The sequence below is a fragment of the Myotis lucifugus genome, unplaced genomic scaffold (assembly GCF_000147115.1).
Source record: "Myotis lucifugus unplaced genomic scaffold, Myoluc2.0 scaffold_535, whole genome shotgun sequence".
NCBI classification, from domain to species: Eukaryota; Metazoa; Chordata; class Mammalia; order Chiroptera; family Vespertilionidae; genus Myotis; species Myotis lucifugus.
The window spans coordinates 358,228-430,316 of NW_005871583.1; the positions used below are offsets into that span (position 1 = coordinate 358,228).

Consider the following 72,089-nt stretch of genomic DNA (forward strand, 5'->3'; position numbering starts at 1 on the left):
ATCACCTCTTATCAGTTTTATATAAACTAACCCTTGACTTTTTAGGGTGATAAAATGCTTAGGCCTGAATCACTTAGGGGTAGTATATCACACAAAGTTACATTTCCTCCAGAAAGTAAAAATAATAAGTTAGGATTATTAGAAATACTCTATTATAAAAAAATTATCACCCTCTTCATTCTACCTTATTCCCAACTTTTGGATAATTTTTCTGTCATATTCTTTTAATACTTTCAAATAAAAAATTTAGTTGAATGTGTCACTTGGGGAAACAAAGTTATTACAAAAATAAGAATAATGAAGTTCTCAGATGTTTGGAATATCACTCATATCTTGGAGAACAATCATATTCTCATATCATAAGGTAGACTCTAGTGTAACCTTACTTTCTAAGGCTTCTTCTACAGAACGTTTCAGACTCAATCAGTTTGCTTTGATTATTATATAATCAGAGAATCCTATATAATAAAAGCCTAATATGCAAATAGACCAAACGGTGGAAATACCGGTTGCTATGATGTGCACTGACCACGAGAGGCCAGACGCTCAACACAGCAGCTGCCCCCAGCCCACAAGCCCTGACTGGCGGTGGCGATGGGGGGCGGGGCTGGTGAGCAGGCAATGCCAGGCTAGCCAAGGCGGGTGCCAGCGGGGGCCCCCGATTGCCCTGCTGGTCACCCTGCAGATTGGCTCTGATCACTGGCCAGGCCTAGGGACCCTATCTGTGCACAGATTTTGTGCACCAGGCCTCTAGTTTGAATATAAAATTGGGAAGCGATGTTAGCAAATGTGTTCACTTTAGAAAACTGAGGTTCAGGAATTTGAAAATTGCCTGATATCTCATTGCAAGTTAGTGACTAAATGGTTATCTCCTAATAACTGGCAATACATCATTCTCCTATTAACTCATTTATCAATTTGAATACTATAAATAAAAGCCCTGGGACAGATGCATCTCCTAGGTAACTAACAAAGTAGTTGAGCATAATGGTTATCTTAGAAAAAAATAGCCTCAGTGTGCATATGATACTATTGATTTCCAAATTTGAATTGGCTGCTCCCAGTAATTTCTACAGAGCATTGTGGATTTCTTAGCAGAAATGCATGATCATTGAAATTCCATCTTTTCTACTATAAGTGCCTCAAAAGAGGAATTATTTTGTACATATGGGATAATAATAAATGCTCATATATTATAATATTTGTTTATTTATTGTAATAAATACTCATTCCAAGTATGGCTAAAGATGACAATTTGGAATTTTTTGCATTCATCTCTTGCAAGAAAGGATAGATTGCAGAAAGCACAAAAAGATAAATCAATGCATTCTAATTTTTAAAATTGCAATGCAAAAGTCATTATTTTTAGGAAAAAAAGGAAATTTTTTAAAGGAAATTTTCTCATCCTATATAATAAAAGCCTAATATGCTAAGTGTCCGGTTGACTGGTCAGCCATTCAACCAATTAAAGCATAATATGTTACTGTTATGCTAAGGCTGCTCAACCGCTCTCTATGATGTGCACTGAACACCAGGGGGCAAACAGTTGATCAGTCAATTTGTCGCTATGACATGCACTGACCACCAGGGGGCAGATGCTCAGACTGGTAGGTTAGCTTGCTGCTGGGGTCTGGCCGATCAGGACTGAGGGAGATGGGCCAGACATGCCCTGGAGCCCTCCTGTGGTCCCTCCCTGGCTGGCCAACCTCCTGTGTCCCTCCCTGGCCCTGATCATGCACCAGTGGGGTCCCTCGGCCTGGCCTGTGCCCTTTTGCCATCCTGGACCCCTTGGGGGATGTCAGAGAGCCAGTTTCTACCCTATCCTGCAGGCCAGGCCCAGGGACCCCACTGGTGCACGAATCTGTGCACCGGGCCTCTAGTATTTTAATATTTTGGCTCCTGAGTGTTAGATGAGAGAGACAATCCAAGGTTACTATTTCATAATCCCACAGCTTCAAAATCCTACAACTATAGATTAAAATTATTATATTCAACTAGAAATAATATAGCACATCTTATGTGCTCCATGATACATGTGCTCAATAGCAGGTAGAAATTATACTGAAGAAGTAAAAGGGCAAGAAATGTCACTGTGTTATATAAATAAAATGAATCTTACTTTAAGGTCTCATTCCATTTTGTTGATGAAAAATTCCATCTCAATTACTACTGGACTTCTCCCTCTCCCCTGCTCCAGTGCCAGGTCTTGCGAAGGTGTAGGGGGATCTAATGTATAGTATTTCGGTCACTGTGGGTTGGTGGTCATGCTGTCCAGGCCCCACAGGGTCTCTTGAAGGCAACCTTTGCTGAGGCTGAGGGTATTAATATTCAGTATTCAGTCTCCCTAGCTTTATTGAATAAGCATTTCCTTCTGAGACACGGCCAGTTCTCATCTCTGGGAAGGCAGAAACCTTTGCTGTGACACTTCCAAAACAGTTTTTTCCCCTAATTTAGGGACTAATGTCTAGCAATTCTCCTCACATGAGGTGCATATCTTCCCTCTCTGGGATAATCTGGCATTTCTCCGTTAATACACCTTAGTTTTCAGAAGCAAAATAATGGAGATTGTCCTTCAAGCAACCAGAGATTTCAAACCTGGCTAAGTTTTAAAAATGGAAAAGAAGGCCCTAGCCAGTTTGACTGGGTGGATAGAGCATTGGCCTGTCAACTGAAGGGTCCCAGGTTCAATCCTGATCAAGGGCACATACCTCAGTTGCAGGCTTGATCCCCAGCCCTGGTCTGCCCATGTGGGAGGCAACCAATGGATGAGTCTCTCACATCGATGTTTCTCTCTCTGTGTGTCTCCTCCCTTTCATTCTCTCTAAAAACCAATGGAAAAACATCCTCAGGTGAGGCTTAACAGCAACAACAAAAAAAATGGAAGAGAAGAAAAATTACAAGGAGAAATAAACACTCAATAAATTCTCTTTCCTTAACAACTTTTAAAAATCATATAGGATTCAGGAAATCTTTTATAATAAAGAATATCAATGTAAAATATTGACATTACTATAGCAACACAGGTGTCACAGATTAGTTTTCAAAAATAATATAGATTAGCCCTGGCTGGGTGGCTGAGTTGGTTGGAGTGTCCTCCCATACATGGAAAGGTCAAGGGTTCTATTCCCTGTCAGGGCATATATCTAGGGTTTGATCCCTGGTCAGGGCACTTATGGGAGGCAACCAATTGATCTCTCTCTCTCTCTCTCTCTCTCTCTCTCTCTCTCTCACTCTCTCACTCTCCCTCTCCCTCTCCTTCCTTCTCACCTTTTCTCTCAAAATCAATAAAAAAAGATATCCTCAGGTAAGGATTAAAAAAGAATAATATAAATTAGTAATACCCAAATAACTCAGAAATTACTTTATGCTACTGCCAAAACATTTGACATGGAGGAAAATTTAAGTATTTAACTTATTTCTGACTGCTACATTTATGTATGGTTTTACTACATTTATCTCATTCATTGAGCATGATTTTGTTTTGACTGGGATAAAATGGTAAATGATTATGACTTTATATTATTCAGTTATGTCTTCTGGATCTCACCATTGTCTTGGAAAATCAGAGTATTTCTATGTTAGAGATGTGGGAAGAAAACCCAAATTTATATAAAGTTTATATACAATTTTTACTCTATTTATCCTAAGTAAAGAAGCTTTTCAGATTTACCCAAGAGGTTCTCTGAAAGCCTCTTCCCACTACATAGAGTTCTTAGATTTTAGCTTTATTCTTCATAATTTCATCCAAATATGGCAGGTCTGACTCCTCTGGCTTTGTCATCCCTCTTTTTCTGTCTTTCCTTACCTGATGCAGGAAGTCAAGATATATTTGACTTAAGTTTCCTGTATGTTTCCCAAGGCTGCCTGCAAAATTATCTCATTTTACTGCTCATATCCACCTTCTTTTTTTATTTAATCTTTACAGGAATTCTGTCTCAAAACAAGTTTATATGACAGTTCTTAATTTGTTGCAACATGAAAACTGGGTGACAGAGAACTTAATGCTAAATGTTCACATCTTATAGAATTTCTGTGTGTGAACACCAAAGAGAAATGAACTGGTTGTGTTCATTTCTCCTTTTGAAATCTTACCCATCATTTATAATTCAATGTGTTATAAATCAGATCATCAGCACCCCTCCATCATGATAGATAAATTTACAATATGCTCTTGGAAATATTTTAGCAATATTATAACTGAAGAATGGGGAAAATTGTGTTTGTATGTGAAATCGTTTAGTGCAACCAATGAGGTTTCTCCGAGATACTTCTAAATATCTCGGTCCATGTCCATTTCATGGTTTGTGTTTAATAAACTCTACAGAGATGTTCTAATTATAATGGAATTAAAGAACTGATCTCTACTAATGCACATTTAGACCTATGCTAAGCTCTTCATTTTCTTAATCAGAATCAGACCTTTTATTTTAACTGAGTTTATTAAGTACCTTGATTTTTAAGCTTCAACTTCCATTTTCTCCTTTAAGGATTTTTACTTACTCTGTACTACTTCTAAAAACTGATTTTTGGAAGTTTTGACTTCTATTCCTTTGCACATTTTTAAAAAATTAACCTTCTCCATTTCTCTTTTTGAAATCTTACCCCTCGTTTATGATTCAACTGGTGTTCTGCCTCCATCCAGCATCTCAGTATCTCAGCTGGGATATCAGCTCTCTCCCTTTGACTCCTTACAGCATTTTGGTTTTTCTTCTATGCTCACTTAGTTTGAAGTTATTTGAGCATAAGTAATATCCCTCTCATTGCATTATAAGAGTCTCAGTGGAAGAGACAGTCTACTGTGTATTATATTCCAATTCTAGGAATATAATAGTCATTCGCTATTTATTTTTTGAATGTAGTTATTTCCTTTAAGGATATTTGTAGTCTAACAGTAGACCCAAACACGTAATCAAAACAAAGATAAATAAAAGTGTGTTAAGACTGACCATTGCAAACAAGTTTCTACTCTTTCTTGCTATAACAGCTTTCTCCACTTATCTATATTTTGCTGACCCTGACTTTTTTCTCATATTCTTTCTACCTTAGGGAAGAAGTATGATGAGAAGGTCAAAGGCAAGGAGTCAAATGTCTTATTATTGGGATCAAAATAATATTTGCATATCTTCATGGGGATGTTTTTAGGCATGTAATGGCTCCAGGTCAGGAGAAGAGGTTTCATGGGCAAAGTTTAGGTTAATAAGTTAATTGCATGATAATTTAAAACAAAATTTCAAAAATACCACCGTTCTTTTGCAAAAGATGGAGTTTTACCTGGAGATCATGGCTTTTCAGTCTGCAGGGTGGTAAATGATCCGGGACGTTGGTTTGTCTAAGCATGGAAATGTGCCATTTACTTGTCTTCTCTATGTGCTTTGGCACAGCTACCACATTTCCAGCTGAATGGGGCGTATTTTGAGGAGGTTTGAGGGTAAACCTTCGTGTAGTCACCTAGGGGCAGATGGCTTATTAGATGGGTGTCACAATGGGTGTTTTTTGTCTTGATATGTTATGGAAAGGCTTTGAAGATAAACTGCCTTCAGCCAAAAGCTAGAAAAGCTTGCTTTTCACATTGATTCTCTCTGATTTTCTTAGGGTTGACAGTGAGTTTACAGTGCTGAACTCACTCTTGCTAGCATATAATTTTCTTGTTTAATACTGAATTCTGCCGAAACCGGTTTGGCTCAGTGGATAGAGCGTCGGCCTGTGGACTGAAGGGTCCCGGGTTCGATTCCGGTCAAGGGCATGTACCTGATTTGCAGGCACATCCCCAGTGGGAGATGTGCAGGAGGCAGCTGATCGATGTTTCTCTCTCATCGATGTTTCTAACTCTCTATCTCTCTCCCTTCCTCTCTGTAAAAAATCAATAAAAAATATATATTAAAAAAAAATACTGAATTCTATTGGGTTGAGGATGGTCAAGTGGAAAAAGTTCCATTTCTGTGTGTAAAATGTTTTACAATCCAAAAGAAAAAAATACTTTTAAAGACATTTCTTCTTATATTTTCAAAAAACCTGGCAAGGTAGGAAAGTCAGGGAGAGCTACTTCTTTTATATATCAAAAAACTGAAGCCCAGCCAATCATGTGACCTGCTTAAGGTAACATAGTCATCATGTAAAACAAAACAAAACAAAACAAAAACAGGAAAGAAAACATTTATTGTTGTTGTTAATCCTCAACTGAGGACATTTTCCCATTGATTTTTAGAGAGAGAGGAAGGGAGGGAGAGAGAGAGAGAGAGAGAGAGAGAGAAACATGATGTGAGAGAGACATCAATTGGTTGCCTCCGTATGTACCCTGACTGGGGCTGGGCATCTAGCCTGTAACAAAGGTACATGCCCTTGACTGGAACTGAGCCAGAGACCCTTCAGTCTGAGGGCCTGTGCTCTAACCACTGAGATAGCCAGCCGGGGCGACACGAAAACCTTTTGTTTTTTTGCTCCTTTCTGCTTCTACTTAAACATAAACTGAACTAGGACAGAAATCGTATCTAACTTTTAAAATATAGTACACCCAACACTGATTTTTAATAATTATGTGTTGAATACATGAACAAATTAATCCTCGTCTACCAGTTAAAAAGTCTGGATAGAATTGACCATTCATTCATATTTGTTCCACATAAAATATTTTTGTTTTTCATCCTCTCCTTCCATTCCTCCCTCCCTCTCTCCCTCCCTTACTTCTTTCTTCCCTCCCCCCTCCCTCTTCACTCTCCCTCCTTCTTCCTCCTTTCCTTTTCTCTTCCCACTCCTTTAATTCTTTCTTACTCTTGATTTCTAAAGACAAGATCTCAATTTCTGAATGCCCAAACCTTAGCACAGTGTCTCGTATAAAAAACATTTAATGTTTATTGAATGAGGAAGCAAAGAAATCTAGTACCATGTTCACAAAGCTTCACATTGGAAAAATACTGTCTCTTGAGCAAATTTAATTTCTAATTATCTGCATTTATTTAAAAACTTCCACTCCTTCTGTGAAGTGTGTTGCCACAACTTTCAGAGCTTTGTATTATAAACCATAACACAGGTGACATTGGGATGGGTATTCAAATAACAGGCAACAGGTCATTGAGGGGTACTATCCCCAACATGTCCAGCAACTCTGCTTCCTCTTCCTCTTCCAAGCAGGTCTCTGCCCCTGGATTACCTCTCAAATCAGTCTCAAGCAGCCTGAAAGGTCAGGTAATCTGCTCATTCGGTGGCTGTAATAGTTGTAGAGAGCTGGTCTAAGGACAACATGATCTGTGACACACACAGCTTATTGAGGAAAGTAATTGTGACTCATCTTATTGGTGATTAAGTATTGAAACAATCTTCCTTTTGACATTTGTTTTTTTCTCTGAGTTCCTAGGATAAGTTTTATTGTCTGTACCACAAATTTGGCATTTATTTGCTGCTTCAAAAGTCATTTAACTTTTCCTGGAGAAAGTGAAATAGATTGGAAAAACAAAGCATTTTGATCATATGTAACATTTAATCCTGCCTTTTCCAATTACCAGTTGCTTGAATTTAGGCATATTATTTTTCTCAAAGTAAGGATAATAACTTCAACCCTACAGGATTGTTGTGGGATGAAACTATCCATTTTAAATGTATTTATTTTTATTTTTAAGCGATTGTTATTTTATTTATTAATTTGAGAGAGGACAGATGAGAGAGAGAGAGAGAGAGAGAGAGAGAGAAAGAAAGAAACATTGATTTGTTGTTCCACTTATTTATGCATTCATTGGTTGATTTTTATATGTGCTCTAACTGGGGATTGAGCTCTCAATCTTTAAGTATTGGGACAATGCTGTAACCATCTGAGCTACACGGCCAGAGCTTCCCATTTTAAATTTAAAGAGATCTCAAAACAAAGATGGAAGTGCATCTCTAAATAGCTTGCGTGTGTGTGTGTGTGTGTGTGTGTGTGTGTGTGTGTGTGTGTGAATTTCCATACAAGGGGCAGACAGTTGGGAATGGTGAGGAAGGGGAAGGTGACCCTCAACATGGATGGAATCTGCAAACTATGGTAGGTAAGTGTCTTGTTTTCCATGATACCTGGTCCATACAGAAAAGAAAAGCAGCAATAAGTTGTACAATTTCAGGAGAGGTAAAGATGTGCCTTCTTACATGCATCGACCAGTGTTTAAGTAATTCCTTTCTCAGTGAAAAGCCTCCGGATGCCAGAATCACAGGTCAGCTGACGGTGACCCGATGGTCCTCACTGGGGGCAGCAGTGGGGGAGGCAAAAGAAGCTTTGAGGGTAGCTGGGAAGGGGTGGTGACATGAAGAGGCAGTCTCTGGGTACAGCACGATTTTAATAGGCCCTGGGTTAACTTAATAGCCAGCAGAGCTTTTCAAGCCCCCACCTGTTCATAAGAAAATATTTAGCTGCAAGCAACAGAAAAATTGACCAAGAATAATTTGAATACAGAATATTTTTTCACACAATAAGAATTTCATAGTAGGCAGTCAAGGACTGGTGCAGGTATTTAAAATGTCACCAGGGAACTAAGTATTGTCTGTCATTCCACCCAGACAGTATTGGGGGGGGTGACTTTTCCCCTTATGTTATCAGGATGACAACTGAGCCCATAACCTTAAAGGTTTTGAGAAGGGAGTATATAGAAACGCCAAACTCATTCTTCTCCAAAGGACTGACTTTTCCTCCCTCCCTCCCTCCCTCCCTCCCTCCCTCCCTTCCTTCCTTCCTTCCTTCCTTCCTTCCTTCCTTCCTTTTTTTACCTCAGGAAGAAAAGTCATTTCTAGAGATACTCACCCAGAGACCTGTCCATGACCATCATGTGCCTACCCTTGAGTGAAAGTGAAATTAAATGTTTAGCTTCCCAGGCTCTCTAGGAGAGGTCTGCAAGAGAGACACTGGTTGGAAACGAGTGTACCTCTTCTGCCACACAGCCCAAACATTACTGATCTACACAGAACAAAATACTTGGTGTGAGTTGGTGAGGGCCAGGGTAGGCTTTCTTTATTGTGCTAGTGTAAAAGGCCAAATGAAAAAAATTAGTTTCACTGGCCTAGGAGCTAGATTACCTGCATACATCCATTGCTTTGCTGATTAATAACTCAATAGATGCTCTCTCTATATGTGGCTTAAGGCATAAAGCTACTAACACAGTACCTACTACAAAGCAAGTGTTCAGAAAGCATCAGCTGACGTCTTCCTTGTTATTGCGATCCTCATATCGTAGTCTATTTAGTGTCCTTGTGGCGACTAAGAACACAAGCACACTAATTTAGCTCTCTACTTCTTTCTTTTCCCCTTGGTCTGTTTCACAATGGACCAGCTTTCTCTACTAGTACACACTGATATCTAACCTGGTTTCCAACCAGGTCCCTACTATATGACTTACAACTCAGTTCCAATTCTATCAATAAAGTGGAAATAATATGAATCTTCACATGTGATAATGAATGTGCACGTTTTTAAAAGTGTAAAGTTTTATACAAACGTCTCTTAGGTGTTCTCCCTGCCTCCTGATATCCATTCTCCTTTTCCTCCTAGAGATAACCTTGATTTTTAGTTGGGCATACTGTCAATGAAGTAAAAGTCAATGGGGCATGTAGCACCCCATTTTCCCTTGCAATCAAGGCTCCTTGCATGACAAAGTTGTAGCCAATGAGTTTTAGGTGAATGCATTGTATATGACCTTAAAGAAAAAGAGGCAGGCCATTGGAGACCAGGACTAAGGATTTGGTACCTGGAGCTCTGGCAGTCCTTTTGGACTGAGGGATGGGGGCTGTTCCTAGGACAGTGATGGCGAACCTCTGACATGCGTGTCAGAGGTGACATGCAAACTCATTTTTTTTTGTTGATTTTTCTTTGTTAAATGGCACTTAAATATATAAAATAAATATCAAAAATATAAGTCTTTGTTTTACTATGGTTGCAAATATAAAAAAATTTCTATATGTGACACGGCACCAGAGTTAAGTTAGGGTTTTTCAAAATGCTGACACGCCGAGCTCAAAAGGTTCGCCATCAGTGTCCTAGGGGGTCAGGGGGCAAGAGACCTGGCAGGGGTGAGAGTTGCCCAGGAACTTGTGGAACTCCCATTTCAGTTCATACTTATAAAATAAAGGCGTATTGTTATGTAAGTCCAGCTGGAAATTCTCATTACCAGTCAAACTGACAGCTTAATAAATGGTACAGGAATTGCAGGATGGTCAGCAGCTACACTCTGAAGCTGGGGAATTTTTCTCTGAGGCAGGAGCAGCTGGTCCTGTGGCAGTCTGACATCGATAGTGATGAGTGGTGTATAATGATCGTTTAAGACAGGATGCTCCAGCACAGTGCAAAGAAATTCTCCAAATGTGAATCTCTTGGCACAAAAATAAAAACTTATAAATTCAACCTTTATGGCTGAGTGAAAAGAAGGTAAAAATCTTGGCCTGTTATTAATCCTACAGATGAACCATAAACTTAGAATTCATTGAGTATGGGACACCTTATTTTCAGAAATGTTTAACTAGCACCATCACCATAATTTTTGAAGTAGCATATGATTTAGCAAAGATTGAATTCCTGTCTTTCTTATTCATTAAGGCTTATGTAGTTGAAATATGCATTTTTGCATAAAGCACTTTGCATAAAATACTTTTATTTTTCAATCCCCTAAAGCCTTCTATCTTAAACATAAGAGAAACTTGGGTTTTTCTAGGAAGAAAGATGAATAAAAGGAGTAACATTTTGAAACATAATATTGAAGTGTATTTTAAATGTGGCAAAACATTATATTTAATTGAACTGACATGTCCTTCAATGCTGACTTGAAAGTTTTTGCAACTCCACATCGAGGGGCCTTCTTTACATTTACACTCACACACAAGATCATTATTAAATATACTAGAAGCCTGGTGCACGACATTCGTGCACTGGGGGTGTGTGTGTCGGGGGTGTTCCTCAGCCCAGCCTGTGCCTTCTTGCAGTCCGGGACCCCTGAGGGGTCCTTAGCGCTGCCAAGGTGGTGGAAGAGGCTCCTGCCACCGCCACTGTGCTCGCCAGCCATGAGCCCAGCTTCTGGCTGAGTGGCTCTCCCCCTGGGAGCGCACTGACCACCAGGGGGCAGCTCCTGCATTGAGCATCTGCCCCTTGGTGGTCAGTGCATGTCATAGTGACCAGTTGTTCCACTGTTCGGTCGATTTGCATATTAGCCTTTTATTATATAGGATATTTAAGGATATAAGAAAAGGTTCAACTTGTGAAAACACTATTAACTTATTTTTCATAGGTTTCTTTATTCATGAGCACATTGAAAAGACTAAGAATATTTCAGTGTTTTAGGACGAAGGAGCCCATGACTGATAGCCTTTAAGCATCCCCAACTTGGGACTTGAGCATGGTGCTGGCAACAATAACTGCAGACCTGCTACTTATTAAACAGGGGATATAAACATTTTACTGCCAGTGTTCTAGAGAACTATGGAATATTATGTTTTGCTTTTATTATTCATGATTTTTTTTATGTGGCATGACTGCCTTGTTCTCTATCAATAGCTGGCTCTAATTGTTTCATTTGACAAATATTTATTGAGCACTCACAATAAACTGGACAATATTCTAGGTGCTTGAGGTAGAGTAGTGCACAAAATGGAGTGACTGCTGCAATGGAATTGGCAGAAAAGCATGTTTTTGTGAAAATAGTCATAAATCTTCCAGTTAAAACATTGTAACGTGATTTCAGCCTATCTTTCAATATTTGAGATGCAGTAGTATAATTTAGTATTGAATAACTGAAAGAATAAAGTGCTCATTTTGTAACCCTTACTATATAATTGACCCCTAAGCAATAAGAAGGAAACGTTTTTATATGGGTTTGGTTAGAATGAAGCAATCAAGTATTTTTTGGTTGAAAATAAGAGAAATTCAGTTCAAGACAAAAGACATTTACATTTTGTCAAGGAATCCAACCAAGTAAACAAAAGAAGACTGCAGCTTGGCTCAAGGCAGGGTTAATATTAAAAATAAGTAACAACCAGAGTGATACAGAGATTGTCCAATGGATGGATGTTGACTCAATCAGACTAGAGCTGAGCCATCGACGCTTGGTAAGGCCATATTGAATATTGATCAGCCCAAGCTCCAGAAATGACTGGATTAGGGTGTTAGACACTGATAGGACCATTTTTGTCTCTTATCTTTCCTTTTGTCTTTGTCCCCTAATTATCCTTCTACTGAAGACTGGCTCAATCCCTGTAGCTATTGACAGCTCAAGCAGCTCTCATAAAAATTACCACTGGACAGAGACTGATTTTATTTTTTAAAATATTAATTTATTGGGGTGATATTGATTAAAAATATTATATAAGTTTCAAGAGTACAATTCTGTAAAGCATCAACTATATATTGCATTATGTGTTCACCACCCACAGTCTAGTCTCCTTCAATCACCATATATTTGACCCCCCTACCCTCTTTATCCTTCCCCCAACTCCCTTTCCTTCTGGTAACCATCATACAGTTGTCTGGGTATATGAGTTTGTTTGCTTCTTTTTTTAAAAACTATGTTTTTTATTGATTTTAGAGAGTGGAAGGGAGAGGGAGGGAGAGTTAGAAACATCGATGAGAGAGAAACTTTGATCAGCTGCCTCCTCCATACCCCCTTCTGGGGATCCAGCCCTAAACCCACGCATGTGCTCTGACCATGACTCCAACAGGTGACCTCTTGGTGCATGCGTCAGTGCTCAATCAACTGAGCCACACCGGCCAGGCTATATGCTTATTTTGTTTGTTCATTCGTTGCTTTCAGTTTTATATTCCACAGATGACTGAAATCACATGGTTCATGACTTTTTCTCTCTGATTTATTTAGCTAAGCATGATATTCTCAAGATTCATCATGTCGATGCAAATGGTGGTATTTTATCTTTTCTTATGGCTAAGCAGTTTTCATATATATCACGTCTATCATGGGATACTTCAGTTGTTTCCATGTCTTGGCTACTGTAAACAATGCTGCAATGAACATAGGAGTGCATATATCTTTTCAAATTACTGTTTTTAAAATTTTCAGGTAGATAACCAAAAGATTGGGGGGAGGGGGTTGCTGGCTCATAAGGTAACTCTATTTTGAATTTTTTGAGGAACCTCCATATTGATTTTCAAAGTGGCTGTATCAATCTACATTCCCAGCATTGTTAGAGGGTTCCTTTTTCTCCACAACCTCTCCAACACTTGTTATTTCTTGTCATATTGATAATACCTTTTTAACAGGTGTGAGGTAGTATCTTAATGCTTTTTTAAAAAGATATATATTGATTTCAGAGAGGAAGGGAGAGGGAGAGATAGATAGAAACATCAATGATAAGAGAGAATCATTGATCGGCTGCCTCCTGCATGCCCCAGATTAGGGATCAAGCCCGCAAGCCAGGCATGTGCCCTTGACTGGAATCAAATCAGGGACCTTTCAGTCCGCAGGCTGATGCTCTATCACTGAGCCAAACCAGCTAGGACTCATTGTGGTCTTGATTTGCATTTCCTTTATACCCAGTTAGGTTGAGCATCTTTTCATATATGTATTGGCCATTTATATATATTCTTGGGAAAAGTGTCTGTTCAAGTTCTCTGTCACTTTTTCATTAGTTTGTTTTGTGGTTGTTGATGTATATGAGTTGTTTATATATGGTGAATATTAGCCATTTATCAAAGGTATTGTTTGCAAATATCTTCACCCATATGATTGGTTATTTTGTTTGTTTGATGGATTATTTTGCTGTGCAGAAGCTTTACTTAAGTATAAGACCTAAAAGAATAAAATACATAGAAGAAAGCATAGGTTCTAAACTTATGGAGCTTGGTCTCATAGAGGTTTTTGTGAAATTTACTCCAAAGGCAAGGGAAGTAAAAACAAAAACAAATAATTGGAAGTACATCAAACTAAAAAGACACTCACTTTCTTATTTTGTTTTAGGGAACATTTCTAGCAAAGGGGGAAGTTTTGTTGAGCAGATTAAATAATAGGTGTTCATTATAGTAGGTTTGCCTCAAAATTATGGTATAATGTGTTTCTCCAAAATATAAAAACTCTTTAAAGAAGAGATATAAGAATCCAAATATTTATTTTAAGCAATAGTTTATTCTAATTTATTTTGGCAGAGACAAAGCTCATCAAATATCCATATGCTTCCCTGCATTTCCCAGCCTCCCTTGCAGTCATTTGGGGCCATGTGACTAATTTGGATTAGTAGGTTTTTACATAGAGTGGGTTTTATGCAGGTGTTTTTGTGTGAATCTGGGCTGAGTCATTTAGAGGCTGGGCACCTTCCCCATCTCCCTTGTGCCATGCCTTGGCAGTTCTGGAGTCCATGTGTTCCATATGGTATAGCTTCAGACTGGAGGAAGGCCACCTATTTCACGTCATTAGGCTATACAATGGCAATGAACTTCTACTTAAGCCTCTGAAATTTTGGGTTTTCTATTGTGGCACCTACCATTAATTACCCTGACAAGCAAATCTGTTTTAATTATAGTTTACTGGAAGGAATGGAGACTTTGGATTTATGAAAATATAGATTAAAATCCAATCTCTGTCATATACTGTGGTATTTTCTTAGGCCAGTTATTTGGTTTATTTGAGCTTCAATTTGCTCATCAGTAAGATGGGGGTGATAATGCTGACTATCTCAAAAGGTTGCTGTAAACATTAGATAAAATAATGTATATAAAAATCTAGCTAGGTGCCTGGTATAATAATAGCTAGCATTTACATACACCAGGCACAGGGAGGTAAATTATTTACTTATTTTAACATATTTAACCCTCAAAACAACGTTATGTTGTAGGTATTATTATAATCATCCCCATTTTTAAAAAATTTCTTATCTGAGGATATGCTTTTATTGGTTTTAGACAGGGGTGGGAGAGAGAGACTGGGGATGGAACCTACAACCTACGTATGTGCCCTGACTTAGAATTGAACCTATAATCTTTTGGTGTATAGGACAATGTTTCAACCAACTGAGGCACCCACCCCGCCAGGGCTCATCATCCCCATTTTAATTGAGGCCTAGTGAGGTGGAGTGACTTACCCTAGGCCAGTGGTCGGCAAACTCATTAGTCAACAGAGCCAAATATCAACAGTACAATGATTGAAATTTCTTTTGAGAGCCAAATTTTTTAAACTTAAACTATATAGTAGGTACATTGTTATTAACTTAATTAGGGTACTCCTAAGCTGGCCTTTGCTAAAAATGTCCTCAATCTGAGGGGTCGACCTCAGTGAATGTACCCCCACTTCTTCTAACGCCACTTCTTCAAAATAGACTCACCCAGGCCGAAAACCGACTTCTGGGCATGGGCCACGAAGTTTCAATCGCACTGTACGTGGTATTTTGTGGAAGAGCCACACTCAAGGGGCCAAAGAGCTGCATGTGGCTTGCAAGCCGCGGTTTGCCGACCACTGCCCTAGGCCATGCAGCTGAGATTTGATACCAAGCAGTTGGATACCAGAGTTGGCCTTCTAATGCCTCCTATGGAACATTTTAAAATTAAGTGATTCCTTAAATATGGCTAATAGTAGAGATATAGGAATGGAAGGACTTTGGGAATAAAATCTTCATTTGAATCTTGCTTCTACTATATACTAAGTTACTCAAACATTTTAGACTCAGCTTCTTTATTTGTAAAATATCTAATACCAGAATGACACTCATCTTATATGGCTCTTCATTGTGGTTATATATGAATGAATGAATATATATATATATATATATATATATATATATATATATATATATCACACCAGAAACATTAAATGTTAGCAGTGGATATTGGTTTCCTTCCTCTGGTTATTCTCTCAATTCTGTTGTAAATATACAGAATACATTGACTATTTTCCTTGGAAAATCTGTCACATTAAGAAAAAAAATCATGTATGAAGTTTTACTCATTAAATACACACATATCCTATATAATAAAAGGGTAATATGCAAATAGACTGAACAGCAGAACCAAACAACCAATCAAAGCATAATATGCTAATGATATGCTAAGGCTGCTCAACCAGCTCGCTATGATGTGCACTGATCACCAGTGGGCAGATGCTCCGACCAGTAGGCTAGCTTGCTGCTGGGGTCCAGCCAATCAGGAGTGAGCGAGATTGGCCGGACACACCCTAGAGCCCTGCTGTGGTCCCTCCCTGGCCTGATCATGCACCAGTGGGGTCCCTCAGCCTGGCCTGCTCCCTCTCACAATCCAGGACCCCTCGGGGGATGTCAGAGAGCTGGTTTCAGCTCAGTCCCACAGGCCACTCCCCTTTGGAGGGTGCCAGACACAGGGCTCATGGCTGGTGAGCACTAATATGGCAGCGTGAGCCTCTCCAGATTTGGACTGATTAGGTGTGAGCTAGCGGCAGGCACAGTGGGGCTGGGATGAGCGGGAGCCTCCAGCAGGTAGGAGCTGCAGGCGGCATTGAACTGCAGATTTCAGCCCAATCCCTGCAGGCCACCCAGAGGGACCCCACCCATGCATGAATTTGTGCACCAGACCTCTAGTTAAAATATAATGTTAATACCCATCCATGTAGTTGCATATCTGAGCAGCCCTTTGATTACCTTAACTAGTCATCAGAGACACACAAAATGCTAGAAGCAATGCAGGGGAGGCAGCTTTCCCTGATGGACATGTAGCTCTTTAAGTAAAGTGCTTCTCTTTCGTGTCTCTGTGTCCTTGTTCTTTTACACATAATTTTCTTTATAAGGTATGATAATGTTGCTTTAGTACAAAGAAACTAGGTAGAAACAAGCCTTAGAACTAAAAAAAATGTTCTACATTATCTGGCTTAATCCTATATAATAAGAGGCTAATATGCAAATAGACCGAAGAGCACAACAACCAAACAACCAGTCGCTATGATGTTCGCTGACCACCAGGGGTGCCTGTGGAACATGGTGGGTGTCGGCAGCAGGCGGCAGAGCACAGAACATGGTGGGCATCGGCTGCGGTAGGATAGTGGAGCAGGTGAGTGGGGGCGCCGGACCAAGGTGGGGCACTGGTCGCTGTCATCCGGGCGAGCCTGTGGTGGTTACTGAAAAGTCTTTGCTCCCGCACGCCGCAGTTCTGCCAGGCACTCACACCTGCTGCTGGCACCCAGCACCGGTCCCAATCACTCCATGTTGTCAGTGGGTGCGAGCAGCGGCTGCTGGCCCTGATCGCCCCTGAGGGCTTCTCCACCTCCCCCTGCTTCTGAGGGGCAATCAGGGCAGCAGCCGCCACTCGCACCCGCTGACACTGATGGCATGGAGCAATAGGGGCCGGCACAATCAGCGAGTGGGAGCAGCAGAGGTGGGAGCGGAGGCAGGAGTGGGGCTGCTGGCAGACAGGGGACTAGGGGCCGTGGCAGGAGGGGCTAGGTGGGGGCATGGAGGATGGGCCGAGACCCGCCCCTGTACCCCCCGCAGCCTCGTGGCCCACAGTTCCTTTCAAGGTGCATGAATTCGTGCACTGGGGCCCTAGTGTAACTATAGCAGGGAAGGAATAGGCCCAGCAACTTAACACTTGCCTAAGAAGAGACAGCTAGTTCACACTGTAGCAGCAGCACCCAGGTCTTCTCTGGCCCACTGATCTCTTGGGAGCCACATTTCCCCTATAGTGGTAGCTATTGTAATGCTTCTGATGGGTAAACATTCATTGCAGTAATGGTCCTTAAAGGTATTTTAGAGGTCAGAATTTTTTGGAGGGGTGTGTGATTGGGAATCAAAGGGACCATATGGAATCATCCTAGAGATTAATTAAAAATATTATCAAAATGTATTGAATGCTGAAAATCAGGGCTTCATTCAATACATACATATAATATGAGGCCAATAATGATTGCCTGCATCTTCCATGGAGGCCAGAAAAGTTTCTGTTCTAATCTCCAGTCCTTTATCTCTACCTTCTTAGTAGATATTTCTTCAAAGTCTTTTTTTTAAGTAGCAGCTCTATTGAAGTGTTTTAATAGCCACCAGAGTCAAAATGTCTAAATTAGAATACTTCCCTTCCAAAAACAGCTTCCCTTTGATCTGTCCTAACTTCCTTTTATCTGTCAGTAAGATCTTCATTGTCCTAGCTACCCCAGCTGGAAATAGTAATGCTGCCTTTTTTCATGGCCCTTTCCTTCAGCCATATTTAATTAGTCGATATATCCTACCAGTTTTCACAATTCCTAATTCTTCTGTTATGTGAACCATAGTCTCACTGGATTCACTGCCTTTAGTAATAACTTCTTTCTTGCAATTCATCTGAACACCTCCTTACCAATTGATTTTTCTCCTCTTTAATAATTACAAAGCTTTTGGTTGCTTCTTGCTGCTTTTAAAAAAGATTTTCAACGTAGCATGAACAGCAGCAATTTTCTAGGACGTGGGCCCAACTTGTGTTTCTCATTTCGCCTTTTCTATTTTGTTTTCTTGGACACTGATCTTTTACTTCCACAAATTGTCCTATTCATTAGTCCTTGAAATTTACAATGCATTCCCAGGTCTGGACCTTTGCTTACATTTGTTATTTAGGAAGATATTCCATGTCCTTCTTTTATGTCCTAGCTTTGATATTTAGCTTAAATTCTGCCTTTTTAAAGAAATGTTCCCCAGTGACTCCTGCACATGCTGATTTCTCTTTTCTTTATGTTGCTTTGATATTTTTAGATATATTCTATATTTGTGGCACTTATTTTGATATTTTTAAATTATCTAAATTATTCAACAGCCAATTGGCCAGTCAATTCCTCATGGATAAGATTTTTGTAAAAGCTACTCTTCCAAACTTAGGGTCTTGTCTACAGAAGATGCTACAAAACATGGGGTAGGCAAATGTAAGTTTACAGTTGTAATACAAACAAGTAACACAGTAATTAATAAATAATAATACAAGAATAAACTGTGCACTCACAACTGCAAACCTACTTTTGCCCACACCTGTATACTGACCTAAAAAACAAACAAAAAAACTGCCCTGGCCAGTTTGGCTCAATGGATAGAACATCGGCCATTGGACTGAAGGGTCCTGGGTTCAATTGTGGTCAAGGGCACATACCTCAGTTGCAGACTTGATCCCGGTAGGGGCTCATGCAGGAGGCAACTAATCGGTGTGTCTCTCTCACATAGATGTTTCTCTCTTAGATGTTTTTCTCTCCTCCTCCTCCTCCCTTCTACTCACTCTAAAAAATCAATGGAAAAATACCTTTGGGTGAGGATTAAAAAAAAAAACACACCCCCAAATTATAAATTAACTGATTAAAATGAAAGAGTAAGAGGTTCTGCATCAAAACAAAAGATCTTAGAACTCAGGGCAATTGTACATTGAAGGTATCATTTTATTTCAACATTTTATGAGAACCTTCAATTCACTGGCTACTTTTCTGGATACTGAGGATAGAAAGTTAGGTTAGACTCTGGCCCTGATATAAATGAAAAGAATGGGAAGAAGGAGGATCTGGAGCTTCTCAGTGTAAAACTGAGTTTGTATGGGGTGGAGGTGGGTGGCAGTGAGGTCCCAGAGGGTGCTGGCAGAGGGGAGGGAAGGTTTTCATTTCAGAAGGTAGTCAGCCCAGGTTCAAGTAGGTTCCAGTATGAAGTAAAATAATGCTTTGTGAGGTGTTACATTTATCTTTATCAAGCTCTGAGCCAGGCCTGCAAGTTAATGGCAGCAAGCCTAGTTTTCCATTGTTCATAACAACAAATGATTTAAAATGAATAAAAAACCCCTAAGGTCTGTTGTAAGATGATAATAAGAATAACAAACAAACAAAACATTCATTAGGTTTGTTGTGCTTGCCCACCTGTGATGGCAAGTTCGGAATAGTGTCTTCTACAGAAATCCTACCCTTGAGGAATTGACAGGCTGTTGAATAATTAAGATAATTTAATATCAAAATAAATGTCAAACATATGCCAAAACTGTGGCCATGCGCCTGTATTTTATTGCTAATATAGAAATAGGTAACCTCAGCTGCCAAAAACAATTAGGAAAGTCAAGCATAGGGGCACCAAACATGGGCCACCGCTGTGTCCCGAAGAATGACCTTACTTGCTATGCTCCTTTCTATTGCCTGGGAGTCACAGGTCTCTAGCAGTTTGTGGCACTGAGTGATTTGTCTGCAGCAAAAGAACATGCATTCATTTTGTATATTTGTTGGCTTAAGAAAATAACAAAAATCGCCCCAGTATAAAATTCTAAGAGCAGATTTATCATAATAATGGAGGCAAATATTTAATACCAGTAGGGATTGATTAAGCAAATAATGATCATAACACGGATAACAGTATGCTAATGTAGTGGTCATTCTGTTTTCCAGTAAAACTTTCATAATACAGAGGACTGAATTGATATCATTCTAGGACTCTTCTAATACCTGTGAGAGAATTAATATATTTTATACCCTAATTGCATTCTTCCTTCATCTGGATATGTGTGTGTGTGTGTGTGTGTGTGTGTGTGTGTGTGTGTTTTCCCTCGGACTTTCCTTTCTCCTTGTGCTTAATACTTTTGTGCTTAATTTAGTTTGATCCAGGATTTTGTTGTTCAGTCCTCTGCTCCTCTTTCTGGACAATTGCATTCAGTACCAAATCTTTAAATGCCACCTTTATGCTAATAATGACCAGATTTATATTTCCAGCTCTGTCTTTATTACTGAACACTTTAGAGTCATATCTCAAGCTGCATTCCAGACATCCCCAGCAGAATTCATGATTTCTTTCATCCAGAATTATTCTTTCCCAAACTACCACTCTGTTAAATGGCTCAAGCCATCAAGGCTGTCTTTTCCTTACCCTCAAAGGGCTGTCAGCATCCTGCATTCACTCATGTCTCTCCACCCCTAGTGCTATTGTCCTAGTCATGACACCAGCATCTCTCGTCTGGATCTTGCCATAGCCTCTTGTCAGCTATCTTTGTTTTCTTCATGGCCTGGCTACAATTCATTTTTCTTATAGCAGCCAAAGGGAGCTTTTAAAAATGTTTAATAGATCATGTAATTTGCTTGCTTAGAGTTCTCAAATAGCTCCTATTTATATTTAAAATACAAACTCCTTATCATGGCCCAAAAGGCCTTCTATGATCTGGCCTCTGCCTCCTGCTCCTCCCATCAACTCTCCCCCAACCTGTGCTCCAACCACACTGGGCCTTTCTGTTCTTGGAATAAAGTTAATCATTATTTAGGGTTTTTATGCTTACGATCTCCACCTGGAATCCTCTGCCTCTTCTCTCTCTGTTCAAAGCTGGCTTTTTCTACATTCATGGCTCAGCACAACTTCTACCTCATCCAAGAAGAGTTTTCCAACCATTTACTTTTAAGTGGCCTTATTCCTCCCAGTAACCTTCTCTCTCTTTACACCATTTAATTTTCCTTATGGGATCTAATATTTGAAACTACTTTGTTTATTAATGCTTTTATGTGCTTGTTGCCTGTCTTTTCTCATCCAGAACAGTTCTTCAAAAACTTTTTTTTGCATGATAGCACATCTAAGAAATAATTCAGTTGGTTCTTTTTATCCATGTTAGTTATCCTATATAATAAAACCCTATATGCAAATCGACTGAATGGTGGAACGACTGGTTGCTATGACATGCACTGACCACCAGAGGGCAGACACTCAATGCAGGAGCTGCCCCTGGTGGACAGTGCACTCCCACAGGGCGGATATCCCCCGAGGGGTCCTGGACTGTGAGAGTGCGCAGGCCGGGCTGAGGGGACCGCCCCCCCCCCCACACACACACCCTGTGCACGAATGTTGTGCACTAGGCCTCCAGTGTTCTATAAAGGCACTGTGAATGCCGACTTAGCAAATACTAACCCATTGCTCCTACAGAAAATACAGGGTTGGGTTTCTATAAGCCTCTGGTTCCAGTATTCTTACCAACTCATCAATAGATAACCTTGTTACATGTATGTTTTTGTTAGAGACACTTTATTTAATATATATTGTTCAAATGAAAGGATAAAAGAGTTTAGCATTATAATTCATAAATGAAGTTTTTCTGATATAATTTTCCCTCTGTAAAGCATATTGCAGTTAGGAACATTAGACAGTACTTTGATATAGTGGTTGGGGGCCATATTAAATAACAAATCACCAACAAAAAGCACAAGAGTGTGAAAGATGTGACACTAAAAAGATCACAGGAAGGACAGTTGTTTACAGTATGAGCTGAAATATGAAAGCAGACTCTCAGTCTGGAATGTTCATATCAGGTGACTCAAAATTTTCACTGCCCTGTACATGTCTATGAATGACCATAAAAATCTGGGAGTATTGATTTTGGTGTTAGAGATAAACTTTAGTGAGTAGGAAAACTTGCAAATAAAGCCTTATTGAATAATGAGGGTTGACTGTACTTGAATAGCATATGAAGATAAATTAGGTAGTAGTTTGCATGCCAGTTAAACACCAAGTAGAGACGTCTAGTGCACAATGGCAGGATATGTGACCCTAGACTGCTCCAGCTTCTTCTGAGCCCATCCTAGCCATGCAAAGACTGAGAGGATTAATCTTTGGCACAACTCTAGCTATTGGTGTACCCCATCCTCAGGAGACCTTTTCCTATTTCCCAGGATAAAGCCTAGCACATAGTATTTGTTGAACAGATGGAATTGGGTTGGTTTCTCATTCTGTGATGTTGAAATGAAAATAAGGAACAGAGAGAGAACATTTTTTAGCATGCATTTCACTTATATTCATATATATTTATATCTATAATAATGAAAGCATAATATGCTAATTAGACCAGATGTCCTTCCGGACGTCCTTCCAGATGACCTTCCAGATGAAGCTGGGCCTGAGAGGGAAGCCCGGGTCCCAAGTGCCTGCTGATGGCCGAAGGGAAGCCCGGGTCCCGGGTGCCAGAGGGAAGCTGGTGCTGGCAGCCAGGGGAAGGAAGGCCTACTCTTGCACGAATTTTGTGCATTGGGCCTCTAATGTGTGTATACATGTACCAAAGGCCTGTTGCATGAAGAGATTCGTGCAATAGGCCTTCCCTTCCCTTGGCTGCTGGCACCGGTTTGCCTCTGGCACCCGGGACCCAGGCCTTCACTCTGGCCGGGCTTTGGCCAGAGCTGGCCCCGGGGCCATCAGTCTTCGCTCCGCCGCTTGGAGCCTATGTATGCAAATTAACTGCCATCTTTGTTGGGTTAATTTGCATACTCTCCTGATTGGCTGGTTAGCGTAGCAAAGGTATGGTCAATTTACATCTTTGTGTATTATTGGGTAAGATATATATATATGTGTGTGTGTGTGTGTGTGTGTGTGTGTGTGTGTGTGTATAGTGTGTGTGTATCCCCCCAAAATGTATATACACTTTAAAAGCTGATACCTCAATTTTGAAAATGAAATGCATTTTAATAAACACTGTCTTTATAATTATTCAAAGTGTGTGTACATTTTTGGGGGGCACTATAAAATTTTCCAAAAGGATTGAGGCAGTTTACAATAAAATTATTGACATTATAAATCAAATTTTTAATACTAAATAAAAGATAAAAGCCAAGGTAGGAAGAAGGGACTCTGTCTATCTGTCTATGTACCCATCTGTCTATCCATCATTCCATTTACATAGTAAACTGGTCAAGGTTCAGTTTCTCTCATATTAATCCCCTATGGCTCTTATTTCTCGGAGCTCAAGGACAAGAAATGCATATTTTTCCTTAACAAATTGTATTGATTTATTTGGTATAGATTCTTTTATTTTTGTCTTATTAAATTCATGCTTCTGTAGTATGCTGCTTTGTATTCCTTTGAAAAGAGGGGTAGGCATATTTAGATGAATAGAAAAAGAAAATAACCTCTATCTGATCCAAGAAAAAGCAATTTAGCACAAACAACAGGATGAATCCTGGTAGCCAGGATAAAGGGAAAAATAGTGGATTGCATATCTTTCATTGTTTGGCAGAAGTGGCTATCCAATGTACAAGGAGGGGAAGTTTACTGAAATCCCTTTTCTGACTGAAATGTGCTCTTAGGTTATTTAAATATGGAAACTTCAGAACGTTATAAAACATTGAGGGAATAATTCTAATATGCATTGAATTTTGCTAAGTGCCACACAATTTACTGAGTCACCCCTAATTTCTCCCACCCTTCATTTAATCTTTACAATAAATCTGTGAAGTATATATAGTATTATCCCCAATGTATAAATGAAAGGATAAAAGATTATAGGCAGTCTCTATTGGCTTTTGCTGAATATTGAAAAAATAATTTTAAGTCTTAGATCTACAAAAACAATTATGTGAGAAGCCAGAGTGATATAGTTAAGGTATATAGCTTACTGAGCTTTGTTAAACTGTGGGGCTACAGCTTTAAAATGATTTCTAGTATTTTTTTTTAAAGAAAAATACCTTTCTATCTGTCCATGCCAGGCAGCAGCAGAAATAGTTTCATTGCTACTAAGCCTGCATTAAAGAGACTAATGGCATTGAAACTTATCTTCATAAGAAGGGTGAGACCTCGCCATTCAGAATTGGTGTCAACTTGAGTGGGTGATTCTAAAATACCACTCCACTGAAAGCAGATGACTCATGGATGTGCTGAGAAGCATTTAGGAATCCTTTTCATCCAGCTCACTTCTAAAGGCTGTTAAATTGTGCCATCACGGATATGCTGCTGAGCTGACCACGCTGAGGTGCATGTGTCCACGGGTAAAATTGGAATTGAAGCGGACGTGCCATGAGAAACTTGGTACTGATGTGCCAGGAAGCCTGCCAGAGAAAGGAATTGTTTTCTGTTATCAGAATGTCAGAGATACAGAGCCAGGTTGATTGAATGGCCGCTCTGAGTAAAATAGAATTCTCTGTGTGTTTAGAACCCTCTCACTTCTTCATCTCCCTTCCTGGGGAATTTTCAGGAGCCAGATATGAAACCCAATAAGAGGGGTGAGTCCTTAGGAGGCCTGAAATGAAATAAGACCTGCAGTGGCGACTGGTGTTCACCCTCCTCTTTGTGATAACAGTGGAAGAAGCATCGTGTAGCCCAAAAAAGCGTCCTAGTCCTGGGATAGGATCTTAGTTCTGGCAGCTTTGGGCAAGTTAGCAGAGCCTCAGCCTTTTAATTTATCAAATGGAGACCAGAGATCTTCTTCAAGGACTATGTAGGAGCCAGTGAAGCAATGTATCCTCAGATTCTGTCATGTCACAGGCATTTAAACAATGCTAATGAAATTCCACCTTCCTTGCTGAAAGGTCTGGACTAATTACTGTGGGTGTACAGCCTTCCTTTCCAAAGATTTGAGATTTTTTTTATATCAGATGGCTGCTTTACTGAACCCTGAAACACTGGTTCTCAAATGGGCCTACACATTGTAACCACCTTGGCAGTTTTAGTCTGAGGTATGACCTAAACATCAGAATTTTAATACTAGATGAGTCTAATAGGCAGCTCAGGTTGATAAGCAGAGGTCTGAAAGATTGTAAAAGGGGGTGCACTGCTTATCGCCTAATGTGTACTTATTTCTTTTTTAAAAAAATGTTTTTATTGCTTTTTTTATTGTTTAAAGTATTACAAATAGTAGTACATATGTCTCCTTTTTTTCCTCATTGACCTTCCCCCAGCCTCCCCTACCCCCCGGCACATGCCCTCACCACCCCCCCCCCCACCTACCCAGTGTCTTGTGTCCATTGGTTATGTTTATATGCATGCATACAAGTCCTTCGGTTGATCTCTTACCGCCCCCCTGCCCCAACACTTCCCAGCCTTCCCACTATAATTTGACAGTCTGTTCAATGCTTCTCTTCCTCTTTATCTATCTTTTTGTTCACCAGGTTATAATGTTCTTTATTATCCATAAATAAGTGAGATCATGTGGTATTTTTCTTTCACTGCCTGGCTTATTTCACTTAGTATAATGCTCTCCAGTTCCATTGATTTTTATAGAGAGAGGAAGGGAGAGGGATAGAAAGATAGAAACATTGATGAGAGGGAAACATCATCAGTCAGCTGCCTCCTGCAGGCCCTCTACTGGGGATCGAGCCTGCAACCCCAGCATGTGCCCTGACTGGGAATTGAATTGGTGACCTCTTGGCTCCTGGGTCAATGCTCAACCACTGAGCCACAATGGCCAGGCTATACTTATTTATTTTTTATGCCAAAGTTGTGCAGCCAAGGGTCATAGTATTTTGCTTTTATGTGCAGAGTTATAACTTCCACCAAAGTTCCTACCCAATTCCTCTCTGCCAAAGGTCACTGGGTAAAATAATTGGTTCAGTCTTTGTTGGGGGGTGGGGGGGAGCTGATGGGGCTCAAAGAGATCTGTTCTGTATGTACAGGGCAGGAAGTATGTCCTAGTGAAGGCAAACTACTTGTAAAGGACATACAGCCTTCTTAAATATAAAGCCCCCAAATTGATATAACAGAAGGAGATATTGAAGCAAAATCAGAGACTTAGAAAATAAAGAAAATTAACTGAAGCCAAAGAAATGCATAATAATCTTTAGGAGATTACTAAAAATCAGCCAAATCTCATATTTGCCTAAGGAAATCATCAGATAAGTGGGAAAAGATGTGTGTATATTGCAGCATGAGGTAGAGGCCCAGTGCACAAAAATTTGTGCACTTGGGGGGGGGGGGGTCCCTCAGCCCGGCCTGTGCCCTCTCACAGTATGGGACCCCTCGGGAGATGTCCACCTGCTGGCTTAGGCCTGCTCCCTGGGGGATCGGGCCTAAGCTGGCAGTCAGACATCACTCTGGCAGCCCGGGAGCCCTCAGGGGATGTCCACTTGCCAGCGAGAGCAGGCCTAAGCTGCAGTCGGACATCCTTAGTGCTGCTGAGGAGGCAGGAGAGGCTCCCACCACAGCTGTGCTGGCAGCTGTCAGCCTGGCTTATGGCTGAGCAGAGCTCCCCTTGTGGGAGCGCACTGACCACCAGGGGGCAGCTTCTGCATTGAGTGTCTGCCTCCTGGTGGTCAGTGTGTGTCATAGTGACCAGTCATTCCCAATCATCCTGCTGTTAGGGTCAATTTGCATATTACCCTTTTATTATATAGGATAGAGGCCTGATGCATGAGTGGGGGCCAGCTGGTTTGCCCTGAAGGGTGTCCCGGATCAGGGTGGGGGTCCCACTGGGGTACCTGGCCAGCCTGGGTGAGGGGCTGATGGCTGTTTTCAGGCTGGCCAAGCCCCCCAGCGGGGACCCTCACCCCATGGGGGTATGGCCAGCTTGGGTGAGGGCCTGATGGCCATTTTCAGGCTGGCCATGCCCCCCGGTGACTCAAGCTCCCAGCCTCTGCTTTTTTTCCCCTGGGATTTATTTATCTTCTATAATTGAAACTTTGTAGCCTTGAGCGGAGGCCAGGGCTGGCCAGGCATGTGGGAAGCTTGGCTTCCTCCATCGCCGGGGGCAACCCAAGCCTCCTGCTTGCTCCAGCTCTGTGGCTGCTGCCATCTTAGTTGGGTTAATTTGCATACTCGCTCCTGATTGGCTTGTGGGCATGGCTTGAGCATAGCAGAGGGCTGGTTAATTTGCATGTTTCTCTTTTATTATTTTGGATATTATTATATATATATAATATAATATATATATGATATTATATATATAGTGGCCTATTAAAAAGTTTAAGGATTTTCTCTAGTGTTTTAGATGTAGTGCATTTGTGAAAGAAAAGTTGCTATGACTCAGTGAGTTATCTATGTATTAACATGCAGCTAAAATTTGGGGTTCATAGGATCTAATTAACGCCAGAGGATGCTTACTATATGTGGGAGTGCGATTGCACTTTGATTAATAGAGGGAGATCTCACAGGAGTGACAAATGCCCTCTCTCAATGAATTTGTCTGATTAACATTATAAACTGGGGAGGAGTGCAAGCTGAGTATTATAAGACTAGAGGCCCGGTGCATGAAAATTCATGCATTGGAGGGGGTGGTCCCTCAACCCGCCTGCCCCCTCTCACAGTCCGGGAACCCTCAGGGGCGGGAGGTGGCCTAGCCATCAGGGGAAGGTGACGCCCCCATCACACCTCTGCTGCTGCCACTGCCAACAGCGCAAGCCTCAGCCAGCCTTGGTTACCTGAGCCTCAGGCGGCCCTGGGCAGCTGGGCAGCCACCATCCGAGGCTTGCCTTTGCCTCGGGCCAGCTCTGGGTGGCTGGGGAGCTGAGGGGATTGGGGGACTTTTTAAAAAATATATTTTATTGATTTTTTACAGAGAGGACAGGAGAGGGATAGAGAGTTAGAAACATTGATAAGAGAGAAACTTTGATCAGCTGCCTCCTGCACACCCCCTACTGGGGATGTGCCCACAACCAAGGTACATGCCCTTGACTGGAATCAAACCTGGGACCTTTCAGTCTGCAGGCCAACGCTCTATCCACTGAGCCAAACTGGTTAGGGCAAGGACTGGGAGACTTTTTAGCAGTGTAGAAATGAACAGCCTTGCCATGTGCCTGCCACCCCAGCGAGGCTGAGGGGACTGGGCGCTGCCATCTTTGAGGGCATGGCAGTCAAATAGCATATTCCTTATTGGCTGTGAGTGCCACAATCTTTGAGGGCAGGACAGAAATTAGCATATTCCCTCCTTATTGGCTGTGGGTGCTGCCATCTTTGAGGGCAGGGAAGTCAATTGGCATATTCCCTCCTTATTGGCTGTGGGCACTGCCATCTTTGTGACAGCATGAGGGTCAATTAGCATATTCCCTCTTTATTAGATAGGATGCCTGAATATCATGAGATAACAAAGGAAGACCTTTCAAAACAAGTCATTGAATTAAAGCCACTGAGTTCAAAACAATGGCAAGCTAATTATTCCCAATATCTCCTCATAATATTTCTCCTATAACTATCAGAAAATTTAGTTTAAAAGCAGGCTTTCAAATTGAAAGGTCATTGTGGAATTGAAGAGAGGTATTTTCATATTTTCTGATTTTTATTTAAATGTTTATTTTGGAACTGGCCTGGCTACATCCATGCTGTCATGACCAGATTGTCATAAGAATTTTACCATATCCAAAGATTTGTGAGGCAGACTACTTTCATCGTCTTTTAGGTTTTCTCAGCACCAACAGGACATACAAGTGGTTTAGGAACAAAAATATGTAATGCAATTAAAATAAAAATATTCCACAAATATATTTGAAATGTGTGTGAGAGACGGAGAGGCGCAATCCAGAGAACAAACTTTACAAAACCTTCATATACTCCTGTCTCAAATAACCATTAGATTCCCCACTTTATAGATACAAGTAGGATAAGATCTTCAAAGACAGGGCATACATGAAATTTGGGAGTAATTTCTATGGGCCTGTCTTGATGCTAAGAATGAGGCTAGTTGAAGTAAATATGGAGGTAGTTTTTCTGGCCCCTGCTCACTTATAGAAGCTTGGGCAATTTCCCATTTCTCTGTGAAACTCATTCCATTTTTAAGTAATGAAATTAGAATGTCATTTTTTAAAAAAAATCACTGCAGCATTGTAGTGAACAAATTACCACCAGTAAGAGAGTATTTAAATAAATATGGTATATCCATTCAGTGGAATCTACTTATATAAAAACCCTGGGTGTAACATCACGGCCAGAACTGCGACCAACCAGAAGGAAGTCAGTCCTGCAGGGGTCGTCTTGGAAAGGGCTGTGCCCTCCCCCAGCTGTTTCCTGGAGGATGAGGTTTCAGGCAGGAACCTGCCCTCAGGGTGAGGTTTCAGGCAGGAACCCGCCCTTGGAGTGGAATGTGGAAGTGAAATGATTTGTAATGGATCTATTATTGAAGCGACCTTTGGAAATACTATATCTATAGATCAGTGGTTCTCAACCTTGGCTGCACATTAGAATTACCTGGGAATTTTTTAAAATCTTGATTTCTGGGCCTCATCCTCTGGAAATTCTGTTTCTTTGTTACTAATGTTGTGGCCCCACCCCAGTCTATTCACTACTTATCTCTGGGAAGTGAATGCAGAGTTGAGAGGGGCTCTGTTTCATTTTACATCTTTCCGATAGTCTGATTTTTTAAAAACCACACAAAATTTTGAAAGAAAAAAACACAAGTAAAAATGAGCAAAAGTGTTTTTTTTGAGACTTTTGTTTTTATTACTCAAAAAAAACCTTCATTTTTAAATTTATTTAGCTTTCTGACTCTGTGCTTGTGCCTTCAACACTTTGACAACGATTTTTTGCTCCTCAATAAAGAAAGCACCCTTGATCCTGTCATAGACACATTTAGCGCACATGGATCCACCAGAGGCCCTGCTGACGTGCTTTTTCATTTTAGACAACCTCATCGGAAGTTTGGGTCTCACAGCACGAACTCCGCAAAGTTGTCTTAGGCATATACCACATGCCAATTTGGGTGCTTTCCCAACCTTCTTGGTATAAAGGTAATTCTATTACCAGGGGTTTGGGACAGCCTAGTTTTGTTAGAGGCTGTATTGTAGGACAGCCTCCAACGGTATGTCCAACGCTGGACCATGGTAAATACCTAAACTGAAGTCACTGTACCCAGAAGAGCAAAAAATGTTTTAAATGTTGAAACAAAAATTCATACTATGGGTTCAACTTTTAGTAAGCCCCTAAAGAGGTTTAATTCATAAATATAACCCTTATTTGCTTAGAAGTAATGTCTATAAGGGCAGAAATTGTATTTTTGGCCCCCCAAGAGTCAAGTACAATGCTTTGATCCTAATAGAGTTTGGTAAATACCACTTTGATTCATTTGAAATTGCCATGACCTAGTGAGTATCATTTCTACAAATATTCGCCTAGTGGAACAGGATTGAAATAATTTGTCCAACCTGATTCATGGTGATGATAATCAGCCCTAAGTTTTACACATGGGAAATAAAGTGGGTTTCCAGTGTTCAGTTATTAATACTGAATTTATTTTTGTGTATTTTGGCAGATCTCTGATTACAGTGTTCATATAACTCTGTCATGAATGTAAAAGGCAATGTCAATTGACGTGCATTCTGACAAGCTATTTGCAACCCTCCAATCTCGAAGTCAGGCTCAATTGCATAATTAGTCCAAAGATAAGTCTGCTTTTAAAATGCTCTAATCAGTCAATCAATAAACTGAAAACTACCTCTCATTTTCACACATCAAAAAAAGAAAAGTTTATTAAATGACTAATGTATACCCACAAGGGTGGAAGGCAGAACATGTCTGTTTCAGAACATGGGGCCTCTTTTTGAGATAGGTACCCGGGACAACATCTGTTTGTCAGGGCATTGATGCCATTGGCGAGCCAGCTTCCAGGCTAATGATTGGATGATGTGTGGCCTGTCGGTAATTTGACAGTGCTTCCTTATGAGAGCTTCAAATAGGCAGATGTTTCCCTGAAGGAATCAGGCATGTGCAGTGACAACTTCATTGTAGACTGCCAAGAACTCAGATCTCTTCTTCAGATGGAATTTCTAGATGAGCTGAAATGTTAGTGGTTCAAATTCTTGATGTCATATTGGCAACCAATCATTTGGTGGACAATGGAAGGAATAATAATCGTGTTACTAACCTTTCTATTAATTATAACATCAAAACATAACCACCTTAACATTTCCCCCTCCCCCAGAAACATTCCAGAGGTAACACACTGAAAAGAAAAGAGAGGAAAAATAAAATATACAGCATTAGTTTAAGTACACCTTTGATAATATACAGCATTTCTGCAGCAATAGATTTTAACTATATTCCCACTCAGTAATATTATTATTACCCTCAGCTGTTTGCCAGTAGCTGCAGGCATAATTTTCTTTTTTTACTGCTCACTGGACCCAAGCCTACTCAATTTAGTGTAGTTGGCTGTGGCATCTCTCACTTTCTTAAAACACAGGCCTTTCCAATTTCCAAGAATGTTTATGGTATCAGAGTAATTTGAAACAGGTGTTTAAGCCTCACGCCTCTGCTGTGCAACAGAAGGTTTATATATTTTTCATTATATATTGAGACAGACCACGGCACTTGGAATGACCATCTGTCACCAGATGCATGCTGTGTGCTGAATGTAAGAGAAATAGGATTTTTCACTGCAAATTCCTTTCAAAGTGATGGGAGGCATTTTCCCGCCTTCTGAATCCTCGTTTTGGATAAAATCAAAAGAAGTGGGGTTTTTTTTTTGTTGGTTTCTTTTCTCACAGAATGTCATCAATGAGAGTTCATTAGAGTGTATAGTGTTTCTGTTTGATTTAATTTAAAAAGTCATAAGCCCAAACGAGAGAGCAGTTAGCCTATGGACTTCTCCCAGAGGTGTACTGCTTTAGTCAATATATTTCCTGATTTGTTTCATAGCACTAAGAAGTCTGGGCCTTAAGTACTAGTTCTCTTTGCAAAAATCTGGGCTCCCGAGTCGTAGTTGCCAATGCAAGAGCCATAGAGACCATAGAAGTAATGTGTATTAGTGAATCCGGCAAGATAGCAACTGCGGCAGCCTGGAGAGAGCACTGCGCGGGAGAGAGCAGTGTGTAGATCTGCTGATGACTTTTGTGCAGAAATGTGCAGGCTCAGCCTCAGCAGATCTGTCATTCAGAATAAACTGGAGATCTGGATTTTTACATGCTAACTCCTCATATTTAAATATTGGTATTGCGCCAGAATAATTAAAGGACAGTGTGGGCCAACCAAGTATATACCCAGTCCAAAATCTGCCAGTTTTGAACCTATTGCTTAGACTAAATGTCTACTGATTCAAATAGATCTTTCAAAATTAGTTAGATATTCCACCCTTGGGTCAAACACCCATGTTTTGTTATGGCAAAATTTTCCAACTGGATATTATCTTATCAATACCTTGATAATGATGGTGATAAGTGATGCTGACAATGTTTACCTTCCTCTTGCTGCCTAGCAGGTAAATTGAGATCATGTTGACATTCACTCTCTCATAGGCTCCCACTCTGGGATTTGGAGTTAGGAAGGAAAATAAATAAGATAGGCTGCGGGTAATCCTAAAGTTTCAGGGTAGGGGGCACTGCTCAGGAATTTGGGAGGTTGCAAAAAATATTCCAAAAATGATCAGGTGAAAATTCATTTACTTGTACACCAAATATTTATCGGATACCTACTATGTGTTAAGCCCTGTTTCCTTTATTCAGCAAATATTTCCTCAGTGCCAACTATGTATCAAGCATTACTCTGGGAAGTGAAGATATAACAGTGAGAAAAAAATTAAACAATGATCTTAGTTTTTCTAATGGGGCTATGGATGGCTTACATCTAGCAAAGTAAATAAATTATATGTTATATTATAAGGTGACAAGGACTATGGAAAAAATAAAGCAGAGAAGGATCTGGGGAGTAGAGGAGAAGGAGGGAGTTAGAAGCAAAAGATGATGCTACACTTGGGCGTAACTACCTGGGTTGTGGCATTGTCAATGCTGAGCAAGGAAGAGGTCAACAATAAAAGTGGGTTTGGAGATGAAGATCAGGAACTCAGTTTTAGATGTTATGTGTTAGATGGCTATTAGACATTCAAGAGAGGTGTTAAGTAGGCAGTCAGATTTCAAGGGACATGTCCAAGCTAGAGCAATAAATTTAGCAGTGATCAGGTGGTGTTTAAAACCATGAAAGTGCATGGAAACAAATACAGATAGAAAGGAGAGGAATTCCAAGGATTGAGTCCTGTGTTTTTACAACGTATTTTTATGAAGTATTTGCAATGACTTTGCAGATACAAAAGAACCAGGAAAAAAGACTGAGGAAGAAGAAAATTTGGAGGTAGTAGGAAACCCCAAAGAATATGGATCCTGTGAAGTGTAAAAACCATCCTTAGGGCACTTCATAAAATTCAAACTCTGGCCTGGCCAGCATGGTTCAGTGTCGACCCATGAACCAGAAGGTCACGGTTAGATTCCCAGTCAGGATATATATATATATATATATATATATATATATATATATATATATATATATATATATATATATATATATATATGGCTAAGCGACCTTCCAACCGACCGACTGGCTGGTAGGTATGCGGCACACTGACCACCAGGGGCAGATGCTCAACACAGGAGCTACTGAGTGGTGACAGCAACTCCAGGACCCCTCGGAGGATGTTGGAGAGCCTGTTTCGGCTCTATCCCTGCAGGCCAGGCAGAGGGACCCCACCTGTCGGAGGTACCCGCTCACTCTGCAGACACCCTTCGAGCCACGGCGCTGCCCCAGGTGTGGCCAGCAGGGGAGGGACCAGGGGAGGTTGACTCCAGGGCATGTCCGGTCTGTCTCACCCAGTCCAACCCCACCGGCCACCTTCTAATTAATTTCCTTTCAATGTGCCCAAATCCGTGCACTGGGCCACTAGTGTGTGTGTGTGTGTGTATATATATATATATTTGACAATCCACCCCAAAACACACTCTGGGCGATTCTGGTGCAGCTGTTTATTAACCATACTTTATCAAACATCAAATAGGTATATGATTCTGGGGGTTGGATGGCCTGTCCAGATGGTTCAGTGATAGGGCACACCAAATAATGAGCTGAAGGACAGGTGAGGGAACTCAAACTCAGGAAAACAAGACTTACCAGGAAGTGGATTGTCAAGGCAGGGTCGAATCAATGGCATGGCTAATCTGAAGAAACTGATTTAGTTGGGCCCTTTATTATCCCAGGTATTGGGAGATACAGCTCAGTCTGTGGGTGGGGGCTGAGTACTAGTAACTGCATATGCCAAGTATATGGGACCAGGAGTCACGCAGACCACGCTGCAGAAATTGTCTGTCAAATCAATATTAAGACCAATCCCAAACAATAGAATAACAAACCGTGTGCTCTGCTAGCTCAACAATCTGATCACACTGGTTTATACATCTGCTGATTTGTATAAAGGAGACACTGACCTTTTTCCCTCCATGCTCCCTAGCTCTTAGCATAGTGTCTGACCCTTTGCAGGTTCAGAGTCAGCATTTGCCAAGTGCGTGAAAGCAGACCCAGCCAAATAGAAATGGACACGTAATGCATTTATTGGGGATATTTCACTCTCAAAGACTTCAGTGCTGATACCTTTTGTGTATTTCATGAATTATTCATTTTTTTTGTATAATGAGTAGATATGGTTAAACTCTCTATCCTGGAAGAACACTGCGACTTAATTTTTAGCTGTGATTTCTAAAGTTATCAATAACTCTTTTCAGAGATGGTTAGTTATTGAGGCAATGTCAACTCCAATAGCAAATCCTTGACAGCTCTTTGATTGTAGCTGGCTTCTCCATTCACTTCAGTGTCACCTTGGGCGAGGAGCCTGCTTAGCCTGAGGCAGGGGAAACTTTTGTAGAAGGAAAAACATAATTAATGAGCTTGATGTTCATCTGGACACCAGGGAACCATGTCCTCAGTTGCCCCTCCCACATCTTCTCAGTTTTGATATTTTATAATTCTAAAATAGAAACATTTTTTTCCCCTCAGCTTCAAGTCTTATACATGATTTGCAGTTCTGAGCCTTTTGTGGAATAATGACAGTTTTTACTGCTTCGAGAATCTAGTTCAGTGCGCAGAACAACTCTGTGTTCTATGTCCCAGGGCTGCTCCCCATTTCATGTAGGGGTAAAGGGTATTCTCCCTGGCTCTCTTCCCTTCTTCTCAAAGGCTTCCTTCTCTCAGAAGATTTCTCTTTATAAGTTTGACAGATCATTTTTGTAATCACTAAATGAAAAATTTTGTCAAATACACTAGGTTCTATATCCTGAGTTCTTATGGTTTTTTAAATATATGTAATTGCCTGATGCCTTGACTAAAATCTTAATTATGCCCTTCTACCTAACAGAGGTCCTCCATAATCATATTTTTGTTTTCTTCACCCTTGAAATTACATCATTTTATAAAGAGGCAATAGTTTATTGTAACCAGAAATTATTTAATATGAACTGATGACTTACAAAAATTAGTCCTCCCTCGAACTTCTAACTCCACTCAATACTAGTATCTCTGGCCTATTGTTCCAAAGTCTTTGAGGGTCAATCTCTTGTTACAACGTAGGACAATACAACAATGAATGAAAATGAAATAATTATAGGGTAAAATTATAATTTTATGAGTTATGAGATAAAGTACATGAAGGTTTGGTTGGAAAATTACTTAAATCAAAACAAAGCTATTGACAGACAAGGATGTGAAATTAAACCAGATGACAATAAGATAAAAACTGACAAGGATGAACAAGATAATTATTTTAAAAAAGAATGATTTGACTTGAAAAGAGGCCCTTGGGAAAATTAATGAAGCCCTTGAATATTTTTGTGAAACTGACATTATTTATGATTATACTGTGAAAATTAAAAGTGAAGGGAAGTTCTGTGGTGCTTCCAATTAAAAAAACAACAAAAACCATTGCTTGCCCCATTGTTGGTATATTCTTAGCTCATGTAAGAATCCAGGATAGAAATCCTCACATGAAACCTATCTGTTCATGTTGACCAGTGTCACCCCAGTCAATTTAATAAATAAAAAAAAGAATCCAGGATAGTTTAAATTATATATTTTTAAATACATGAGAAAAAAATTAACAGTATTTTTAGCTTTATTTGTTCAATATGAAACCTGCAGTAAACATTTTAAAATAGTTATTATGCAGTTTTGGTTTTTTACTTTAAGTGGTCTTTCCCAGTTTCAGTTACCCTTAGGAAGCAAAGACTTTCTGTATATGTTAACCTTTTTTCTTACTGTTTTGCTGCTCATCAGGGTATATTGTTTTCTTCATCCTTGAAATTACATCATTTTATAAATGACAACCAACTCAACTGAGCCACCTGACCATGGATGGACATCATCTTTTTTAGAGAGGTTGAATAGTACGTAGATTCTGGTAGCTCTTTTGGGCCCCAGGTGACAATGCATAGGAAATCTAATCATTAAAGAAATTATTCATGAGATACTTACATTCTGTTTTTCACATTAAGTCTTTGAAATCTGGTGTGTATGTTACACTTAGAGCACATCTCAGTTTGGACTAGGAACATTTTAAGTGCTCAGTAGCTCTATGATCAATGCCACACTAGCATCAGTGGGGGCAAAAGGAGTGTTCTGGAAAGTGGAGATGGTGAAGGCAGCAGAAGTGATGGCAGCCCTTGCAAGAGAAGATAAGGCCTTGTTCTAAGTAAAACCAAGCGGTGAAGAGAGTAGGGAGAAGACAGAACTGACAGGTGTGTACGGGTTGATGAAATGCAATGGAGAAGAACATCAGCTTCTAAGATATGCTGCTTAAATCTTGGCTTTATCCCTTTGTAGCTATGTTCCGTTGCAAGATACTCCATCCATGTATCCCTCACTGGGTCAATTATAAAACAAACATAATAAGAGTAATGTGCCTACAGAGTACCTAGGGAGCTTGTAAAGATTAAATGAGGACTGGTTAGGCAATTTTCTAGTTTGGTCCAAACCTACTTTCCACCTGTAACCACTATAGGCTTTGCATCATATCTGAATTGCTCTTTCTGAAAACTGTTTTCTTCTGGTGACACCCTGCAGTTGAAAGAGTGGTTAGCCTTGGTTATGTTCTTATTCATGATCACAGAAACTAGAAATGTAAATCACAAAGAGCTGAAAATGGTTATGGAAGCTCATTAGACTAATTAATCTTACTTTTAAAAAGTTGGGTTAGAAGATGTACATTTTTATTTATTTTTTCCCCAATGCAAGGTTATTTATGAAATATGTTTTTTATTTACTAATTTTTATTGTTACATTTGAGCTGTGTCTAGCTGCCACTTTTCTCTAGTTTTCATACTCAAGTTGCCAGTTTGAGATATAATATTCACTAATTAAGCCAATAAAAAAATTCTCAAGTGAGAAATATTGTGCTAGGTGTTGGGTAGAGGCAATTCATGAATAGGGAATCAGAAAATGGTGAGTACCTTAAGAGTGACGTAGGCATTATCTTACTATGAGTATCCAGTAAAAAGAAAGATTTATTTCCCAAAAGGATGTGTAATGAAGGGGGTAATGAAGGTGGTAAAGTTTTATGGAGGAGATGGTTGTGTTGGACATTGCAGGATTAGTAGAATCTCACAGGTGGATGGATCAAAGAAGTGAATAGAAGACTTGAGTTTGGAAATCCAGTTAAATTCAATCAATTAATATATAGGGTAGAGAATGAGAATCAAGGTGAGATGAGCCTGGAAAGAAAGGTTGGAAGCTGGTAGTGAGGTACTGGAAGTACCTTGGACATTATTTAGTGGGCTGTTGAAAGCCAGTATATTCTGGCCTGATCCACCGAGTTATTTATGGTGCTGCTCCATATACCTGGTGTGTCCTTATAATTCCATCTTGTGCAGGGACTCTTAGAAGAATAAATATAAATGTCTCTTATTAATGATTGGGGAAAAGATTAAAAGGAAAGATAGAGGTTATATCAAGTTTGTACAGGAATTTACATCTAGCCTTGTCTCCAATTTGATTATTTGGTTGATATAGGATGGACCTTTGGGCTGGACCAAGAAAATAAATTTGACAGGAATAAATGTGCACTCTTGTATTTAGTTCATAAAAGTCAGTTGTGCAGTGCCAGATAGAGTTGACAGTAGACCATGGAAAAGAAAAATTTATTTGACCATATGTGACTGCTAAAAAACAATAAATTGACATATAATTCAACCTGTAGAGAAGATGGGATATTAACTGAAGTGACTACTATGCTTGTAAATTATTTCATGGAAGAAAAAAGAAAATTCATTAAAGAAACTTAGTTTGGAGTGAGGCCTGTGGGGGAGAAGAGGGGGGCAAAATGGGTGACGTCTATAATAGTGTAAACAATAAGTTAAAAATAAATAAAATAGAAAAAAATAAAACAGTTTTGGTCTGCAAAAAGTTAAAATTTAAATATGTATGTTGTAATGTTGGAACTAAATTGGAAAATAAAATGTCCTAAACATTAAAAAAAAAAAAAAGACCGAAAAAAAAAAAAGACAGAGATCCAAGATGGTGGCATGTTCGATAGAACTACACTAATCTCCTCCCATGACCAAACTGGAATTACAACTGAATTATAAAAAATTATAGCTGGAGAGAAGCCTTATGACCATGGACTCACAGAAGAAGCCACATTGAGACTGGTAGGAAGTTCAGAGGCACGAGAGGGCAGGCTGGGCTCCCACAAGCAGCAGCTAATGTTCCAGAAGAATGTCTCAGCTACGTGGGGTCGGTGGGGGTGGGGGGAGGTTTACCCTGAGAAGTGTGGGGTCTAAACCCCAAGCCAGGCTCATCCACTTAGAGCACCAGAACCAGGAAAGGTGCCTACATAATATCCCACCCAGCTGTGAAAAGTACATGCAGTTGGAGGCTCTTTCAGTGACTAAGCCTAACAGGCAGCCTGCAGGTGGAGGAGGATCTCTGGGTGCTTTGAGACTTTTGCTGATCTGCCCCCAGCCCAGAGCTGGTCAAAGCTTGCCTTGGTGCACAGCTTGGCCCTTTCTGCTAGCACTCAAGCCCAGCAGAGGGAGCCACAGCTCTGGATCACTGAGAACTCCAAACAGGTTGCCCAGGGTCAGTCACAGGCAGCATCCATTACAGGCCTGCACAGGAGTCCCTCTGAAAGACCCAGATCCAATACATAAGGGAAATCCAGAATGGTGGTACCAAATACAGGCCTCTTCAGACTTGCTGAATCAGGGATCAGAATTTCTGGGGGTGGGACCCAGCCATCTGTATTTTCAACAAAGTATCAAATGGTTGGCAAACTATCCAATGGTTCTCATTTTGTTCCACCTCCAAGGGGATATTTGGCAATGCTTGCAGACATGTTTGGTTATCACAACTGAGGCAGAGGAGTGGTTGCTACTGGCACACGGGCAGAGGCCGGCAATGTTGTTAAACATGTACACCGCACAGGATAGCCCCCACAACAAAGCATTATCCTGCCCCAAACCGTGGGGAGGCTGAGAAATCCTGTTAATACACAGAGCAATTTAAAGTCTGCTTTCCTAGCAGATACCACCTATCTTTAGCATTTATTCTCAGTTGTTTCTTTTATTCAGTCATCTTTCATTTGTTCATATATGTATTTTCAAAACTCTTTTTTAAATGGCCTTTCCTGACAATGTGGAAGATGTAGGACTTTAGATATAATTCTGGGGACTGGGGATGAACTACTTTGGGCTTATTTCTAGCTTTTGGGTTTATTTCTAGCTTCCCCCCCCCCGCCTTTTGTTTAAGAATCCTTAAATTTAAATTAATTCCTCAACTGAAAGAATAGTAACCAAGATGAGATTTTCAGCCAGATCCTTAAAACACAACAACCACCAACAAAACAAAACAAAACAAAACAAAACAAAACAAAACTGCATTTTTATTGATTTCAGAGAGAAAGGGAGAGAGATAGAAACATCCTATCTAATAAAAGGGTAATATGCAAATTAACCATCACTCCACTACAAAGATGGCGCCCATAGCCACAAAGATAGAGGCGCCCGCCAGAGCCATGGAGCCTGCGGAGCGGGCAGGAGGCTTGCCGTCCAAGCCTCCCACACGCCCAGGCCAGCCGCCAAGGGCTGCATTCGGGGAATGCAGTGGGGAGACATGCGGGGAGTGAGCGAGGTTCGGTCTGGAGGTTCCAAGTCTGCCGTTGGTTCCTTTCACTGCTGATTCCCCTCCTCGCAGGTAGCCTCCACGCAAAAGCCGTTCCGTGCAAATATGTCATGTCCTAATGGGTGAATCCTAAACCGAATGAGTGTCACACCTGGGCCACCTAACTCCATTAGAAAAAGGACCTGGAAGGAGGGATTTAGGAATCACGAAACCATCCTGACCTGCTCGGTCTCCGGAACTGCTGTCAAATACAGGCAGTCTGAGGCCCTTCCAAATACCACCTGAGCTAAACCTGAGAACCAAGATATTTTCAAGGCCCAAAGTTGACGGGGGTAAGGGGGCAGGGGAGCAAAGCAAGCAGAACAGCCAACTCAACCAAAGACGCAGGAGCCTAAGATAACGCAGAGAAATGTCCTGGCCAGCGATGCCCTCCTGCAGACGTGGTGCCCACACCCAGCAAGGGGAGGGGGTGTGTATGTGCAGAATTTAAGGCCACTGGCAGGAGGGAAAGTGGAGGCCTGCCTAAGGATTGTTTGTACATGTCCCACAGTTGAGAAGCAGAGTCAGAATCAAGAAGCGGAGTCTTACCTCAGCACTGGGGTGTTTAAAAGTATATAAAAATAGCAGTTCCATCGTGGAGTCCACCACCATGCTTGCCCTGACGGGAGGTGTGCGAAGGACTTCCAGGGCAGCCCTATACCCTCTAGGCAGCAACAGCAGCTCTGGAGAGGGAAAAACCACAGCACTTCCTGTGTCCGAAGTGCTAGCGCCACAAACCTTGGCTTATCTCCAGCATGGCAGATAAAGGCTGAGAGAGGAGAGGCGGGTACGGTGGCTCCAGTGGTTCAAATCCTGTCATTGTCTGCATTACCTAGCCTCAGTGCCCTCCAGGACAGCCTCAGTGCCAGTACAGAGGAGGCTTCGGAAAGGGTGGTGATGAGGAGAATGCTTCTGACTCTAGATACCCAGTGAAACTGCTGTCAGGAGCCTTTCTAGGGCTGGCAGGAAAACGTGGCAATGAGTGAAGAATAATGTCTCAAAATGAAGAGGTTTTTTTTTTTTTTCCTCATCAGAAAAATGTGAATATTACCTAACCCACAGACTTTGCAAGAATTAATTGAAATAAAATTCTAGAAATCATATAATGGCCAGGCTGAAGTGGATAGATTGGTTGAGCATGAGTGTGGTCCTGGGCACAGAAAGGTTGCATGTTCGATTCTAGGTCAGGGCACATACCTGGCACATACCTGAGTTTCAAGTTAGATCCCTGGTCGGGGCTCCTAAGGAAGGCAACTGAAGGGATGTTTCTTACATTGATGTTTCTCTATCCCTCTTCCTTCCACTCTCTAAAAATCAATGAAAAAATGAACTAATGCCATATCTACAAATGTGGATAATCTAAAAAAAAAAAAAGTGTGTGGGGGGGGCTACCAGTTTGGCTCAGTGGATAGATCATGGGCCTGCAGACTGAAGGGTCCCAGGTTCGAATCCGGTCAAGGGCATGTACCTTGGTTGTGGGCACATCCCAGTTGGGGGTGTTCAGGAGGCAGCTGATTGATGTTTCTCTCTCATTGATGTTCCTAATTCTCTATCCCTCTCCCTTCCTCTCCGTTAAAAAAATCAATATTTTTAGAAAAAAACAGGGTAAAAGAGTTTGAATATGTACTGTATAATTTAAAGCATGTAAAAAAATATAACTTTTTAGGGGCATATATGTTATCTATACTAATAAAAGGGTAATATGCTAATTAGACCAGACATCTTTTGGACATCCATCTGGACATCCTTCTGGACAAAGCCATGGTGGTGGGGGCCAAGGCAGAGGCCATTACGGGCGATCAGGCTGGCAGGAGAGGACACTTAGGGGCAACCAGGCCGGCAGGGGAAGGCAGTTAGGGGCGATCAGGCTGGCAGGCAGAGGCAGTTAGGGGTGATTAGGCAGGCAGGGGAGCAGTTAGGGGCGATCCAGCTGGCAGGGGAGCAGTTAGGGGTGATCAGGCCAGCAGACAGAGGTGCTTAGAGGTGATCAGGCAGGCAGGCAGAGAGGTTAGGGGTGATCAGGCAGAGGTGATCAGGCAGGCAGGGAAGCAGTTAGGGGCATCAGGCAGGCAGGCAGGTGAGCTGTTAGGAGCCAGCGGTCCCGGATTGTGAGAGGGATCCTGGATTGGAGATGGTGAAGGCTGGGCTGAGGGACCCCTTCTGTGCATGAATTTCGTGCACCAGGCCTCTAGTCAATGATAAGAGAGAATCATTGAACAGCTGCCTCCTGCATGCCCCCTACTGGGGATTGAGCCTGCAACTCGGGCATGTGCCCTGACCAAGAATTCAACTGTGACCTCCTGATTCATGGTTGACACTCAACCACCTAGCCACACCAGCCAGGCTAGTTCTTTTTTACACGTTGAAAAACTTTCTTAATTTGTACTGGCTGAGAGCGTAATCTGATATTATGAAGAGCCAAATTTATGGAATATTTTAAAAAATGTATTAAAGTTCTGTTAGGTTCAAGGGCATAGAGACATTGTTGATGGGGTTGGGAAATGTAGAGACTACACACACCTTTGAGAACTTGCTTTTAAACAGAGATAACAATCACTGTCATTAGCAGTTCATTGTTTGGATGCAAACACTTCTGCCAAAGCCATGATTGAAACAGTGGTTGTCCTTTACTCTTCAGTAGAGGAAACATTTCCTTCCTTTGCACTGTTGATTTGCTAACAAATCTGTTTTATATTATGCTGATGTAAAGGTAAAATATGCTCAGCGCTTCTAAAATATCATCAATTCTTAAGAGTCCTTACAAATGAAACACAGCGCATAATTATTCACTTTGCTTTCATTAAGCAAAAGGATTAGTGTCATATAACAATCACTCTCATTACATATTTAAACCTGAATTCAAATTTAACTTCATAAGGTGTCTCCAACAGATGTTCTCTCTCATAATGATTTCTATGGTGACTTTCAGTTCTGAATAGCCTTGCATCTCTAATGAAATTTTTTCAAAGTAATAAGATGGAAGGGAAGCACTAAAATGTACTTGGAGATAGAAATTGAAATCATTTTGGCTAAATGTATCAGGTTAGAAGTTGCCCTAGTTACTGATTGCTGCTATTAGATATTCCCTTTGTGCAAAGAAAGCCAGTTATTGATTTTTGGATTTGCATTTCTTTTGAAATAATTGATTGCCTTTATTGCAGATCCTTATCTCAGCTTATGAAAATCCAGTGTAATAGGAATCACCTGCTTTCCTAATGCCTGCCTAATGTTTTGCTTAATTTACCCCTGCTAATCTAGAGACTATATAATATACTGTTCCTGTTGTGTGTTGATGTGGCAACAATATATGTTAGCTACAGTTAATGATGGCTTGATTTACCTTAAACAATCCATTTCAAAGTTTTAGTTCCTGGCATCTTCATTATATTTTTTATATTCATAAATGTTTACTCTGACACTACTCAGATAAACAAATATATGCATAGATCGCTGACTAAAAAATAAATAGGGATAAATTTTCAGCGGCATGGAAGAAATAATTGCTTTCATTGGACTCCTATCTGTCATTTCATTGAACAGTTAAAGAACTATTCTATATATTAATTGTGAGAGTTTGATTGCACCTGGGCCTTTGATGTAGATGCCAGACACATACAATGTATACATTTTTGGAAATGCAATTAAATTGTTTTTCTTTCACGGTATTCTGTTTCATTCCCAAACTTGGAGTACTGCAATTCAATGGAGTTGTGATGCTAACCACCCATAGTTACTGTGAGACTCCACAGATTTTAGGGCACAGTTCCCAACAAGACACTTTTACTTTAGTCTCTAACCCATCCATATTTCTAACTAACTGGTCATGTATTAGGGAGTTGCCACAACTCTCACAGGTTAGATAACTCACTAAAACAACTCAGAGAACTTAGAAAGCACTGTACTCATAGTTTATTATATAGTGTACACATAGAGTGAGGTCTGGGAGATCTTGAATACTAAAGGTCCATGCCCTGTACCCATGGAGTTAGGGTGGTTCACTTTCCCATTATATGGTGAACACAGCCAAGAAGTACCCCTGAGTTCTGTTACATAGTCGTGATTGATAAAATCATTGATCATGTTCTAGAACTCAGTCTGCAGTATCTCTTCTCTCCCCCCCCCCCCCCCCCCCGCCAGGATTAGGGGCACTGGGAGTCCCAACCCTGTAATCCTGCCTTGGTCTTTCTGGTGACCAGCCCCATCCTGCAGCTATCTAGGGCCCATGTAAGTCACTTCATTAGCATAACTAAGACTCCTATCACTCAGGAAATTCCAAGAGTTTCCTGTACCGGGCCTCTAGTAAAACTGTAAAACTAGAATAAAACATAGGAGAAAACGTAGAAGACGTTGGGTATGTTTCTGGACACAATATAAGAGGCACCATCCAAGAAAGAAAAAAATTGATAAACTAGACTTAATTAAAATTAAAAATTTCTGCTTTGTGAAAGACAATGTCAAGAGAATGAGAAGACAACCTACAAACTGGGAGAAGATATTTTCAAAGGACATCTAATAAAGGATATTATCCAAATATGTACAGAGCACTATTAAAGCTCAACAATAAGAAAATAACCAGATTAAAAAGTGGGCCAAAGATCTTAACAGACATCTCAGCAAAGAAGATATACAGACACAAGTAAGCATATAAAACAATGCCTCACATGATATCAAAGAAATAAAAATTAAAACAACAATATACCACTACACACCTATAAGAATGGCCAAAATCCTGATAAAACTGAACATAGTCTTACTATGCAATCCAGCAATCCTACTCCTTGGTATTTACCCATATGAATCTAAAATTTATGTCCACACAAAAACCTGCACACAGATGTTTATAGCAGTTTATTTTTAATTGTCATAACTTAGAAATAACAAGATGTCCTTCAGTAGGTGAATGGATATAAACAAACGGTGGTGCATCTAGATAATGAATATTATTCAGCTCAAAAAGAAATGAGCTACCAAGTCATAAAAAGACGTGGAGGAACCTGAAATGCATATCGCTGAGTGAAAGGTTACATTCTGTCTGAATCCAACCATATGACATCATGGAAAAGGCAAAATTATGGAGGCAGTAAAAAGATTGCTAATTGCCAGGATTGGGGGAGGGAGCTAAATAGGCAAGAGCACAGAGGATTTTCAGGGCAGTGAAAATACTCTGTACAACACTATAGTGATGGATATGTGTCATGCATTTGTCCATGAGTGAATCTTAAGGTATACTATAAACTGTGTGGTTATGATGTATCATGGAGGTTCATCACTTGTAACAAATCACTCTGGTGGAGGATGTTGAAAATAGGGGAGGCTATGCTTGTGTGGGGGGAGAGGGTACTTGGGAAATCTTTGTATATTTCAATTTTTTTCTGTGAACCTAAAACTTCTCTTTAAAAAAACAAAACACCTTTACTAAAAAAAAAAAAAAAATTCTACATGTAAGAATTCATTATCTTGTGGAAGTGGGAGCATGGAGGGCACAGGTAATAACTAAATAAGTAAATAGCTAACAGAATGTTTTATAACACAGCAAGAGGTGTAGAGAATTAATAATAGGGGAGCCCTGGCCAATTTGGCTCAGCAGATAGAGCGTCGGCCTGTGGACTGAAGGGTCCCAGGTTCCATTCTGGTCAAGGGCAAATGCACGGGTTGTGGGCTTGATCCCCAGTATGGGGCATGCAGGAGGCAGCCAATCAATGATTCTCTCTCATCATTGATGTTTCTATCTCTCCCTCTCTTTTCCTCTCTGAAATTAATAAAAAATATTTTTTAAAAATAGGAGAGACTAAGGAGTGCCAGGGCTAGGGCTGCTATTTTAAATAGGGTTATCTCTTTAAAAAAAATTATTGATTTCAGAGAGGAAGGGAGACAGAAAGAGATAAAAACATCAATGGTGAGAGAGAATCATTGATTGATGGGCTACTTCCTTCACACTTCTGCACACCCCCAACAGGGAATCTAGCCCCAAACCAGGCATGTGTCCTGACTGGGAATCAAACTGTGACCTCCTGGTTCATAGGTCAACCCTTAACCACTGAGCAATGAATGCTCAGCAGTGTCATCTCTTTGAGAAGCCTTCTTCTATGACTTGAAGGCAGCAAGTGAAGGAGTATGGAGATATCTGGGAGAAGGCTGTTACAAGCAAAGGAAATGGACTATGCAAAAACTCTGAGGCAGGAGCACTCTTCAATGTATGAGTAAGAGCAAGTAATCAGATATTCCAAATAGCTTTTTAAAATGTCGACTGAGTTTGTATAAAGGTTACAGTAAACACTTAGGATAAAATCAATATGACATAAAATGCCGTGAAGATGCCAGTGCTAACAATGGAAGAAAGAGATTTTATTTTCTGTGCTCAAAGCCACCTAGGCTAAATAAGTGACAACAGAACAATAACAAACTTAAACGTTAATCTTGGAAACCTCTGGCTTTAGAAGCTGTTCAGGCTTTGTGTTATCCATCTTTGCTTTGCTCTTGAATATGGTTTTATGTGTTGAACTGCTGAGATTTAAAAGCTTTGGGAGAAAAAATGTCTGAAAGATAAGTTGTTATAATTGCCACAAATCTGGTCAAATTTGGGAATTACTTTCTAAATATCCATTCTAGAGAGTTAGAAAAACAAAGTTAGATAAGAAATGCTTACAACCTCTCTCTATATAAAAGCCTAAGCAATCGAACAACCAAATGACCAGTCACCCAGTCGCTATGACGCGCACTGACCACCAGGAGGCAGATGCTCAATGCAGGAGCTGCCCCCTGATGGTCAGTGCGCTCCCACAGCCAACCTCTTGCAGTCCCTCCTCCCGGCTGGCCGGCCCGATTGGCTTGATCAGACTGGGCAAGACAGGCCCTGATTGGCCCCGATCACTGGCCAGGCAGGGGACCCTACCCGTGCATGAATTTGTGCACTGGGCCTCTAGTATTTCAACAATATAAAATGCCATTTGGGGGGATTTATTCCTTAGAAAAAAATAGTTTTACTGGCTATTTCTTCAACTATTTTTAGTTGGTGGAAGTAAAATATTCCTCAGATACGTGCATAATTATTTTTAGGTTTTATCTAACCCTGCATGTCATATGTGAATTTGAAATGAATGGGTTAGTGCATATTGAGGGACCTTACCATATTGGGAATTTCCCCCTCCCATATGTTACCTTTTGTATAGAATTAAAATCCATTCATTTATTCTCTTATAATATTTTGTAAAATTTGTTTTCTACTGCTGCATATAAGCATATCAACACAGTCCCCTCCTGCAAGATAAGAGAAAACTTAGATGACCTGGACATGGAGATTACTTTTGCACAATCCATGAAAGAAATAAATGATAACCCAGACTTCATTAAAATTAAATACTTATGCTCTTTAAAAGACAATGTTAAGAAAATTAGTAGATACACCACATACTGGGAGAAAATATTTGCAAAGGACACATTTATAAAGGGTATTATCTAAATATATAAAAAGAACTCTTAAAACTCAACAATAAGGAAACAAACAACCTGATTAAAACATGGGCAAAATACCTGAACAAACATTTCACCAACAAAGATACACAGAGGGCAAGTGAACATATGAAAAGATGCTCCACATAATTTTCCTTAAAAAAATACCAATTAAAATGACATTGAGCCCATCCCATGTGGTTCAGTGGTTGAGCATTGACCTATGAACCAGGAGGTCACAGTTCAATTCCCAGTCAGGGCACATGCTTTGGTTGCGTGCTCGATACTCAGTGTGGGGCATGCAGAAGACAACTAATCAATGATTCTCTCTCATCATTGATGTTTCTATCTCTCCCTCTCCTTTCCTCTCTGACATATATAAAAATATATTTAAAAAAATAAAATAAAAGGACACTGCGATGCTAATACACACCTATTAAAATGGCCAAAATTTCAAACACAACACCAAATGCTGGTAAGGACGTAAAGCAACAGGTACTCTCATTCATTCTTGATGGGAGAGAAAAATAGTACATCCACTTTGGAAGATACCTTGGCAGTTTCTTAAAAAACTAAACATAGTCTTACCATGCAATCTAGCAATCCTATTCCTTGGTATTTACCCAAATGAATTGAAAACTTATGTCTACATAAAAACCTACACACAGATGTTTATAGCAACTTTATTTTTAATTGCTACAACTTGGAAGAAACAAGGTGTCCTTCAGTAGGCGAATGCATAAACAAACTGTGGTACATGCAGACAATGGAAGATTATTCCGTGTTAAAAATAAATGAGCTATCAAGCCATGAAAATACTTGGGGGAACCTTAAATGCATATTACAAACTGTAATCAATTTGAAAAGACTGCACAGTGTATGATGTATAAGAAGCCAGTCTCAAAAGGCGACATTACATACTCTTAGCTATGCAGACAGTAAAAAGATCAATGGTCGCCAGGGTTAGCAGGAAAGGAGAGATGAGTCGTTGGAGCACAGAGGATTTTTAGGACTTTGAAACCGTTCTGGTTGATTCTATAATGGTGGGTATATATCATCATAGATTGTTTAAATCTGCAGAATGTACAACACCAAGAGTGAACTCTACTGTCAAACATAGCCTGGGTGATGATGATTGTCAGTGTGTATTGATTATAACATGTACCAGTGGGGGCTAATGGTAGTGCTGGATATTATGAGTGTGTAGGGGTAGGGGTATAGGGGAACTCTGTGTAGTTGTTGCTCAATTGGGCTGTGAACCTAAAATTTCTCTTGGAACTAAAATTTATTAATGAGAGAGAGAGAGCGAGAGAGAGAGAGAGAGAGAGCCCTGAAAATGGGTGATTTCCTGAATGGATGTGCAGCTTTGCAGGTTGGATGTTTGCTTAATTTCTATCTGGAGCAGGTGCCATGGTCATCTGAGACTTTTCTAGGAGTTTCACAGATAGAAGCTGTGCTGTGAGATCAATAAGGTGGTATATCTACAGTTACTTCAAGTAAGCTTTTTTTGTGTTCTTTGAATGGGCCTGAGTCCAGTTGATGCTGATGTTTGAGAATTCAGTGTATGGAGACTCAAACCTGAAGCCTGGGTTTATTGCTTTTTATTCTATTTCTGGTAAAATTGGTAGGAGGAAAAAAACTGATGGAAATTTTTGACAGCTTGCGCTGTGAATGGTGAGTCAGCATATTTGGAGTGTGGTAAGGAAGATGAATGTAGATGATGCTGGCCGTTACAACTTTATATATTTTTTTCTCCTCAGATATCTGGTTTTATTGTTTTGAATAAATTAACTATACAATGAGATTTTTGTGTGAGACTTTTCCTACTTTCCAGAAACTTTAGCTAAAGCTCAAATTAGAGGAAACATTCTCTTGAGCTATAAATTCTAAAGTAAGGTACTGATGACATATAGGATTTGGGCTCAAAATAGGCAACTTTCTTTATATTCTCTGACTGAGTGAATATTGAGCTAAAGTATATGCAGACCACACCTGGCCCTGCTCCCTAATTTTCTGAGAGAGCCAGATGTGGGTCCCCTGAAGTTGGAGGACATGTGTGAACTTAAAGATTCCTTTACGCCCTAGCCAGTTTGGCTCAGTGGATAGAGCGTCGGCCTGCGGACTGAAGGGTCCCAGGTTCGATTCCGGTCAAGGGCATGTACCTTGGTTGTGGGCACATCCTCAGTAGGGAGTGTGCAGGAGAGGCAGCTGATCAATGTTTCTCACCGATGTTTCTAACTCTCTATCTCTCTCCCTTCCTCTCTGTAAAAAATCAATAAAATATATATTTTTTTAAAAAAGAGTCCTTCACATTTCTGAGGGCAGAGACTTAAAGGAATTTTCCAGCAGGGCTTGAATGTATTGCAGCTTAACATGCCAAGAGTTGTGGGCAGCCTCATCCCTTCCCAGTTCTCCACAACCTCAGAAGCCATAGAAGAACACCTCTAAGTACCCTGGGTTCCCCCGTGGGGAAATGTGGAGGTTTGAGAACAGATGGGATCCCTTGGGCTTCCTAAACAGGTATAGTGACAAGAAGTCCTTGCCTCAACCTAGGAAGGTGTTTGGGGTTTAGTCCACTAGCAGGAGGCCAGAGGAGGTCCAGCTGTCCTCTGGAGAATCAGCAGCAGCACAGGGGGCTCGCGTGAAGCCGAACGTGGCCTTGAGAAGGGCATGCACACCACTTGGCAGACGGAATGAACCAGACCGAAGAGATCCAACCTCGAACCACATACACACACGTCAACACCTCTGGGTCTCCTTTTCCTCCGACAGAAGCTAACGCGGGCATCTAGGCCCTGCAAAAAAGTGGGAAAGGCAGACCTGACCCACAGGACTCCATGAAGGCAGGGCCAGAGCTATAACTTATACTGGAAAGAAAAGACTTCGCCACAGTGACTTTTTATAACTGAGTTCTGCTAAGCTTCTACTTAATTAATGTGTTATTGACTACCAGCAGTTATTAAAAGCACATAATATAAATATCTTCTCATATTTATGGCTCCTTGTCGTTATTTAGAAAGAGCAGCAGATTATTACCAGATAATTTATTCTCTGATAATTCTCTTAAGAAGGAAATAAACTGCAGGAAGTGCTTCAGAAGACATTATGGCTGGAAAGGGTTAGCGAGAAAGGCTCTGGACCCAAACAGCTTTTTCATTCCTTTGGATTTTATGTTTTGAATAATAGATTGAATAGTTAGTTGCCCGCTTGACAAGTTTATTGTCCTTATCCAGTTGCCAAGTGGGAAACATTTCCGAACTGACAGGAGGTATTAAAAACACCTACAAGTGATTCAGGCCACTAAGAAGTCATAAAGCTTGAGATGGGTGTTTGCTGGGCTTGCTCCGTTAGCCAGGCCTCTCCTCCTAGCAGCAGGCCTCCAGCGCCTGCAGATTGAGATGGTAGACGTTTCAAGGTGAAAGCATAAATTTTTAACTGAAACTCTCAGTCTTCTTCTCAAACAAAATAGAGCATTTTCCTTATATCTGAGTATTTGAAGCTGATTCATTAACTGTTCTGGATTAAGAACAAAGGGAATACCGACTGCTCTGTGTTCCTCTGAAAATGTGCAAAGTACTCATAAAAAAGCAGTTCTGTTGTGACTTCATGAACCCATTTAAAATACATATATATATATATATACACACACACATACATATATATATATATATATATACACACACATACATATATATATATATACACACATACATATATATATACACACACACACATATATATATATATATATATATATATATATATATATATATACACATACATATATATATTTGTGTGTGTGTGTGAGAGTCTGTGGAAAGAAGGTATCGGTTAGATTGCTTTGTAATGCAGATGCCTAGCCGTTTTTCTATCACTGTTAAGGGTTGGGTTTATGTAAAAGGCTCTGGTTCGGTTTGCTAAAATTTCCATACTGGGGTTGTGAACCCAGATGACCTTTAGAGTCCAGGAAGATAAGGTAAATACTTAAATCACAAAGAGGGGTGAGCCAATAAGGAGTATGCCATGTGGTATGAACAGGACAGTGCCAGCCTTGCCTAAATACATGTTCAATTTTACTTTAAACACACAAGCACTGCTTGGGTGGATAAGCCACCAGTGTGAACTAGTGCTTGAAAAGATACCCTGACATCCTCTGAAATGACATCCCAGGGTACGAAAGGAAATGTGTTTAAACAAGAAAAGATCTCCTTCTTAAGTATTGGTCTACTGGGGCAAATTACTTATTTTTACTTTGGAGCATGGTTTGGTCTTAGCCAAGGGCTTTAAACTTTCTTGGAGTTCTGACACCCTTTTGTTGGTTTATTTCAGAGCACTCCCTTGACCTTGCATTGAATAGTACTATATGGAAAATTTTAATTGAAAGATACTTTTATTTTATGCTGTTGTAAAATTGAAAAATAAGTGGATTTTGGTAAAGAATGGTGAAGACACATATTTATCTTTGCTTCTTTGCAAATATCTTTAAAGTAACAACAATTATTTTTTTAAAAGACCCGTTTATTGAATTTGAGAGAGAAAGGAAGGGAGATAGAGAGACAAAGAGAGATAGAGAACACAGCGAGGCCCACCAGTCCTTGCAGTTAATCCTTCACCAGACATTTTAAAATAGTAATAATCTGGCTTCCATATTCTATATTAAAATGATTCTGAATTTTACAATAATTATTGGCAAGGTCAATTAGACCACCTAATTTTGTTCCAATTGGCAATAAAAGATTTTATATTAATGAAGTATTTAAGAATTAACAGAAGTCCTCTGTGCAGTTTTGGCTTCTTGGATTTGCATCCTACAACTTCCTTATGGTTTTACATGTATTTGTGTGTGTGTGTGTGTATGTGTGCGTGCGTGTGCGCATGTGTGTGTGCTATGTTATTTAGAAATTCTTCTGAACAAGGTCTTAGGTATTAACATTGTTAAAACTCATGTTTGAAAATATATATTTTTTTTTGATATTTTTACTGAGTATAAATTTCTATTCATTTTCTATAAACATTTGGATATTATACCATTTAAAAAATATATTGTTGATAATAAGAAATCTTCCAACAGTCAGATGCTCATTCTTTTTTTAAAAAATATATTTTATTGATTTTTTACAGAGAGGAATGGAGAGAGATAGTTAGAAACATCGATTAGCTGCCTCCTGCACACCTCCCACTGGGGATGTGCCTGCAACCAAGGTATATGCTCTTGACTGGAATCGAACCTGGGACCTTTCAGTCTGCAGGCTGACGCTCTATCCACTGAGCCAAACCAGTCAGGCAAGATGCTCATTCTTTTGTAGGTACCATGTGTTTTCTCTCCAGTAACTTTTTTAGGATTTTTCTCTTTATCCTTAATAGTCATCAGTTTCTCTAATATTTCCCTAAAGAAGTGTGTGTCGATATTTTATTTAGTCTTTCTCTATTATCTTATTCAATACTCAGGGGGCTCTTGAAATTTAAGTTCACATACCATTTGTTTAATCCTGAAAATTCTATGTCATTATCTGTCTACTCACTATTATCTTTATTCATTTTTTTGAAATTCTATTATGTTGAAATTGTGCTTTTTTAGTCTATTCCTATGTTTCTTCAATACTTAAAGCTGTTGCTCTTGTTCTCATTCTGGCCTTTCTCCATTGAGATTCCATTTATTTTAAATAAGTATTTTTCTATTTATTAATTTACTCTTTGGTTTTGTCAATTCAACTCTACACTTTAGCTTATGTATTGTTTCTTTTAAAAATATGAATATACGACATAAAGTCGCAGAACCATAAAAATCCTAGAAGAAAACATGGGCAGTAAAATCTCAGACATTTCTTGTAGCAATATGTTTGCTGATAAATTTCCTAGGGCAAGGGAAACAAAAGAAAAAATAAATAGGACTACATCAAATTAAAAAGCTTCTGTACAACAACAGAAACCATCAACAACATGAAATGGGAACCCACTGTATGGGAGAACATATTTGCCAATAATATATCTGACAGGGGGTTAATTTCCAAAATATATAAAGAATTTATACAACTCAACACCAGGAAGACAAACAATTCAGTTAAAAAATGGGGCAAAGGACTGAATAGACTGCTCCAAAGAGCACATACAGATGGCCAAGGGACATATGAAAAAATGCTCAATGTCACTAATCATCAGAGAGATGTAAATTAGAACCACAGTGAGATATCACCTCACACCTGCCAGAATGGCTACCACCAATAAGTCAACAAACAACAAATGCTGGTGTGAGGATGTGGAGAAAAGGGAACCCTAATGCACTGTTGATGGGAATGCAGATTGGTGCAGCCACTGTGGAAAACAGTATGGAGTTTCCTCAAAAAATTAAAAATGGAACTCCCATTTGACCCAGTAATCCCACTTCTAGGAATATATCCTAAGAATCCAGAAACACTAATCAGAAAGAATATGTGTACCCCTATCTTCATAGCAGGGTTATTTATGATAGCCAAGATCTGGATTCAGCCCAAGTTCCTGTCAGATGAGTAGGAAAAAACTGTGGTAACTTTATACAGGGGAATTTATACAGTCGTAAGAAAGAAGGAACTCTTACCTTTTGCTGCAGCATGGATGGACCTAGAGCTCATTATGCTAAGTGAAATAAGCCAGTCAATGAAAGACAAATACCATATGATTTCACTTATATGTAGGATCTAATGAACATGATAAATTGACGAACAAAATAGAAACCGAGCCATGGATACATATATGGAGCAGACGGACAGCTGTCACGGGGGAGGGAGGACTGGATGAAAAAAGGTGAAAGGATTAGGCAAAGAACAAATATGCATAACCCACAGACACAGACAACAGTGTGGTCATGGCTAGAAGGGAGGGGGGGTGAGGGTGGAGGGAAGTGGGAGCAGGGGAGAATGGAGACATCTGTAATAGTGTCAACAATAAAAATAAAGTATAAAAAATAAACAAGAAAAGAAAAAACATCATTGTAATAAACTTGTGCTTTGATACTTTGCGTTCAATGTCAACCAATAAGTATCTGTAAAAAAATATATTTTTTTCTTTACATTATAGCAAGCAACTGATAATTGAAATGTATTAAATACATGTTCCCAGTAAAGTGGAACTGATTTCTCAAATAATCCTGGATAATCAAAAGTAACACATGTAAAAAAAAAAACATGTTAATAAGCATTTTTTTATTTCTAAGGTTTTAAATTTGTCCTTTAAACATTTGACTCTACTTACTTAATAATCATTTATTCATATCTTACAAATATCCCATTTTTTGTGGATGCTATTTATTCCTTTGTTTATGAAGATTTTCAAAGATGAACTTTAAAGCTCTTTACAGATTTATTTTATCTTTATTTCCTTAGATGGAAAATCTCTTATTTATAGATTTCAATACCAACTTCCATGGTGCAGGTGTTTCTCATAAACTTTATTTTAATATTTTATGAACTCAGCTTCCAGGAAAGGTTTCTCCTTTGAGCACTTTGGGTTGGGAGAATTTTTGAGTGAAAGGGTCTTAATAGTTTGCATCTCTTTTTCTTTTCTCTCTCCATTTTTTACACTATTTCCTTCCTTTTCTCCTCCCCCCCTTTTCCATAAAGAGAAAATATTGCTCTTTTTAATCTATAGATATTTTCTTTTTTTTCAAGTGTAGCTATTTATCATTTCCAGGTTTGTGAAGGAAGAGGGGGCTTTCAAAATGTACCATCTTGACCCAGAAACCAAACCACTTTACTTTTACATTAAAACTAACTGCGTTATTACAAACGGCAAGAAGATAAGGTGCATATATTTGGAAAGCCTTATTCTGTGGTGAGTTCTTCAACCACAGATTGCCATTGAAATTTTGCAGAGTTTGGGGTACATCAGAAAACCTGTAGCTTTATATTATAGCCTGAGAGATATACATGCGGCAGTTGGTGATTTAAGCGATGAAGTGTACGGAGATAGTGGTGTGAGAACAAGTTAAAAATGTTTTCTACTTTCTCCTGAGCCACAGATAAGCTGCCGGAGTTTGCTTTTTAAAGATTCCTTAAAGGATGAAAGAGTTCTTTAGGTAGGATTTGGGGGCTGACCACATAATTCTGGATTCCAAGCAGGGGGGAAATTGTGTTTTATGTATAACAGTGTGATGAGTGGAAGGATTACTGGGCAAGCCTTTTTTTTTCCTTAATATTTCTCTTAAAATGAACATTTGGGAATATATGTGTGCAACTAGTAAATGTTCTCAATGGTTATAACTATTTGAAGATTTCCAGAAGGTATTATACTAACCTTTGAAATAAGACTTGGATTATTGAAGTTCAGCAAGAATTAACATAAAATATTATCATTATTGTAATACTAGATAGAGGATGAAACACAAGACAAAAAGAACAAATATTTTTGAGAATATGCATGAGGTCAGTATACAGTCTACTGTAATGAACTCATATGATTCTTTAAAAATAACTAAATTTCTGTCTAAATAAAGTTTTTTAGCTGTCATATAATGCTACATTCACTTTAAAATATTAAACATAAATGCTTACCAAAATAAATGCTTGGCTTTAGTTGTCTACTTTAATTTTGAAGCATCATCCAGAGTTAGGTTTTAAGTGTAACTCTAAGTAAGTTGCAAAGTACACTCCTTTTTAGGAGATTCCAGATTATGGAGATTGGAATTGTCTTTCTTAAACTTCCCACTAAATTTTGCTGTTTTAGGAGTCATACAACTTTAATATGTATCACTCCAGTTATTTGCAGTGCTTTGTATTGGTTAGAAATCTTGAATATATTGTCTTCTTGAACATATTTAACATGGTCGTTGTAAGCTCATGAAAGCAGATTTAATTTCTATTGCAGAATTGTAGATTTCTATCAATGAACAATTTTTACCTGAAATTTTTAGTTGGGCTTCTTCTGCAAATGGATATAGTAAATCCAAACATATTTCTGTAGTCTTACTCATAACTTTAGAATGTTTTATTTCTACTGTCAAATGCAAATGAACCTATTATGATAATCAATAGCTTGAGTGTTAGATAAATAGTTATTTGAGATTCTTGCAATGGTCACTTTTTGAAAGACTCTAACACACACATACATGCCAATTTCCATTCCAATTTATTAATTTATTGTCAGAAATATAACTACATTCATAACCTGGCATATTTACTTTCTATAAACCAATCTTCTTGGGAAGCAAAATATAATTAAAAGTTGTTATGCAAACATAGAATTATATGAGGACAATAATTTGGATATGTTTAGCTGGTGCAATCATCTGAGTTGGCCTGACACATCCATCTCTGGCTACTACAGGGTAAAACCTGATGTAAGGACCATATATATACTCACATTCATGAGTCATGACATCTTCCCTATGATAAATTCTAGAGACACACTTTCATTGCTTATCTGTTGTTTTTTTTATATTTAAAGGTCCATATATAAGTTAAAACTCAATATGGATATCAGATTATATGTTATGTCCTTGTTCCTTAGTGAAGTGATTTTCATACCAAATTCAGTTCAGGACACATAACTAACAAAATAAATATTTTATCTCTTACTTTGTATGTCGCATACTTAGATTAAAAGAAAAGAAATGCCCTTTCTGAAAGTGTATAACATTGCACCATTTCATTAAACTCAATATGTCCGTAGGTATAACTTCCAAAGGGATTGTAAACCAGTTAACATTTAATTAGTTTGGGGCAAGTTTAGAATAATCTCAACCGGATCAATGTCATAGGATACTTCCTACTTATAACGGAACTCTTATTTGTTTGAATTGAGCCTCCAAAGGGCAGATATTTGAAAGGTAATTAAATTTAAAAAAATTAAAGCTGGTTCTACATCCCCACACAGAAGTGTTGGTAGACAATCCTATATTAATTAGTATTGACTCTTTGTATATGTCTATTGGGTTATAAGAATATCTCAGGGATCATGTGTCAAAAGAGCAATAGCTATGTTAATTACTATTTTATCACCATGGCCACAGTTTAAAATCGTTCTTCTAAAAGTTGTGGGGCCTAGATAGGTTAGATCAGGCCCATACACATATGGCAGACTTGGTCAGTTGGGCCATTCAACAAGTTTGGTTAGGTATAAACAACTGCTCATAGTGTTTGATTTCCAAGGTGTCTAGCCACTCCTCATCCCCCTCCCCCACACACACTTCAGCTGCATCTAAGACATAAATCATGGCGTTTGTAGAATCTGTTTATTTTCCCAGTCTTCAGCAATCTTGGTCTCTATTCCAGTCCTGTTACTCCTTCCTACTTACCTAAACATTAGTCACTTCCCAACCACTTTCTAGAGACATCAAGCTTACTTGCTATGTATGCCTAGCTTTATGATCAAATAATTCAGTGGCTATTTTCTTCAGTTATGCCTATTGTACTCAAGGCAGCTGAAAACTTCCCTCAAAGGAACACATAATAATTTAATTTATTTACTTGTGTTCTTTACAGATAGTGAGGAACACAAGGCTTGGCTGTTGTTCCAAGAAAAAGATAAAGGAGAAAATGTGTTGCTCTTTCTCTCCTACACCAAGACCAAGGCAGGAGTTAATATCATATATCCTGCCACAAAATTGTTGGCTCACACGTGTGGATAATAAAAGGTCACACTAAACCTGTGCAGGACTGTTTTTAGTGCTTTATATCTATTAACTCTACACATATTTACATTACCTATGTAAACTCATTTAATCTAATCCAGTGAAGTAGATACTGTTATTAACATTTTATGCATAAGAAAATTGAGGCAGGGAGAAGTTGACCTACTTAGCCAGGCTTCATGCAGGTAATAGGCAGGGGTGGGATTTGAACCTTGGCAGTCTGGTGTCCGTGTTATGGCTGTCAGCCACCCTATTAGATTGTCTCCCCAAAGATCTCAAGTAAAGCCTGTTTAAATTTGAAAAGGCCAGGTACTCTTCATCTATTATTTTCTCTATTTGCCAGTGGAATACATTTTTTTTTGAGTTTGACTTTTAAGGAATGAATATTTATCGATTGCTTTTTGTGAGCCTCGTACTAACTGTGCAATTTTGCCAATATCATCTGTTTTGACCCTCCTCGCCCTATCTTGTGGTGGTATTACTTTGGATTTACAAGTAAGAAGCTGAGATAAAGGCTCATTATTATCTGTCATCCAGTCTAAAACCCTCAATTAAAGATCTCTCTTCTCTAATTACATCAAGATAACATTCTGCTCCTGAGATTTACGGCACCTAGCTCCAGCAGCATTTGCTGTTTTCCTTGCATTATTGCGCTTTCATAGATTTCACTATGCTCATCCATAAAGCAGGATTTTGAAAATTAGTAAAACCACCAGTGGCAAATAATTGAAATGTTTAAATACCACAATTTTAATAATAAAAAAAGCTTTGATAACTAAGGTGTCAATATAGAAGAAACGGAAAAATGTTTTTTTCTATAAGTATTTACTTTTAGTATATTTGTTTTAAAAATATATCATATTGTGTGATCTATTAAAATTCATGTTTTTAATAATAAAGAAAGTGGTTTCAGCCCTAGCCAGTTTGGCTCAGTGGATAGAGCGTCGGCCCCTGGACTGAAAAGTTCCAGGTTCGATTCCGGTCAAGGGCATGTACCTCGGTTGCAGGCTTGATCCCTGGCCCTGGTCAGGGTGCATGTGGGAGGCAACCAATCAAGGTATCTCTCTCACATCAATGTTTCTGTCTCTCCCTCTCCCTTCCACCTCCTCTAAAAATCAATGGAAAAGTATCCACGAGTGAGAATTAACAAAAGAAAAAAGAAAAAAAGAAACTGGTTTCATATTTCTACAATGGTGCTAATCAAAGGTACTGTCTGCCCAGTCCAGCTCTCCTGGGTTATGCTGCCACTCAGGCTTTGGGAAACCTTAAGGTGATGTGAACAACCTTAAAGGTGAACCCACCTTATTTGAAGGTCCCTAGCTTCATTTATCTCCGGGGTGAGTATTTTTAGGAGTATTCAAGCACCTCTTTTGTCATTTAATCTCCTACAACTGATATAAAGATTAGAAAGAAAACATATAAAAATACCTGGAATATGTTGTGCAATAGTTTCAGTGATTCCTGTTTTTCTCTTATGCCTCTGGTCCTCTTTCATCATCACCTTTGCTGAAATCTTCTCTACCCTAAACCTGAGTGGTGGATTTTCCCAGATTTTTCCTTACCCTCTTTTCTTTCACTCTCTTTTGTCCCTCTGGGTTTTCTCATCTACTTACATGAGATCAATGTCTGTATGAGGATGATTTCCAAGTTCCTATCCATAGTTTACCTCGCCTACCGTCTGCACTTGGATGACCTTCAAGTACTTCAAACTCTTCATCCTCATACTGGACTAATGACCTTCTCTTAGTATTTTCTTCTCAGCATGTTGTAGCACCATCCACCCAATTGCTCATGCCAGAAGCTTGAAATTTATTCTTAGCAACTCAACCCACACATAGAGGAAACCATCAACTGTAAGTGGATTCAAACTTCAATCAATGTTTTCAGGTCTTACTTTTTTCTTCCTCTCTGCTGCCAATCTCTAGTTCAAGCCAATGTCACCTTTCTCTGGCACTCTGCAATTGTACCCTAAATGTTTCCCATCAGACCACACTCTTCTTTTATTTTATTTTTTAAAATATATTTTATTGTTTTTTTACAGAGAGGAAGGGAGAGGGATAGAGAGTTAGAAACATCGATGAGAGAGAAACATTGATCAGCTGCCTCCTGCACACCCCCCACTGGGGATGTGCCCGAAACCAAGGTACATGCCCTTGACCAGAATCGAACCTGGGACCCTTCAGTCCACAGGCCGACACTCTATCCAGTGAGCCAAACCGGTTAGGGCCAGACCACACTCTTACCTCTTTCCAATTCATTATTCATAAAGTAGTCAGAATGACCTTTTCAAAATGCAAACCTAATATTGTTACTCTTTTGCTTAAAACTTTAGTGTCTTTTTAAAAAATATATATTTTTATTGATTTCAGAGAGGAAGGAGAGAAAGAAAATGATAGAAACATCAATGATGAGAGAGAATCATTGATTGACTGCCTTCTGCATGCCCCACACTGAAGACCGAGCCCACAACCAGGGCACCTGACCGGGAATTGAACCGTGACCTCCTGGTTCATAGGTCAATGCTCAACCACCAAGCCATGCTGGCTGGGCTACAGTGCCTGTCTGTTGCTCTTATGACAAAGCCCAGAATTCTTAATGGTGGTTCCAAAGACCCTGCATAACATGATCCTTGTCTACACCCTCAGTAATAATGTAATTTTTCTTTTATTCCTTACCATTCAGCCATACTGTCTTTTCCCCCTTATCATTTCCTTAAATACACATTGCTTTTCTTACTTCAGAGAGTATAAGATACCATGAAGCAAAGCTATATAGGCGACTTTTAAGAAATTACTGATAATTCTAGTGTACATTTTTTTAAAAAAAGCAAATATCATGCATTTAAAGTATGTATTTACTTGTGTTGTTTACAGAGATGACAAGTTTGGTTCTGACTAAATTTAATATACTGTGACCTTTACTTTTTACCCATAATGAATATATTTATAAATCCCACTAATGTATATAATTCTGTCAAATGTATCCAAGGCTGAATTACATTATGAAAATCGAGTGCTCCTTCTACCTTTTCCTAATACCCTTGATTTATGATCCCTCCTGGGGATTTCATTTCCTAGAACTCTTCGTCAGCACAATCTTTCCCCAAGCTGTGGTCCAGCATGATTTCTACAGTTCTTCCTCTTCAGCTTTTCTTCTTTGCTTTGATGTGTTATCAGTGCTCTGGGTACATATTGCCTTGCAGTATATTCTGCCAACTCAGAGTGTACTAGTAATGCCTACCAGGAGGCTTAAATGTGGGAGGAGGAAGGGTTTAGGAATGGAGTTTGGAGACAGAATTCAGAAATAATTTTCCTCTTTTTTTTTTGTTAATCCTCACCTGAAGATATTTTTTTTCTATTGATTTTTAGAGAGAGTGAAAGGGAGGGGGAGAGACAGAGAGAAACATGATGTGAGAGAGAGACATTGATTGGTTGCCTCCTACATGCGCCCTGATGACCAATGTTCTATCCACTGAGCAAAATTGTCTAGGGCAATAATTTCCCTTTTTTAAATGGAAACATATTTTCTTCAATCTATTGATTACCTCCTTCTCATCTGCTTTTTGTGGTTTTAGTGAGAAAAGTTGCTTGATGATAAGATAGATATATTCAGGCAGTAAACTGTTTGGGAGGAAAATTTTACATTCTATTCTTCTAGCTTCTTTGGCTAGTCTAATAAACTAACATAGGACATCTTAATACGGAAAAAAAAACACAACAAATTTAATTACATGTTGAAAAAAAACAGTTTCTGCCAAGTTTTCCACACCCAGCCCAACTAGCTCTGGTGATAGCCCTCTTCTCAGAATATACCCACTATACAATTCTTTGAGGCAGCTGAGGGAGAGAAAAACATTTTTTCTTGAATCTTCTGGGTTTTGATTGCCTTCAGCTCAAGAGTCCAAATGCCAAAGTGGCACATTTTGGGGAGGCTTGTTCTGAACCCTGCATGACAAATTGTCATCAGTAGAGAGCAGTGGATTACAGATTCAAAGGAGGAGTGGCTACTATTCCACTGTCTCTGTCTCATTGCAAGGTTTATTCTCTATGAGAAGTTTATCATCCTGAGAAAAGTTGGGGTAGCACAGTATAATGCCCGAGAGGTTTCAGTTTCCCATTTTCTGATTGGGAATATCAAGACTGGAGCGGAGGTACAAAAGTTCCCCTACCCTCAAGGTACTTCTGGTTGATCTAATAATCAAATAGACGTAAGATAGATTAGCAAGAGAAAATAATCAAATTTAATACGTACATATGTACAGAAGCCCCACATGTATGAGAGTCAGGGACCCCACATCACAAGAGGTTCAGGGATAGAAATGGGGGTGAGGTATATAAGACCTACTGAGCTAGGGATGACATAATGCACCTTGGGGGTTCAAAGGGTCCTTATAGGATAAGAACTGACTTTTAGTAAAAAGAAGTTTGCCCTGCCCTGTAGATAAGTTAAAAGAAGTCTTCTCTGATACTATCTTATGGCCAGGCCTCTAATTCAAATTCTTCTAGGTAGTTCAAGGAAGGGGTAGAAGTTTCTCTTGAGCCTGTGCCTAAAGTTGCCTTTAGCTCAGTTATCTGCATACCACAGAGGCTCATCTTGAGGTGGCTCATTCTGAACCCCCACAATACTCACTTCATGGAAATGTGGTAATGGGAAAAACAGGACAAAAACATAAAGTGTTGGCACATGGTCTACATAGTAGATGAACTTTCTTCTCCTAACCTCCCAACTTTATCATCTAGAAATATCTTTTTAGAAACTCTTCTTTGTCGGCCTTGGAGTGTTGAATTTTATTTTAGTGGAGACCTCATTTTCCTTAACAGCATGATAATAGTTGATTGGGACCTTCTTTGCCCTGTAAAATCTGTTCCATGGACATTGTTCTCTCTCTAAGAAAGATCTGTGTTGGCGTTGTGATCCATCCATTGTATGTGCCTGTGGTGAGTGTAGAGATGAAAAAGCACTATATATTACTAACAAAACTGCGCCAGACCCTTATATATCACACTAGAGGCCCAATGCACGAAATTCGTGCATGGGTAGGGTCCCTAGGCCTGGCCAGCAATCAGGGCTGATCTCTGGGGCAATTGGAGGGGGCCCTGCTGGCACCTGCCTTGGCCAGCCTGGCGTCCCTGGCTCGCCGGCCCCGTCACCCGCCGCCGCCGCTCGCCTCTCTCTGCAGGGTGACTGGCAGGGCGATCAGGGGGCCCCCCATTGGCACCCACCTTGGCTGGCCTGGGGGCAGCTCCTGCATTGAGTGTCTGCCCCCTGGTGGTCAGTGTGCATCATAGCGACCGGTCCTTCTGCCGTTCGGTCGATTTGCATATTAGGCTTTTTTATATAGGATGGCAAAACTGCCCCCAAATCACACTGGCCATGGCCGTGCTTCTTCTGAATCTTTACTCCACTGCTTCTCTCTCATTAAGCCCCTCTGATTTCTCCCTGACTCTTTGTCTCTGCCTTTCCCCCCCCACTTTTCCCTCTTCTTTTCTGTCTCTGTCAATAACTCTTTTCCTGCCTTTAGGGTGTATATATATTTGGCCATTTCCCAATTATTCTGTTGTCTTACCCATCCTGTATCTGCACCAAAAAGGAGCTCTGTGGTCCTCAGAAAGAATCCTCTTCAGCAGGGATGAAGAGAGGGAGTGTGAGAAGACTTCTGTCTTTCTATCACAGCATTCACATCGTTAGGCCCCTTTAATGACTGCCAGTCACATCATTATCTAGGTTAAAATCCCTAAATGTGCACTTCAGAAGATTAATCTCTTGATTGTCCCCCTTCTCACATATAGATTACTCTCACCTCTGCTCTGGTGCCTGCCCTTTCCTTGGAGTAGAAAGCCTTTTCATCATACAATGTGAGCTACTCTGTGCTTTTAAGACATCATCTTCCCCACTTTACTTTCAAAACTATCCTTAACATTAATTTCCTTGATTAAACATTGCCAGTGGATTTTATCTAACTCCCTCTTTCTCATTCTGCTTCTATAGAGCAGGACATTTCAAACATCTTTTTATGCAGTTGATATCATCCTATCAATAAGTGCAACAACTGAGTGATACAGTCAGATTCCAGTTTTAAAAGCACAGATATTTGTTATTAAATGTAATTTCACTCTGAATATTTTTGCAAATGTGCATTTATTAGGAAATCAGAAAACCCTGCCTAATTTACCTATTGTGTAGGTCCCAATTTTCCTATTGCACATCTGTTTCAAGTGGTTATACCCAGCTGTCGTTTTTTATGCCCCATTCAACTGGAGAGAAACTTCTTTGAAGATAGAGCCTTTGTAGTGTAATTGGTATTGTTACTACTTCCTTCAACAGCCAGTAGGGCACTGAAGCCCAAACTACCTACCCCGGGGGCAGCTTACTGTCTACTTAACATGATTTTACCATCCCATTGCCTTTGTTAGTGTAACCTTACTGTTCCAGGAGACTTTTGACAAGGGAAATTTCCAGAAAGACCCATCAATTCCTTAATAGATAGTCTCAACAGGTTAAGCCCCAAATCTCCTCAAACCCTGGACTTCAAAAGCCTTACCTCACTATTTTTAGAGAGTCTAAACGGAGATATTACAATCCTTACAAAGTCAGTTCTAATTAATTTCCCTGCATCGAAAGACCCAGCTAAACCAAACTTTAAATTCTCAATAAATTCCAATCTTGCCTTTTTCCCTCTGAGACATCAAGAAGTATTTGTCAGTCTTTATCATAGTGAGCAAAAAACTCCAACTATCTTATCAACAGTCTATTTCAGTGATATTGGGGATTGCTCCATAAGTTTAAACAACAAAGGAAACAACTCAATATTTGCTAAGAGAGAGACCATCACACGTTTCAGGAATATAAATATTTTAATATATTTGGAGCCTGGAAGTTAGGAATCGAAGCATAGATACTATGGTTTAAGCTGACATAGACCTATTTAATGTTAGTGGTCAAATGCTAAATAGCAGGGAGCATTAAGCGACAGAACAGCTCATATTTCACTTTGTGATGGGAGTGCACTTTGATACTTGTTTCATGAAAGCCTTTATAAGTTACAGGCAGAGGTTACCAGTAATCACATTTTTCCCCCCTCTGGTTTTAATAAATGCCTTTAGGGCATTTCATTCTGTTAAATCAAGCAGCAGACAAAAATGTAATGCACTGCTAACCTCTAAAGTGTGTGAAAAACTTAGTTCATGAAATATGTATGAAGAACACAGTGTTGCAGTGATAACGATACTTCCTCTCTGAGTGATTCTGCCAAAGGAGTTGGTGCATTCAGGTCTCTAGTTCTTGATTTCTTTTGATTGGAATTGCTCTTACTTCATTTTGTATTTAGTTACTCAATGAGTTTCCTTCCCATACATAAACATAGCTTTTTTTTTTTTCGGGAGCAGTTGCCATAGCTTTACATGGTTTATATTCAAAATTCTTATATACTCATTCTTCTCTGGAATAGGGATGATTTTTAAATGAATTAATGTATATTGAAACATCAAATTTGTGTGTCTATAAGCAAAAATATGCCATTTTTTGATCTACTGTCATCATGATAAAAGTGGATTCATATGGATTAGTTTCTTGCATATACTCTGTTAAGAGCCATCATTGCTTTTTAAGTGAATTCGTGCTATACATTCTCCTCAATGTATCCTCCCTTTTTTGGTGAAATAATATAAAATCACACTTCTGCTCTTTTACTACTCAGTTGTTATATTATCTCCATAGCAGACAGATATGTTGCTTTGATGGTACCTTTGGAATGCAAAAAAAAAATGCTAATCCTATTTTAAAACAGCAAAACTTAATTGATGCAGGTGTCACTAATTTTGAGTATGTGCAAAATAAGAAAGGAACATGGGTAAAGTCTTATTTTGATAAATTTTCTTCATAATAGGTACATATAATTGAAGGATGCATCTTAAGAAGTAGTTAAACAGCAATTTTAATTTCCCCTGAAACTTTAAAGACAAGATTAACATCTGGATCAGAAAAAATTATTCCTGGCTGTGTAGTAAAGAATGAGCCTTACCCAAAGAGAGCTCTGACCTTTGCCCTCAGCTCCTGGGAAGTGTTCGCTAAGGCCGTAGAATGTTTTGCCTAATAAGAGTGCTTTTGTTTACCTGAGGTCCTTGGTCCACACCGGATAGTCTAAGAATGTGATTTATGGAGAGAGTTTTGGGCCACATGATATCACCAAGTGACTAAAGGTCAGCTACTTGGGCAGTCAACCATGTCTATGTGCTGGAGCCCTATTAAAAACTCTGCCCACCAAAGCTCAGGTAAGCAATACCGCATGTATTGGGAGACGTTAGCATTGCTCAACAAGCCACTGAAAGATGACACCTGGAAGCTCTGCATGTGGCTTTTCTAGGCTCTGTCCCATGCATCTCTTGTCTGATCTTAATCTCTGTCCTTTCACTGTAATAAACCACAACTATGACAGCTTTCAGTGACTTGAGTTCTTTTAGCAAATTATTAAACCTGAGGGTGGACTTACAGTTTACTTAGCACAGGCCTTCCAGAGACCCAGGTGAGGTAGCATTTCATCTCCCTAATATTTATTATAACCATCTAGCTTTCAAATAGTAGTTTATAAGCTCAATCTTTTCCTAAACCAGAATGACCTGTATTCAGTCCAAATCACTGAAGTTTGTCTATAAAAGGGACTTTCTTATTATAAAAATACAATAGCATATATAGTAGTAAAGGTAATTTTTTTAATACTACCACTATTTGAAAATTAGTGTCATGTTTTGAGATATCTGATATTCATTTCAGTTCAACTAAAAATGTCCAAAACTTTGCATGATAGCCTAAATTCTTTATAATCAGTCACACAGATTATAGATTACTGATTATATATAACTAGAGGCCTGGTACATGAAATTTGTGCACTGGGGGAAGGATGTCCCTCAGCCCAGCCTGCACCCTCTCCAATCTGGCACCCCTCAGGGGATGTCCAACTACAGTCAAATATCCCTCTCATAATCCAGGACTGCTGGCTCCTAACCACTCTCCTGCCTGCCAGCCTGATAGCTCCCTAACCACTCCCCTGCCAGCCTGATTGACAACTAACTGGTCCCCTGCCGGCCCAATTGCCCCCAACTGCCCTTCCCTGCTGGCCTGATCTTGCCCCCAACTGCCCTCCCCTGCCAGCCTGATCGCCAACAACTGCCCTCCCATTCCGGCCATCTTGTGACAACGTGGGGGTGGCCATCTCGTGACTACATGGGGGAGGTCATCTTGTGATGGTGTGAGGGTGTGAGGGTCAATTTGCATATTACCTCTTTATTATATAGGATTAGTCACTCCTCATATAGATGATGCCATGCATTACTTGTGTGGAAGTTGGCTAATAGTATTCTAGCATAAAAAACAAATGTCAAAATATAATTTCAGGGTCTTATATACTTGTGCCTGTCCCTTCATCATGATTATTGATATTGATTATTATTATTAGTTTTGTTAATCCTAAGGATATTTTTTCCAGTTTTTTTTTAGAAAGAGTGGAAGGGATGGTGGAGGAGAGAGAGAGAAATATTTATGTGAGACACATTGATTGGTTGCCTCGCACATGTGTCCCAATGATGTTGGGGGATTGAACCTGCAACCCAGGTAAGTGCCCCTGACTGAGAATCAAACTCACAACCCTTGGGTGCTCTACCCACTGAGCAATGCTGGCCAGGGCTGGTAAAAATTATTTTAAAACTGAGGCTGAAAGGAAAGAATATGCTAGGGTCTGGACTTGATAACTGCCACCATGGTTTTGCAGTTCCTGATAAAATTTCTTAAATTTCCTCACCATCAAGATTCTCCAAAATCTGACCTATTTCTCTGTGGCCACACCCTGATCTCACACATACTGTACACTTTGCCTCTGTGTTCACAGCCCTGCTTTTCTGTAGCAGGATGTGCCTATAAAATTTTAGACAAACTAATAGTGGTCTTCCATTGAGATGGACAAAAAAGAAGTTTTCACATCTGAGCCATAGAGTATTTTGGTGAAAAGTGTACTATAGCTGAAATGTTCAGAGATGAATTTTTGGAAAGCCATTAGCTATTCTTTAGCCCCGACAAACAGAACAGCCTAGAGAGGCCAACAAGTCAGCCATCAGGAGTACTTGGTAGGTGACATACTGGTAAGTGTTCTTATCCAGAATTATAATTTATTACATTTCAACCCCAGTATTTAGGGTATTAAAAAAGCCAGCATTCTGCCGAAACCGGTTTGGCTCAGTGGATAGAGCGTCGGCCTGCGGACTGAAAGGTCCCAGGTTCGATTCCGGTCAAGGGCATGTACCTGGGTTGCGGGCACATCCCCAGTAGGAGATGTGCAGGAGGCAGCTGATCGATGTTTCTCTCTCATCGATGTTTCTAACTCTCTATCTCTCTCCTTTCCTCTCGTAAAAAATCAATAAAATATATTTAAAAAAAAAAAGCCAGCATTCTTATTTATTTAATTATTTATTTAGCTAATTAGTATTGTTATAGGGGCCTGAGATTAAGAGGGGATGGATTTTGCCATATTAGCAATTTAGAGGATTTGTTTAGACTACATTCAAGTGTTGTAGAAGGTATATGGTTTAGGAAACTGGCATGGGTATTTGTACACAGGCATGTGTGTGTACATGATATATGCATATACACACAGTTAGTGAGAAAGAATTTAAAAGATGACAAGGCACAGATTGGTCATAGGAAGAAAAATGTCATAATTACAATAGGAGAAATAGCAAAAATTATCAGCATAAATTTGTGTGATATACTGATTAGTCATTAGGAAAATAAATGGAAAGTTAGTTATGATGTTTACTTATACTAATGGAATGAAATTATACCTTAGATTATTGTTAATTTAGATCATTATTAATCAATAAAGGCATTGTATTCTTTTACTGAATGATTAATGATAATTATGAAAAGTATATTGATCACCCCTAGTTTAGGCAATAAAAATAATGCACATAGATTATGGCCTACATAAGATCTGGAAATGCTGACATTTGCTTATGCAGTATTTAGTTTCACTTACCTTTTTAGCTGAGGTTACTGAGTAAATTAAATGTACTTATGGCGGCATTGAAGAGGGTTTCCAAGCCTATGGTGGATTGCTCCTTTTCAACAGAGAAATGGGAAAATCAAGAATTAGAGGTAAAGAAACTTGTGTTTTCTTTCCTGTGGCTTAGGTCAGGCTGACAGTTTTTCTTTTTTATTATAAATGGTCTATGATCACAATCACAGTTATTAGCATACCTATCACAAAATGACTACCATTCAGATTGTTATTTATTTCATTTTCATGGGCTGCAGAGGAAAATGAAAAGATAAAGCTACATGAATAACACAACCTGACATGATGCGTGGTAATAGAATAAATGCTCCAGTTGAAAGTTTTTTAGCTGGATGATATTTAAATGCTGAATTTAAATCTTCATGAATGGAAATTAATAACTAACCTCCTAATATACTTTTCCCCCTCAATTTACTACGTACTCAGTAATGTAGTTCCGGCACTAACTGCTTGGAGGTAGCGCAGACCTCACAGGTAGAGGTCGCAGTCCTCCATGGGACCCCTCACTGAAGACCAGCCACAAGTTCCTGGGTTCCCAGGCTAGAAATTCAGGGCTCCCATGGTCCCCTCAACTTCAATAATTCTCTAGAATGATGCAAAAAAACTCAGAAAAATGTTATACTTACATTATTGTTTTATTAGAAAGGGTACATATCAGGACAAGCCAAATGAAGAGAAACTTATGGTGAAGTGTCAGAGCCCCAAATGTCAGACTTCTATGTAAATTGCAAAGGCTTAGGTACTTCCTCCCAGGAACTAAGGACAAAGACCAGGCAAATTCTTTACTATACAACATTCTGTAACATTTTATGTTTTTTGAAATATTGAGTTTTTATAAGAAATAATGTGTCATGAAAAGGAACTTCTTTTTCTAGGTATGATATGATGCATACATCTGCTTCTTTTTGCCTGGAGAGTTTCTTCTAAGTAATGAATAAAAACAAGAATCCAAAGTAGAAAATTTTGCCTCCCATAGTTCCCCTCCAAACTTTGATTGCTTTTACTACTTTCCATTTCTTGGTCATTTTGCATTCCATGGTATTAGCCACACTCTTGCACTCCATTATTCTCTGCGTGGGGCTCTTGCCCCTCCTGGTAATTGTCCTGTTATTCTCATTATGGGTGTCATGATTAACGGCCTTTGGCTTCCAGTAAACCACCTCATCCAGTTTCCAGTGGACCGCCTACACCTGGCCCCCACCTGCACCTGGTCCGGCTGGTTACTCTGACCCTTACAAGAGACATAAATATCCTGCTCCCCCTACTCTGCCCTGCTGATGCCATTTTGGTCTTAGCCCTTCTGATAGCAGATGTAAAGATACATTTTATATTTTTTTATCCCTTTGGCCTTGTGTGTTCCTCCTTTGGCGACCCTAACAGTGCCCCTTTAAGATCTAATCCTTGTCCTATTAAGAGATGTTTTTCTCCACTGATTTGCAGCTAGACCCTATTATTTTGCATATTCTTATTTGGGATTATCTTTTTAACTTTCTCAAAAATTTCAACTCCTCTTCCCTTTACACTTTACCAGTGCTTCAATTTATCTATATGCCAACAATTCCTATCTACCAATTTCTGAACCCAACTTCTGCCTTAAACTCTAAAACTCCATAGTAAACTAACTACTTGACATATCTACTAACCCTGTCAGTGACACTCCAAATTCAATATGACAAGTTGCTGTGGCTGACCAGCAGACTCTGAGCAACGGGTGAATGACTACTCTGACACAGGTTCACTGTGAAAGAGAGGGCTAAGGGACTGCCTGGCTAAAGGAACCAGACAGCCTTGATCGCCTGCCTCTTTAGGCTTTTATTGTAACAGCAGTTTGAGATAAAGTTTATCTTTTAGATACAATCAGTAGGATAAGTAATCTTGGGAGGGCACATGTGTTTGCAGTGTCCTTTAACTAAGGACAACCAAAGACTAAACATAAGGATTTCAACAAACACCCGGGGGTCTGCTTGTGCAGACTTGTTTGGAAAGGTCAAGAAATAATTAGGGGCACCGCCTTCGGCACTCCATTAAGTCGGAATTCCAATAAACAGGGCAGGCCACCTTCAACACACTTCCCTTTTCTTGGAATTCTTCCTTACAAACTTTCCAACCAAGTCTCATGTGCTCCCCAGCAACCAGTACTGAGTCCCCAACAATTCTGCTTGAGTGATCCTTGTTTTGGTAAGTAGTACCACATCCTCAGCTATTCCTTATCCTTAGACCCATATTCAATCTATGTCAAATCACAGATCTTTATTTCTGAAATGTCTCCCCAATTGTTTTCATGTATCTCTATTTATACAAGCATTATCCTGTTCCAAACTGTTATTTACCAAGTTAATTATTTCATGGATGTGTTGTGCCTGCTAAGCATTTTGCCCATATTTACATTTTATACCCTTTATTTTATTCTTCATTGTGAAGTCTGTGACACCATTTTTTTGTGCTCAAATGGCTTAAACACTTCCATTTCTTCCAGTTGCGTTTTTTTTTTTTTTTTTTTAAAAAAAGACCAAAATCATATTCTATACAGAG

The 72,089-nt window shown here is 39.6% G+C and overlaps 1 pseudogene; it reads right to left on the bottom strand.

Moving 5' to 3' along the window:
- Nucleotides 1–30,001: 30,001 nt before the first annotated feature.
- LOC106694606 lies at nt 30,002–30,364 on the bottom strand (annotated as a pseudogene).
- Nucleotides 30,365–72,089: the final 41,725 nt, after the last annotated feature.